General features: G+C 46.0%; 1 protein-coding gene across 1 annotated transcript; it reads right to left on the reverse strand.

The window, feature by feature from the left end:
• Positions 1 to 15,324: 15,324 nt before the first annotated feature.
• HSP90AA1 (heat shock protein 90 alpha family class A member 1) lies at positions 15,325 to 26,742 on the reverse strand. The gene is made up of 11 exons (XM_074956254.1): positions 26,595 to 26,742; positions 24,528 to 24,686; positions 24,075 to 24,441; positions 23,288 to 23,421; positions 21,702 to 22,010; positions 20,801 to 20,966; positions 19,646 to 19,836; positions 19,342 to 19,489; positions 17,453 to 17,721; positions 16,311 to 16,644; positions 15,325 to 16,083 (listed from the first exon to the last, which is right to left on the reverse strand). The coding sequence occupies exons 2-11, from the start codon at positions 24,684 to 24,686 to the stop codon at positions 15,974 to 15,976; spliced, it is 2,187 nt and encodes a 728-aa protein (XP_074812355.1). The 5' UTR covers positions 26,595 to 26,742; the 3' UTR covers positions 15,325 to 15,973.
• Between the last annotated feature and the right edge of the window lie 28,835 nt (positions 26,743 to 55,577).

Genomic DNA, 55,577 nt, shown 5'->3' on the forward strand with positions numbered 1-55,577 from the left:
ATCGTCTTCTTCGAGTGATTGCTTATGTGTATTCCACAATAGGTGATTCCAAGCTATATCTGTTGGAGGCGGGTAGGAGTTCACAAGTTCCCAGGATGGAGGACCGCCCTGCCGAACCCGGCGTCATCCCTGGTTTGGGGAACGATTGCCTAGTGCGAGGTGAACATGTGAACCGAAGACCACGTGGTGGCCCTATAAAAGGTCCTGGATGGGGACTTAGGCCACGAGGGCAGCTGACGAGGCCTGCACCCGAGTTGAGTGTGCCCTCACAATGGGTGGCAGGGGAACACCTGCCAGCTCATAACAGGAGCAGATGCATGAAGTGATCCAATTGGAAAGCTGCCAAGTGGAAATCGGCTGGCCCCTCGCGCGCTCAGCCAAGGTGACGAACAGTTGCGAGGACTTTCTGAATGGCTTGGTCTGCTTGAGGTAGAAAGCCAGAGCTCACTGCACATCGAGCATGTGGAGACGGCACTCCTCACTGGACGCGTGAGGCTTGGGGCAGAGGACCGGTAGAAAAATGCCCTGACCCATGTGGTAGGCGGAGACCACCTTCAGGAGGAACGCAGGGTGTGGGCAGAGCTGGACCTTGTCCTTATGAAAGACCGTGTGTGGCATCTTGGAGGTCAGGGCCCTGAGCTCTGAGACTTGCCTGGCCGACGTGATTGCAACCAGGAAGGCCACCTTCCACGAGAGGTGAGACCAGGAGCACGTGGCCACTGGTTCAAACAGCGGCCCCGTGAGACAAGCCAACACCAGGTTTAGGTCCCACTGTGGGACCGATGGTCTAGAATATGGAAAAAGACGATCCAAACCCTTAAGGAACCAGCCAGTCATAGCATGGGAAAATACCGTGTGCCCTTGCACCGGCGGATAGAAGGCCGATATGGCTGCCACATGCACCTTGACTGATGAGGGCACCAGGCCCTGGGCCCTCAGGTGGAGGAGGTAATCAAGGATAAGCTGGATCTGGGTGGCCACCGGGGAGACACCCTGGTCTGCCTCCCACCAAGAGAACCGGGACCACTTTGCCAAATAAGCGCGGTGAGTGGAGGGCCGTCTACTTTCGAGGAGAATGTGCTGAACCTGTTCTGAGCACATTCATTCCTCTCCACCTAACCACTGAGCAGCCACGCCATGAGGTGGAGTGCCACTAGGTTGGGATGGCGGAGGCGGCCCTGCTCCTGAGAAAGCCGGTCCGGGTGGAGCGGCAACAGCCATGGCGGAGCTACTGCCAGGCCCGTGAGGGTCCCATACCAGTGATGCCTGGGCCACGCCAGGGCAATCAGGAGGACCCGGGCCTTGTCCATCTTCATCTTCTCCAGGACCCTGCTGATTAGAGGGAACGGGGAAAAGGCGAAGAGAAGCCGGCCTGACCAGGACAGGAGAAAGGCATCAGAGATAGCGCCCCTCCCCAGGCCCCCCTGGAGCAGAACTGGGGGCAAGGCCGGTTCTGCCGTGTCGCAAATAGGTCCACCTGGGGAGTTCCCCATCTTCGGAAGAGCCAGTGGGCCACTTCCAGGTGGAGGGACCACTCGTGTTGCAAGGAAAAGTCCCTGCTCAAGTGATCCACCCTCTCATTCCGGGCGCCCAGTAGGTGGAAGGCCTTCAGGTGGATGTCGTGGGCTATACAGAAGTCCCACAGCCTGAGGGCTTTGTGGCAGACGATCAGGACCCACCTTGCCTGTCGATATAGAACATCGAGGCCGTGTTGTCCGTAAGGACCCTGACTACCTTGCCCTCCAGGTGCGAGCGGAAGGCCATGCATGCCAGCCGCACAGTCCTGAGCTCCATGACGTTTATATGTAGGGTCAGGTGGTAAGCCAACCACAGGCCTTGGGTCTGAAAGTTCCCCCACATGGGACCCCCAACCCAGGTCCGACGCATTGGACACCAGCTCCAACGACGGGGCCCTGTCCCTGAATGGGACCCCTTGGAGCATGTTGTTCGGGGTGGACCACCACCATATGGAGGTGATCACAGAGTCTGGCAAGGTGAGGACCTTGTTCATCCTGTCCATGGCCTGGGAGAACTTCGAGGCCAACCAGAGCTGGAGGGGCCTCCTCCTGAGTCTGGCGTGATGGACCACATATGTGCATGCCGACATCTGACCCAAGAGTTGCAGGCAAACCCTGTCTGTTGTCACCAGGAATCTTGTGACCGAGTCGATGAGACCTTTCAGGGTCTCAAATCTGTCTGGCGGGAGAGAGGCCCTGGCCGACACTGCATCCAGGAGCACCCCGATAAACTCTATGCGTTGGACCGGGACTAACGTGGACTTGGTGTTGTTTACCAAAAGACCCAGGGCGGTGCATGTGGACAGGAGGAGTGCCACGTGATCCCTCCCCTGCAACCAGGAGGTGCCCTTGACAAGCCAATCGTCCAGATAGGGAAATATCTGGAACCCCCCGCCGTCTGAGGTAGGCTGCTACCACCAACATGCATTTTGTAAACACCCAGGGGGCAGTGGACAGACCAAATGGGAGGACAGTGAATTGGTAATGATTCTGTCCCACCTCGAAACAGAGGAAGCGCCTGTGCCCCTCGAATATGTGGATGTGGAAGTACGCGTCCTGTAGATCAAGGGCAGCGTGCCAGTCCCCGGAATCCAAGGAGGGGATGATGGAGGCCAGGGAGACCATGCGGAACTTCAGTTTCACCATGTATTGGTTCAGACCTCGCAGGTCCAGGATGGGCCTGAGCCACCCTTTGACCTTCGGGATAAGGAAATAACGGGAGTAATACCCCTTGCCCATGAACTCCTCGGGCACCACCTCTATCGCTCCTAGTCCTAGCAGCCGCCCAACCTCCTGCTTGAGCAGAGCTTTGTGCGAGAGGTCCCCCAAGAGGGACAGGGGTGGGGGGTGATTGGGCGGGGAGGAAGTAAACTGGAGGGTGTAACCCCAGGAGATGGTGTTGAGGACCCATGGGTACAAGGTTAGCCACGACCATTCCAGGAGGAAAGCACACAACCGGTTGGAAAAGGGTAGTTTTATTGGATCCCGGGTGAGGACTGGCAGGGTGCCCCTGAGTGTCCTGTCAAAAACACCTTTTCCCCACCTGCTTGCCCTTGGAGGACCCAGGCTGGGGGTCAGGGCGTCTCTTATATTCCTGCTGCTTCTTATAGGCGGCCTCATACTTCGGGAGGGCGGCCTGGGCGGCAGTCTGCTGCGGCTTGAACTTAGGTTTTGCCGGAGCCGGGACATAGAGACCCAGAGTCTGGAGGGTCTTGTGGGAGTCTTTCATGCCATGCATTCTTGTATCTGTTTCCTCCGCAAACAGAGCTTTCCCGTCAAACAGGAGATCCTGCATGGAAGACTGCGCCTCGCTGGACAGCCCAGAGAGCAGGAGCCATGACATCGTCTCATGGACACTGCGGAGGCCATGGATCGTGCGGCCATATCCGCAGCATCTGAAGCTGCCTGCAGGGACGCCCTAGCGGCCGCTGCCCCTTCCTCCACTAGCACCTTGAATTCCTTCCTATCGTGCTCCTGGAGGGAGTCCTCAAACTTGGGCAGGGAGCCCCACAGATTGAATTCATACCGGCCCAGGAGAGCCTGGTGGTTTGCCACTCGTACCTGGAAGCTCGAAGACGAATACATTTTCCTTCCAAAAGAGTCCAGTCTCCGAGAGTCTTTGTTCTCTGCGGTCGGGGCTGGCTGACCCTGCCATTCCCTGTGGTTGAATGACTTGACCACCAGTGAGTTGGGCACCGGGTGGGTATACAAGTACTCATGTCCTTTAGTGGGTACAAAGTACTTGAGTTCCGCCTTTTTGGAGATGGGGGGCCAACGAGGCCAGTGTTTGCCACAGGGCATTTGAAATCTTAGCCACCTCTTTATGGAGAGGCAAGGCCACCCTACCCGGTGCCAATGGGGACAACACATTAAACAGGGAGTCTGAGGGCTCCTCCATCTCCTCTGCTTGGAGGTGGAGGCTTGCTGCCACCCTCTTTAAAAGTTCTTGGTGGGCCCTGAAGTCCTTCTGCGGGGCAGAGGGGGGTGGGGTGAGGAGGCCGGTGCGGTGCTCTGGGTGTCATCCAGCACCGGAGGGTCCACCACCTGGTCAGACTCTGGGCACGGTGCTGAGGACGCACGTCCCACCGACTCCTTTCTCAGGGGTCTGGAGAGGGAGGCCAATGGTGATTCCGAAGCTCTGGCCATCGAGCGAGCTCCCCTCAGGGGCTGTGCCAGAGGCCACGGTGCCCACTGGTACCATTGGGTCAGCCACAATGCTCGGTGTCACTGCACCTGCTGTGGCACTGGCGGGGCCGGCTGTTCGGGTTGGCTGGCCTGGCCCATCGGAGGATGGCTACGAATGGAGACTGGGCTGGCGTAAGATGTGCTGCTGTCTCTGGACCGGAAGGAGCAGTGGTGCCGGGATCTACGATGGCCACAGGACCACGATCTCGACGTGGAGGATCAGTACCAATGGTAACAACCACTCCGCGAACCGCCTCGACGGGCGGACCCGTGACGGCGAGACAATGGCGATCGACGCCGGGGCTGCGATGTCTTGGCGGAGACTTGGAGCGGGAGTCGAAGCGGGAATGGCAGCGACGACCGTGCCGTGACCAACTCCGAGATGAGGATCGTTGGCCACACCTGCTGTGGCCCTGTCGATATTCGCCCCTTGAGGACAAGCGGTGCCGAGAGTCCCGTCTGGATGGAACCCAGCCAGACAGGTTGGTCGGCGTCAAGGGTGATCTACATGGACTCTGCCCCAAGTAGTCGCTGGGCGGTGAATGGCGTCAGGAACATTCCCTCGACCAAGACCGGTACCGGGCCGGAGGCGACTGCGGAGATCCCAGCGGCGGCTTGCCTCTGGAGCATGGGGCCGACATTGGTGGCGCTTCGGGCACTGGCATGGACATAACGTCCCAGGCCGTCTGGAGGGCTTCAGGTGCGGATGGCATCCGGACATCTGGAGAGGCCTGTTCCGAAGGGGCCGGGCTACTCCACTCAACGTGAGTCGGAGGCCTGGGGCCCGGGGGGGATCGAGGACGGCCTGACATGGGCCTAGCCTCTGTCCCAGACTTCCCTCGGTGCCACTGCAAAGAGGGAGTCTTCCTGGCCCTCTTTGGCGTGCCCCGTGGATGGGAAGCGGTGCCGACTGGTCGATGGCACTGGAGGGTCGCCGCATACCGACGCCGCGGTGCTGGGTACCGGTTTGGAGCGGCGTGCTGGAGTCGGGTTCAGTGCCGACTCCATCAGGATGGCTCGGAGCCTAATGTTCCTTTCTCTTTTGGTCCGAGGCTTAAACGACTTACAAATCTTGCACCTTTCACTGATATGGGTTTCTCCCAAACAGCGCAAACAGTCTGTGGGCAGGTCAATTCTTGGCATAGAAAGCCTACAAGAGCCACACGATTTAAACCCCGGGGCACGGGTCATGCCCCAGCCCAGGCTCACTGACTAAACTAACTAAACGGCTAACTAACTACAGGTACTAACACTGAACGAACGAACAGTTCTGGGGACGAGCTACAGCAAAGCTCGAGCAGAGCAGTTCCGACGCACCTTCACTGGCGGCAAGAAGGAACTGAGGGTGGGGGGAGTGCGCAGCTCCCCTTATACTGCGCCAGGCAGGCACCACTGCAGGGGTCGCAGGGGGTGCTCCCCCTTCCCCTCCCCCCACGGGTACTGCTAGGGGAAAAACTTCTGGCACCGGTGCACAGGGCGAGCACACACACCTATTGTGGAATACACATGAGCAATCACTAGAAGAAGAACAGATAGTTAAAATACTTGGAAAGAAAACCTTTTCCTGTAACAGAGGAAGGGTTTCTTTTGTTTCGTTTTTGTTTGTTTGAAACAGCGGTTATACAGCATATTTAGAGTATGTTCCTAATATGGAAGAGTAGCTTGGTGAGGAACTTGAAATCTGTTTAAGGCTTTTTATAAACTACAAGTAAAAAGGGTGGGGTGGGGGGGAAATCATGTCATGAAATATACATGTACACTTGCTCTTTTATACTCTAAAGTGCTTTAGAATAGTTCGCCCTCTGAATATCTTGTCAGGTAGAACAACAGCAGCTAGTTTTGGAAGAGAATCTTGTGCAAGGAATGACTAGTACTGTTCAGAGAAGAGTTACTGCAAAACATTCTCATCTCCCTCCAGTCCGCCCACACCCATCTCTCTCTCTTCCCCATCACCAAAACAATAAAGCACAGTTGGGGCACCTTATGACGAAGTAGTGTGCTTCTCTGTCTCATCTTCATGCCACCGTTGGTGCTAAGGACACTGAATGCTTCCTTGATGCAGTTATGTCTGTTCCACATTTGATCAGCCATGGTTCAGAGGGGAGGATTTTTCACTGGAATTTCTTAATACTTAATTTAAAAAATGTAAATATTTTAAAAAATGTATAAACCTCAAGGCAGTTTTATAATATATCATAAGTTCAACAAACAGCCAACAGCCTCTCCTTGCATGAGAGTTTGTGTTTGGTTTGGCTGCCACCAAACTAATTTAGCATTGTCTGTCCCAAACTGTCCATGCCACAATAATGAGAAAGGTCATTGAGAGAATGCAATACACACTGACATTCACTATCAATATATAACACCCATAAGAGTGTTGGAGACAATAGACTCCTGTCATATGGTAAGAGTATCACCTTTTGTAACCCTGAACCACATCATGTGACAATGGCCAAGATATAGAAGATCAGTTTCTCCTTAGTACCCCTATATATCACAACTTTATCGTATGAGTTGAGAAGGGGAATATATGTGATAGCCATTCCCCTATGACTCTTCTAGATAAAAGTTTAAACAATTGGGTTTTTTTTTTTAACGTCAGAATATTTAAACAAGGCTGCTAAATAATCAAATCGCAGAAGTGTACAAACCTACTTGAAGTTTCATGTCACTTGGTTTCTCTACAGGTCCTTCAGTATTAGGCCATCCCTGGTTTAAGAAAGTATGTCCATCAGAAATATGCACAAAAACATCTGTAATAATGTATTTGCCACAAGATCTCTGTAAACATTTCTATGTGACAATTAAAGACCTCCAAATGCAGTTAGAAGCCAATATAAAGGAACATGTCTCAATTCAGTTTAAGTGCACTGAAAAGCTCCGTAAGAGTGTTGCCAAACAAAAAAGCAACAGTCATGGTTTACTTTTATGTAGTATTGATATTGTACCCATCACCATGATATCTGAATGCTGATTGTACTGAACATTTTTTAATACTTCTTGCATCTTTCCCTGGCCAGATTTTTGGGTGTCCTGCATGAAGAAAGGTTTCAGTAGCATCTCACATCCACTTAGGCAACAACACCTAGCTACAAAATACACAGAGTGACAAAGGGAAGCTAATTTCTAGCTTTTCATCTTATCTCCATGGTAAACAGCTCAAGTATAAGAATAAATACTGCTGTCACTTTTAAGAGAGTAAGACTATACTTGAGCCAATCATTTATACCCACTCTCCCAAATGCTAGCAATCAATTGAATGTTGAAAAGCTGTTTACAGCTGTATGCTGTAAATTACATACTTACAGTATGCATTTTAATTATGACCTGTCCAGCCCCAAAAGTAAATGTATATAAAATATTTTCCAAAAGAGAGGCTCTCTGTCTATAAATAGTGCAACTGCTCACCAGTGCTTTTTATAGTTTTCTAGGTCCATTATACATGTTAATGCTATAAATATCACTCTCCCTTAGTTACCTTAGAGAACATGGTGTATATATATAGGTACTTTTATGGTCCACATTACCATAGCATTTGTGTATTTCCCAAAATAGCATATAGAAAAAACAGCTAGATTCATTTATAGGTCTGGGAGTTGTTTTTTTTTTGTTTTGTTTTGTTTATGTTTTGTGTGCAGGAACAGGTGTATTGTGTGTCTTTGTCAAAAGTAAAAATAATGCAGACAGAAGTCCAGGAGCAAAGTGGGAGCTATCCAGTTATTGCACTGAATACAGCACGTATGATTACCTGCCTCGTGGGCAGGTGGTGTATGCGTGCATTTGATGCAAGCAACTCATGGCCCTTAGAGTCACAGTATAGGCTCTTGAGGCCAGAGTTGCTGAACTGGAGGAGCTAAAGGAAACAGAGAGGTGTATATAAAGGAGACTTTCAGGGACACAATAGAGCAGTCCCACCCCCCAGTCTGCCAGCCTCTGTGTTGTTAAGGAGTATGAAAGTCTCAGGGAAGAAGAACATCAAGCTGGAGCAGAGGGACACAACCCCATAGTTGGGACCCTCCTTCCAGATGATGTCATGTTCTGGTCACCTCAAAAAAGATATATGAGAATTGGAAAAGGTGCAGAGGAGGGCAACAAAAATTATTAGGGGTACGGAAGAGCTGCCATATGAGGAGAGATTAAAAAGACTGGGGCTGTTCATCTTAGAAAAGAGACAACTAAGGGAGGCTATGACAGAGGTCTATAAAATCATGAATGATATGGAGAGTGTTATTTACCCCTTCGTGTAACACAAGAAGGAGGGGTCATCCGATTAAATTAATAGGCCTCCAGTTTAAAACAAACAAAAGGAAGTACTTCTTCACCTAATGCACAGTCAACCTGTAGAACTTGTTGCCAGGAGATGTTGTGAAGGCCAAAATTCTATCTGGATTCAAAAAAGAATTAGATAAATTAATGGTGGGTAGGAACATCAATGGCTATTAGTCAAGCTAGTTAGGGATGCAACATCATGTTCCGGGTGTCCCTAAACCTCCAACTGCCAGAAGCTGGGATTGGGTGACAGGATGGATCACTCAAATTTGCCCTGTTCTGTTCATGCCCTCTGAAGCATCTGGCACTGGACACTGTCAGAGACAGGATATTGGGCTAGGTGGATCATTGTTATGACCCAGTATGGGCTTTCTTATGTATCTGGGAAGAACTTAAGAAGGGAAAGTGAAGTTCAATAAATTAGTTTGGCATCTAGTTCTGAAAGTGGTGCTCTGTAGTAATTCTTATCTCTTGCAGGAGTACATTCCATAGTCTACGTTCAGCTACTGTGAAGGTTTTAATCTGCACTCATGGGCCACCACCTGCTGCTCAACATTTTTACTATTCCAATGGAACATAGCTGGTTTCTTCCCCTCTTCTCATGCTTCACATCTGAACCAGCTTTCATGGAGGTAAAGGCATAAGTCATCAGTTCACCAGTAAAGAAAACTAGAAATAGATGTCTTCAGCATTTTCCAATTCACTGTTGTGAGTTTTAAATCTCAACACACTAGAGGATACATTTTAGGAGTATTTTTTGAGAGAGAGAGAGAGAGAGAGAGAGAGAGTCAATGATTTTAAAAGATTTTACCATGTATTTATGTGTTAGTCTCGCTACAAAGTCTGGATTTTTAGTGGACTCCATTAGATCACAAGAGTATAATACACAGGAGGGGGAAAAGGAGTTTTGTTAGAGAAGCCCTCCTAACAAATTAAATATCCAAACACTGTAATTCCTTTAATGCCAGCCTAACATGTTCATCTTCCACTTACTTTAAGCCTTTTATTAATGAAATATTTAAAAGGTTTGATTTCCAGAGCTAAAAAGCAGAGAACATCCTCAAATCCCACACACTTTTATTCTCCAGAAATGAGATGATAATATCACCTCCCTGTCCTTTTACCTGTGCCACTTCTCTCTTCCTGAGCCTAAAACACCCCATGCAACTGATGCCTGGGAGAGCTCACTACTCACTACATCCCCAGAGGTGGGGCTGTTACATCCCTATTGCAGACATTGCATCCCAGCACCATCCATAGCTGCCCACCCCAAAACTGTGGTACCAGTGCCACTATCACCCAGCCCCACCTGATCCCTGAAACTTGTATCCTATCTACCATGGCCTCAAAGAGTTCCTGCTTTATTGGTACAGTTTCTCTACCTGCCAGCCTGCTCCACTCCACGGTTTCTTATCTCTTCCCTCAGCCCCTTGCCCTCACCCCTCTTCCCTCGTTTCAGAAGGCAATTAGCAAAACAGGCATAATGTTTGATTTCAAGAGATATGTCATGACAATTCACAGATGCTCTGAGTCTCTTGTTCTGATAGCATTTTATCTGGCTTCTTAGCTTACTGTTTTTTATAAGTTTAAAAAATAGTTTCAGCTTCTGTGTTATAATAAGCCTTGTGAATACGCTTCATCCAATTTTCGTAAATGACCACTTCAGCCAATGAGAGAATTTGGAGAAATTATCTAAGAAACCGTCTGAAATAAATCAAGCATTCAAATACCTTCATTTTAAACATTTGAGCATCACCAAGAAGGAAACGTTTGCATGCATAATCCTACCTTTCAATCATTATTTCCATCCAAGTTCCCAAAACTGCTAGTTAATGCATATACACACAGGATCTTTTTGCTGTATAAACTATCTTCTTAGTCATCAAACACCAAAGTCATCTGTTTTGATGTCAGATTTATTACTGTGGCAATAGACTGTGATGTCACAGATGATACTGTGACATCACTGTTTGTACAAATAGGATATCTTGACTGTGAAGGGAAGAAGGGTTTTGATATATTCAGCTACAGAACACCTTAAGCAGTGTCAGTGATCTAATTAAACCTACATACAGGATATTCAAATATAAGATTAAAATTCTGTGTTTGTTAGGCAAAAATTAGTGAGATTAAATCTCTTGGATTAACATAACTGTTCATACAGTCTTCAAACAGCAAAAAAAAAGTTAGTTATCTTTTCCGTAACTGGTATTCTTCGAGATGTGTTGCTCATGTCTATTCTACAATAGGTGTGCATGCTCACCACGTGCACTGGTGTCAGAAGTTTTTCCCCTAGCAGTACCCGCAGAGGAGTGCCCCTAGCGACCCCTGGAGTGGTGCCTCCATGGTGTGGTATAAGGGGCACTGCATGCTCCCCACACCCTCAGTTCCTTCTTTCCAGACAACTCCAACAGAGGGGAAGATCCCTGGAGACATCCTGCTCGGTACCATGCTCCTTGACGACGACCGCAGGTGGTGGGGCACGGGATCTGGATGCAACTGTGTGGCCCACACCCATGTCATCTCAGCACCTTGAGGGGTGGGACAACATGTGGCTGCCAGGGGCACGCATGATACCACCGAGTGGGAGCCCCTAGAGTGAGTGCCCTGGACTTGGTGGTAGGCCCCCGGGGTCCAGAAGGGCCATTGCGCGGGCCCCTGCCACTGCGCCTGCTGTGCCGTGAATAGTGGGACTCTGCCTCCGAGTCCAATGATGTGGGCCTGGAGCGGTGGGTATCAAAGGCAGGGGAAGGCTCAGCCTACCCAAAGTGCCTGTGTGTCCCCACCCACACTCCACCCCCAGACCCCATCCTGCTTCCTGCCGCGGCTCTTCTATTGTTCGGGACATGGCTGCCTGGACACAGTGGTCACCCTTCCTGTGCAAGTCCTTGAGTGCTTCCACTGGTGGCTCAACCTGCAGGTGTGCGAGGGAGTCCCCTTCGAGAAACCCCAGCCCTCTCTGTTTCTGGTAACAGATGCGTCAGTGATGGGATGGGGCGGTCACCCGGGAGAACTACAGATGCAAGGCCTCTGGTCGCAGGTCAAGCTCTCACTCTACATCAACATCAAGGAGTTGAGGGCAGTCCGATGAGCATGCCAAACCTTCCAAGCCCAATTGCAAGGGAAGTGTGTGGGGGTCATGACAGACAACACAGCTGTGCTGTTTTACATAAACAAGCAGGGTGGGGCTCATTCCTCTCCCCTATGTTGGGAAGGCCTCAAGCTGTGGGACCCCAAAGCCCACTCTATTCACCTGGAAGCATCTTACCTCTCAGGTTCCCAGAACAAGTTGGTGGACTACCTCAGCAATTCCTTCCACAACCACGAGTGGTCCATCCACCCGGACATGATACACAGGGTTTTCCAGAGGTGGGGAGTTCCCCAGATTGACCTGTTTGCCACACGGCAACAGAAAATGCCCATGATTCTGTTCCTTCCGGAATCACAGTTCGGGCTCACTTGCAGACGTGTTTCTTCGTTCCTGGACGGACCATCTGTTATATGCATTCCCACCGTTCCCACTTGTCCACAAGGTTCTGCTCAAGAGCTGCAGACACAAGGCAGTGGTCATACTGGTGGCACTGGCGTGGCCTCATCAGCCCTGGTACACCACGCTCCTGGAGCTGTTGGTGGACACCCCAATTGAATTGCCCCTGGTCCTGGACCTGATCATCCAAGACCACAGTCACCTTCACCACCCTGATCTCCAGTCCCTTCACCTCACGGCTTGGAAGTTTCATGGCTAAACCCCATAGAACTCATGTGCTCTGAGCCTGTATGGGTGGTCATTCCAAACCCACCTGTCTTCCCCTCTGTCAGAGGAGGGGGCAAGAAGGAACTGAAGAGCCGCAGGGTCAGCAGGATACTATATTCACTGCCATGGAGGTGCCACTCCATGGGGCTCCACAGCCAACCAGATAGGTGCTGCTAGGGGAAAAACCTTCCGACAACCGTGCACACAGTGCATGCACACCTAATTGGAATGGACATGAGCAACACATCTTGAAGAACAACAGTTATGAGAAGGGGAGTAACCATTTTTTCCAATGACAGTCACGGGCGGAAAGAAGAAACTGAGGGGGGTAGCGGGGCAGCAGGCCCCTTATATACAGTGCCATTAGGGTGTGACACCTGGGGGCACCAGTGCTGACCCAACAGCTATCACTGTGGGAAAAACTTTCGGGCAGCAGTGCAGGCACACCTACATTGGAATGGACATGAGCAAGCACTTGAAGAACAGACAGAACCTTGCAGCCAGACTTCCCCAAAGAGCTGAGAATGGCCATGGCTGCATAAGGTTCTGGAAAGGGGTACATCATGGGAGACAGTTCTCTGTAGGAAAGGTCTCTGAAACCCCTCTCCAAGAAACTAAGCTCATAGGAATTTGGAGATATATACCTAACTTGGTCACATATCTCCATGATTGTCCTTTGATTTTTCCATCTATTCTGCCAAATTCTACTGACATTTGCTTGTCCATCCCCTAACTCAACCTTTTCAAAGAGCATATATGGTGCTTCAGGGCTGAATTCAATCGACTCAAGCACAGGCAGAAAAAATAGCTATGGGCTTTCTACTCTGTGAAGTAGACAGACTGGCTCAGTTCCACCCTGTATTGCTCTCCCTTGGAAGAAGGGGGCAGAGTTGAAGATAGACAAGCCTAATCTTAGCTGCGCCCACTTCCCTTTTTCCAGTGGATGGGGGCAAACTGTTGGTGTAGAATGCTCTTGGATTTCACATTCCTTCACTAATTTTGACTTTACATAGATCATGTTGTGCTCTACCTTCAAAAATTACAATTCTAAAGAATACATTAAATTGATATTGCAAGTACTTGGACTAATTTATGCAGGTTTTCACAGATTATTTCTCCCAGTGCCTGTGCTAATGACCTAGATTAGGTCATCTGTAGGAACTGAACCCAGAGTTTTATGAAATTTTTATATCTGGTCTAGACTCCAGCAAGTGACAACTAGCCATACTGTTTACATGGGTTACAACTGAAACAATCAAACTCCAACTTCTAAATTGTTGGATGCTAGCAAGTCAAGTCTCTCATTTCAGGAATATTGATTGAAGCACTAGGCTGTTCAGTGCCCATAGCCCTGGAGACAGTGGAACATCATGCACATGCCACAGAGGAACCAATTTAGCATGTAGCTCTCCCCTGGGTGTTGCAGACTACAGGTAGAGTAGTTCCTATCAAAGATGGTGACTGGAATACATTGGGGTTACATCAGTGACCATTCCAAAGTTTTTTCCCCAGCAAGTTCCAAGTTTTGGGAGATTTTATTAATAAAGAATAGAAGTAAAGGAAAGAGATTCCAAAGGTCTATGGCTTTCTTAGGAGCAGAGGAAGAAGCTTCTATGAGCACAGTTGCAAGATTGGAGCCAGGGATACAGGATATTTAGCCACAATGAAGGTTCTAAAACTTCAACCTGATCCTCTGAGGCCTAGGTGTGTGATCTAATCTTTTCCAGACTAATACTGTGACTGCATTATGAAGGGCCCAGTAAGATTTCTGGCCTGAACTCCTCCCCATAGCACAGCAAGAGACTGTGGGAGTGTACAGAACCCCTCCTGTAGCTTCAGGCAGGGGACATACCTTTTGGTCTTCTACTTGTGCTTTTTGGTGGTCATGCTAGGAGAAAGGAGAAACAAATAGTTGCTTAGGCTGTGTGTAGTTGCAAGGTATCAGCACTGAACCTTTTCAGATAAAAGCTCATTTCTCTAAGTTAATGACAGCTGATAAGAAATTTAAGACAACTGTTATGTCCACACAACAGGTTAAGTTGTCCATTTACCTTCCTTCATTAGTATATTCACACTTAGGGAGTCAGTTTGTCAGAGACTAGCCACTTTTATCTGACACCTTTAGACTACATCTAGATGCCTCTGAAGGCTCCCCCACCCTCTCAAAAATCCACTTGTGTCTTTTGCTCTTATATTGTACCCTCTTCAGGGCCAGGAATATATTTCTGGTTTTAAAACATCATTAGGTTGCCAGCCCTTGAGGGATTTCTGTGAGACCACTTAAGGAACTTTAGCTACTTATTCATAGGACGCTCATGTTGTCTGATATTACCTTTCTGATCTGTCAGCTAAAAGCAGCCCCTATTCAGGAGGCAACTGCAGTTGACATCTGCCACTGCTATTGTTCACCTCTCAGCTACTGTAAGTTTGCTAATTTTAAAAAAGAATCTACCCTCAACAAAGAAAAAACCACTTAAGGGAAGAATTTGTTTCCCCAGGCAGCAGTGTAGTTAAGCACAGATGACTTCCTTGAAGCAGCAGCTCCAATAAAGATTCCAGCTTTTTCAATATTATACTAGACACTTAAATGTTGGATGTTTAGCATGGAACTGAGCAGCTGCTTTAGGTGAGGGAATCCTTCCTACTGCATGATTGACAGACACTTAGAAAGCCAACAAGGCCTGTTCCCATGGATGGGATATGGACTCCCACAATTTAACTATTTTAAGTCCAAGCTTAAATAAAGTTGTGTGGCAGCTGAAGTTTTCAGAGTAACCGTGGTCCATACCCACTCAGAGATGCACTAGTGGTATATCTTGAGTCTGTGAAGCCACGTTGGTTGGAACGTTGTCATGACTTTTCCCTTGCAGCTTCTAGGCTGTGGGGGGGAGGGGGAGGAGGAGGAGGAAAGGGATCTGGGTACCAATTACCTCAACTGGAGAGTTGAAGTTAGGACTTGGAAGAGGGGAAGGTGGGGAGTGGACCATGCATAGGACACCACTAAATCATGCAGAGGTGAGGTAAGTCACTTGTTTCCAGACCATCAGTATGACTGCCACACCTGATAGTGAAATAACTTGCATTCCCTCACAAATAAGATTCATTCATAAACACTTTTATTCTTAGTCAGCTTTAAGGTTGAACTGTACATGCAGAGTTGCATAAATCACAAGATTTACAGTGGATTCTATTCTATGGTAGAGTGCAATCCAAAATCCTTTTACAGTATAAAAAGACAGATTTTAACATCAAGACTTTGAAACATAGGAGTATGGGGGTTAAAGCTTCCCCAAATATTTCAGCTCTTCTAGATACCTAGTTACTAGGTACTGTATGCCAGACATGTTTAGTGAGTGAGGAGCTGTATAACAGATTACAACTTTTAAACATCCAGATAGCATAACATTAAATTACTTTTCCCATATTTCTGGCAATAAAGAATAAGCCAAAACCCCTGCCATCTGCAACCAGCTCTTACAGACAAAATAATTACTCCCTTGCCTGTCTAGGGTGTTACAGTGTTAATGCACCAAGAAAAACAAAACATTCCCTTCATGGCATTTCTATCTCACATTAGCTAAAAAAGCAATGTAACAAAAATAAGGTATAACAATCTTTGAAAATAAATATAAAGAGGGAATGCAGATAGTGTCAATTGTTTTGGCAGGTAACATTCATAATATACAAAATATAACTTATTCAAATTAGCCAAGGACATCCTCAATTTTCTGTAAGCTCGCTGGCTATTTTAGTCCACTTCCTCCATACGTGAAGTGTCATCATCTCCTTCAAGTGGTGGCATCTCCTCAGCAACTGCTGGGCTAGTTTCTTCCGTAGCAGCATCATCTTCATCAATGCCTGTACAAAAAGCACAAGTGTACAATTAAGACCATCCAGAAATATATTAATCTAATACTAGAGTTCAGAACAAACAATTCTATGTCCTTCATATCATAGGCAAGACTGATTACTCAACTGCACCCTCAATTTGGACAAGAAAAAATGTTGATCTGCAGCCATTAAATTCCTCCCAAGAAGAGTATGTACATGTGAACTAGGATTATAAATTCAATAATTTTACTTACCAAGACCAAGTTTGATCATTCTATAAATACGGTTAGCATGTGTCTGGGGATCCTCCAAACTGAAACCAGAGGACAGGAGTGCGGTTTCATACAACAAAATAACCAGATCCTTCACTGACTTGTCATTCTTGTCAGCCTCTGCTTTCTGCCTTAGTGTTTCAATGATGGAATGATCAGGATTTATCTCAAGGTGTTTCTTTGCTGCCATGTAGCCCATTGTGGAGTTGTCTCTCAGTGCTTGGGCTTTCATTATCCTCTCCATATTGGCAGTCCAGCCATATGTACTTGTTACAATGCAACATGGGGAGGTCACCAAACGGTTGGAGACCACAACCTGTTGAGCAGAAACATTAATTACCACAAAGTTGGTGGTTTCTGTAGGGTTTAAGATACTACAGATATGCTGAACTGCAGAAATTGTTTAGAGTACCTGCATAAGCTAAGTGATAAAATACAGCAGGACCCATGATGTAGTCAACATCTGTAGATCCACATCATAAAGTGGAATTTGAAGATACTTTAACTATTTAAAGTCCAATGGACCATCTACTAACGGACTAATCTTGTTTCACTCTGATTAGAAGCCAAAGCATCTCCCACCACTTGACAGACTCAAATTGATTATAAAGACTAGATGTTCCAACCCTATTTTTTTTGGTGGGTGAGAGAAAGTAGTAACAACTGTACTGATAGACTACGCGCTAGTTACTACTGTTGGATAAAAAAAAGACTAGTAGTTGAGTCATGCCTTAATCTTTTTTGCATCTAAAGGGATAAGGGGCACACAGATTGCCTGATTATACAGTTTATTTAAAAAACCTAGCTAGTAATTTTAGGATGAGACATGGAGTATTAAATACTTTTTGCCAAGCAACACTAAGTAGAACAGTTTTACACGTTCCTCATTCTTCACCTTGCCTTAAAAACACACACTTAACCCTGAGAAGTGAGAAAGTGTTCCATATAAGACAGGAATGATAAACTAGCAATACTTGTGGTGCTAGAGCTCTTAAGTGCTGACTAAAGGCTGTCTCGTTAACACTTAGACCATTCCTCACAATAGCCTGTAAGAGCTTACTAATCAGAAGAGTGATGTACAGTTGGGGTGAGACTGCCTACAAAGAGTGAGAGGTTCATCATACCTTTTCCACTTTCTTTTCAAGTATGTCCTTCATGATTTTGCAGAGGTTTTCAAACTTTGCCTTCTTCTCCTCCTGTTTCTTTTTCTCCTCTTCATCCTCTGGAAGCTCCAAACCCTCCTTTGTTACAGAAACTAAGGTCTTGCCTTCAAATTCCTTTAACTGCTGCACACAGTACTCATCAATAGGTTCAATCATGTAAATTACCTCCAGACCATGTTTGCGAAGGCGTTCCACAAAAGCAGAATTTGCTACCTGATCTTTGGTTTCACCTGAAAGAAGAATTCCACTTTTTAACTTAAGCCACAACTACTGACTACAGTAGATGAGTATAGAAACTGTCCCTTCTCAAGGTATCTGAGATTCTCATACAAGTAAGCTTGAGTTGTCCCAGAAGAGCAATGGAGCAGCAAACAGCCAGGTTGTTCTGTACAGATGACTGGAAATTGAAGACTGGCTAAAATGCTAACCTTGTTTTGGTGCTTGTGGAAAGGGGCCTTGCAATTTCAGCCTAAGGTGCCAAAAGTAATTTGTGAAGTGCACTACTGAGCCACCCGAGGCCATCTGTCTGAGGGACTGCTTACAAAAGTGGAGTCTCCCTTCCCATGTATCAGATACATGCCTGAAAGGACATTGGGCTTTCCTATTTGTCCTCTGCAAAGAGGTTTGCACTTGCTCCCTCAACAGGTTCAGCCTTATCCTTGAGCAGCTCTGAACCTAGTCATGAAATCCAGAAGCTTGAAGCCGTTTGCCTAAGGCCACTTGGATTTTGACGCTAAGCCATACATGCCCTTTTATAGAAACGTCTTAAAAGCAGGGCGTTTATCAGGATGAAAGATAAGCTATACCAGTCCCTTAATCATGAAGGCCTAGCAATCCATGGTTGAAGGACAGCAGTTGCAGATTGGTAATACCTACTCCAGAAGAGATCACAGCTCATGAATTTAGCATGTTGTACTTTTAATACAGCTCTAATTTCTCAGACAGACATTCTCAAACACTAGGTGAAGTACCACAGGGATCATAAGAAGCCAATTTAAGTGTGTTGAGTTGAAGTTTGAGACTATTGCACCAAGAACTTCTACTTCAGCACCTGAAATTGTTGTAGTTCTCCCCCCCCCCCCCAAAAGAAAGTAAATTCAAAAGATACGGAATAGCAAAAATATGGAGGCTGCCTGTTATTTCAGAGGCTCCCTAGCAGTCACTGACATTCCTGACTGGAATGTTTGCAAGGTATAAACTGGGGCCATACAAATGCCAGTAGAAACCTTGTTTGTGCCCAGCACTGCTTCTCTCAAAAGACAGCTACTTAATTCTTGAACATTAGACTGGGAACAGACCCACAGAGGTCAATTCCACGAGTACGGAAAATACACAAGCATGACATTTAGAACATGGATACTTGTCACCGATTCCATCAGGTGCTCAGAAGAGAAATATTCACCATGTAGCTTGCCTCCATGTGCATTTTCCAACATGCACGGATATTGGGTGGAGTTCACCTGCGTATGACTACTAAGGGATTAAATGGAATAACCTTGCTTCAGACAGGCTTTAAAAAAAGACTTCTAAAAAGGTAGCTCTAAGTTAGAGAAAGACTCACTTGTGAAAGGTTATACATGTTTTTGTATTGCTGGCTCACTTGTTCAATTATTAACTAATCCCAACATGCAGTATTCATGTGGTGACAGCATGTGGTATGATAGCCTATGGAGCAAGAACTGCCAGTCCACAACAAGACTATTTAAAAAACAGATAGGACAAGTAGTTGGAAAGCATCTACCTATGGCACAAGTTCTGGTGCCTGCCTGAGTTATTAGATAGCAAGCAAAGGTCCAGTACATTTGGAAGCTCTTAAACACCAAAGCTGAAAGTAGTTGCAATTAACTTACCTGTAATGTAATATATGTGTTTCTGGTTTTCCTTCATCCGAGTACAATAGTCTTTCAAAGAGACCATCTCATCACCAGATGCAGAAGTGTAGTACCTCAACAATTCTGAGAGTTTCTTTCGGTTTTGGGAATCTTCATGTATGCCAAGCTGGAAAAAAAACCTATAAATATAAAATCTCACCTTTTCAAACTACATGCTCATACTGTGCAAGTGCCAATAATAAAAGCAGTTAATATAAATCCTTGATAGAAGCCACCATGCAAACAGACCAAGTTCTTGCTAAAATACTAAAAGGTCACTGACCTTAATATTTTTAGAGAACTGCTCATAAAATTTCTTGTAGTTCTCCTTGTCTTCTGCTAATTCAGTGAAGAGTTCCAAGCATTTCTTGACCAAGTTCTTTCTTATAACTTTCAGAATCTTGCTCTGCTGCAGCATTTCACGGGAAATATTTAGAGGCAGATCTTCAGAGTCCACCACTCCCCGCATGAAGTCTGTAAGAAAGTGTGTGTCATATCTTGCAAACTAAGAGAAAGCTTTACAATGAGATTAATAATCTTAATAAATTACATGTATTACAAATACATAGTAAAAGGTTTTTGGGTTTTTTTCTTTTTTTCCATTTTATTTTATTTTAATTTAGAGGCTTGCGTTTTTGAATAGAGCAGGGGTGGGCAAACTTTTTGGCCCAAGGGCCACAGCGGCATTAAGAAACAGTATGCAGGGCCAGGTAGGGAAGGATGTGCCTCCGCAAACAGGCTGGCCCCCAGCCCCTATCCGCCCCCTCCCACTTCCTGCCCCCCTCAGAACTGCCAACCCATCCAACCACCCCCCCCCAGGTCCCTGACCCCATCCACACACCCGCCCCAGCTCCCCTGCCCCATCCACCCCCCCTTTGTCCCCTAACCACCCCCACCTGGGACCCCCCAGGACCCCACCCAACCCCCTGCTCCCTCTTGTCCCCCCTCCCGGGACCTTCCCCAATCCAACACCCCCTGCTCCCACCCCCCCAAACCTCTGCCCCATTTAACTGCCCCCCAGGACCTCCTGCCTCCCCGAGCAGCAGACAGGCTTATTGGAAAGCCTGGGAGGTGTGTGGGCACAAGCCACGCTGCCCATGCAGTGGCATAGCTGCAGGAGAGTGGGGGCAGCAGGGGAGGGACCATGGGCCAGCCTCCCCAGCCAGGAGCTCAGGGACCAGGCAAGACAGTCCTGCGGGCCACAGTTTGCCCACCTCTGCTTTAGGGAGTTCCTTTTCTCCAAAAGGAAAACTAAAGAATCAGATAATCAACCCTCTTCATTGTTCTGTCTTACGCTTCCACATTCACATCTTAAAGAAAAAACCAATCACATTTTAGTCACTATTTATGGACTCACAAAAGGTGTTTCTATTTTTTCCACCAATGTACATGACAGGTGATCAGAGGAATGTTACTTCTCAAATAAGGGCCTACTTACTCAGATATTCAGGGATTAGCTCCTCACAGTTATCCATGATGAAGACTCTGCGTACATACAATTTAATGTTATTCTTTTTCTTTCTGTTCTCAAACAAGTCAAAGGGTGCACGTCTTGGGACAAATAGAAGCGCTCTGAATTCTAGCTGCCCTTCCACAGAAAAGTGCTGCAAGAAAGTAAGCCAAGGTTTAAGAATCTTTAAAGTTAGCTTGATGCATTTTACAGTGTTTGGAAGACATTCATGGCCACTTCACTTAGCTGGGGCTATGACGTCTAAGAGACATTTTTGACATCTTCACTAATAAAATGGCATTGCTTTCTTAATCAAGGTTGTCAATCAACAGCACAGCAAGAGTCAGAAGCTGTTCTCCTAGTCTCCACCAGCATGCAGGTCTTAGTGGAAGGCATGTTCAACTATTGTAGAATTTGAACTCTACAGGATCTCTTTAGGCAGGGCTCCTACAGTGCCATAAGAACCTACGATCCATTATATTTAGTCTGTTTTGCATGTATTCACTTTGATTGTCAAAGACAATTCCTAACTGTAGGAAAACTTTACTGATCAGAGCCTGAGAAATGCTGCTGCCTACATTAGGTTTAAGAACTTAACTTGGTTTTACAAGGCCTATGCTTTCTAGTTTCAGATGTGCACAAATCAAGTGATATAAAAAAACTCTGAATATCCTCAAGTTAGAAAATTGCTGTAGCACTCAGTGTAACAGCAGTTTTAGTAGGCATATAGTGAAACTTTCATCACCCTCAACCAAGCAGAGAGATCTCTTCAAGTACTTAGGTATCTTTTTATTAGGACAACAAACCTAGACAACACCCAAAGCACACAACTGAAGTAGGATCTACTGGGCTTTCAGCCATTTCAATTTCAGATACGAGTCCTACTTACTTTCACTGCTAAGTGGTCTTCCCAATCATTGGTCAGGCTTTTGTAGAATTCTCCATATTCCTCATTGGTGATATCATCTGGATTCCGTGTCCAGATTGGCTTGGTTTTGTTGAGCTCCTCTTGGTCAATGTATTTCTCCTTAATCTTCTTTTTCTTCTTCTTGTCCCCATCTTTCTTTTCTTCCTCCTCATCAGAGCCAACATCCTCAATCTCTGGTTTATCTTCTGTCTTTTCTTCTTTTTCCTCTTTCTCTTCTTCTTTTTCCTCTGCCTCATCATCACTTACTTCCTTATCCCGTTCTTTTTCCACCTAAAAAGATTAGAAATTTAAGTGAAGATTGACTTCATAGCATGTTATACGAGTTAGAGGCCCTGATAATAAGCTTTTCATGCACGCCCATGTCCTCAACTGTTTTGGGCTGGATACCCTATATATATTGCAACCACCAAGTTCTCTCCCCTTGCTCCTAACCTCTAATTAAAGATTTAATGTAAAAATGTGATAAAATTGTCTCCCCCTTTGTTTTTTTAACTACAGTATTGCACTTGGTTTTCTGTTACCTAACACCCCAGTGTTTAAGCATAGAGAAGAAATCAAAAAGTAGTAGTGCTGCACAATCCTGAATAGCTAGACACTGTTTGCACTGGGAAAAAACTAAACAAGTTTATTTGGTGAAAGCCTTGTTAAAAAGAGACGGAGAAGTCATTCTAAGACACTTTAAGGATGCTCTGTAAGGAGGCCCTCTGATTTTTAGTTTCAACTGATGAACAGCAACAACACACCTCTGATAAAGCCAGATTTCATTCTTCTTGTATCCAATAAAGATCAGAAAAACATCAGAACTGGTTACTTGTATCAAAGGGGCTGTCTACACAGAGCACTAATACAGACTCCATGGGTGTAATTTCTAAAGCACACTAATGTGTTACATATTAATTGTTCCATGTAAACCCTGCTGGTGCACACTAAAGGTCTGAAACAGTACTATGTTAGAGTGCAGTAGGGAACAACACTACAAAGATTACTTTGTTACAGTATAGACCGAGAGAAAGCCCTGAAAAAACCCTTAGTCTTTGGACATCTACACAGAACTCAGAAATTGCTAAAATAAACCCCAAAACAAAGTTAAACTCCAAACAGAAGACTTCTGTATATGAAGCTAAAGTTTACTGAAGCCATTAGGTTTAACAGTATATCTTTAATGATGTACTGTGTTATGCCACTCACTGCCCATCATGTTTTAGGTTATACATCTTTTACTCTATTCTGTGACTCCATGTATGAAGAGGACCAGGTCTGACAGCACTGTTGATTCCCAGGAGTCCCCAACAGCAAGTAAGGAAAAAGCAAGAGATTCTTAGACAAATTATATACACACACACATATTATATATATATATATATATAATACACACTAGTATATTAATGATTTTTAATCTTGTCTCACTTTAGAATAAAATTTTTGTACTGCTGAGATACTATGGCTAAACCTTCTATTGTACCACTAAACATTATAATGTGGTCATTTTGAAGTGATTAAATTTTACTAGTTTAATTTACTGTTAGCATTCCAACCTGAACACTTACAAAGAGTGTAATTGGATAACCAATGAACTGAGAGTGCTTCTTCACAATTTCCTTGATTCGTCTTTCCTCCAAGTACTCTGTCTGGTCTTCCTTAAGATGCAAAATAACCTTTGTACCCCGACCCAAAGGTTCCCCTAGAATAAAGATTTAAGAGTTTTACTGCAAGCACCAATAATTGTGTTTGGCAAGGTGCTAGTTTAACTAGTCGGGTTTTTACATCTTGATCAGAAGTAAGATTCTAATTAAACACCTTCTGCTTAAGATTATCCATATTATGTCCCCAATTTATTTGGGGACAGAGCTTTCCTGTACATCCACATTTACATAGTAATTTTATACTTACTTCCGTGTGTCAGGCAGGTCACCTGCACTCATGCTTTTACAATAATGTATTAGCCCTCCTTTAAAACCACATGATCTTTAATATAAGATATGCACCCTAACTACAATCCATGCAGCATACAAACAAATCACAGCTCCCTTTGTAGTTGAGCTATCCTCTGAAATAAAACTTTCTAATCTGAACTGCTACCTCACATTCTTATCCTTTTTACAAGAGAAATGCAGGTCCGCTGCTGCACTATTATTGTAACTTACTTATAACTGAATTAATTTTTCAGCAGAGGTTAACACTACCCTGAGGAGCAGTTGTTTTAACTGCAGTTTCATTTTACATGATACCATATGCTACTGCTGTTCCATCTTCAAAACCATTCCATAATACGGGGAAACACATTAATGAGGGGCTGCTTCAGAGCTATCTGTGCAACAGAATGTTAGCACTTACCATTATCAAGTCTTACAGTGAATGATCCTCCAGCAGAAGACTCCCAAGCATACTGCTCATCATCATTGTGCTTGGTGATCACTGTTACTTTCTCAGCAACCAAGTAGGCAGAGTAGAAGCCAACACCAAACTGACCAATCATAGAAATATCAGCACCTGCTTGCAATGCCTCCATGAAGGCTTTGGTGCCAGATTTGGCAATAGTACCCAGGTTGTTAACCAGATCAGCTTTAGTCATCCCTATGCCAGTATCCACAATGGTAAGGGTGCGATCATGCTTGTTGGGAAGAAGGTTAATTTTCAGATCTTTTCCAGAATCTAGTTTGCTTGGATCAGTCAAACTCTCATATCTGATTTTATCCAAAGCCTACAAAACAAGAGGCAACTATCAGATCCCTCAACACACTACTGGCATTTAGATAGCAATGTCACTTAATTATTTCCATTACTTACATCTGATGAATTAGAAATCAGCTCTCTCAGGAAGATCTCCTTGTTGGAATAGAAAGTGTTGATGATCAGAGACATCAACTGAGCTATTTCAGCCTGGAAGGCAAAGGTCTCCACCTCCTCCTCCATTGGTTGGTCTTGAGTCTGCACAGCTTCTGGCATCTGTAGAAATAAGTGAAGTTGTAGCTCTGTAAGACATCTCTGTAGAAAGGCTCTTAAAACAAGCACATAGTATTCATCTGTTTTATGTTCAACCACTAGAACTTCTTTTAACAAGTACCACCACTTTGGGATAGAAGGGTTACTGAGAGCATGGATAACATTTTAAATATATCAGACTGAATAAGAGAATCCCAGTTGGTATTCTCTTCCGGCTGGCAGTGAAGAATGCTCCAACTCTTATAGCCCTTATCTGGAAAGACCTGGCAGTGATGGATGAGCACAACTCTCTGCTGCTGAGTTACTTAAAACTTTGTCCTCCTGAGGAGCAATTTGCCCGATTGCCTACCATGCATTTTTAAGGAGTCAGCCCAATATTGTGACTCTTTCAGGATTCTTCATCCTCAGAGTTGCAGGAGCTATTTAGAAAGGGAGAAGTGAAACTGTGTTGAATACCTGAATTGGCTTCTAGATGTTCTGCCTTGTCTGTCTAAATATATGCACTTTTACACAAGTCAAAAAATTTAAATGAGTTTCCAGAGCATCTAGGGACTGTCAATACAAAGTTAACATTACAGACTAACCTGAAATTCCAGCATTTAAGTTTGACCTTATACAACATTTGGTACTAGAAAATAACTTGCAAAACATACCGACAATTGTACCCTTCTAATGGCAGAAAGAAGAACTCACAATCTGGTTATTGTTTCCAGCAGCCACCTAATTTTTTTTTTTTTTTTTGCTGAGTGATCAGTCACAAATTGTGAGCTCTCTCCTCAAGCCTGTAGAGCAGATAATTCATACAACCCAAAACTATGTATGTGCAACCGCACTGACTGTTTAACAGACAAAATGGCATTCTCTTGCTCATACCCCTCAGCCAGACAACGGTGCTATACATTAGTTGTAATGAGAGCGCAATTTGGTATAATCCACTGGTTACGTCCTAGTTGCAAAAGAGCAGGTTTTGCAGTCTGGGGAAGCCCAGTGCCACAGTCACATCCCTGTTTTACCGGCTACAGTACCGGCTTGAACCGAATCCCCCTAAAGCTCAGAGAGAGACCTTACTAGCAATGTGCTTCTCCAGAGCCATAGCGCGGTAAGAAGCACCACGGAACCGGGTCAAGTTCAGATTCCAGCCTCCCCCGCGGTGAGTACTGTACGTTGTATCGTTTACAGCGGGTAGAGCTGGAAACCAGGGAGGTATCAGCGCCGCACTCTCTCCACACATGGGGGCACAGCGCCCCCTACAGGCTCCGGCCCGGAACAGATTCTAGAAACTGCCAGAGCCTTCCCCCCCCCCACCCCCCACGCCTTCCCCACCCACTCGCCGCAAGAGCGAGTCCGTTACGCCCTCCCCTCCGCAGCCGGTCCCCGCCTCTCTGCTCAGCTAGACACCCGCATCCACACGAGCTACCCCGACAGCCCCTTCTCCACCCCCCCCCCCCGCGCTGCCAGTCTCCATCATCCCCCTTCCGCACGTGAGCCAGCCTCGTCCCCGAGCCCATCACCGCCCGCCGGCCCTTGCACCGCCAGAGCCGGTCCGCTCCCCGAGCCTGCTCCGGCCCCTCCGCGTGTGAAGCCAGAGCCGGTCTCCTCCGCGTCTCTCCGTCCCCAGCAATTCCCCAGAACAAACGCGAATCCCCGCAGCAGCCGCCTAGGGGTCACTTCCCGCAAGGCCAGACACCGCTCTGCGGGTGGCTCTTTCGGCAGGGGCTGCCTGCGCCCCTTACACCGCCCTGCAAGCGCGCCGCCGGTCCCCTCTCCCGCGAGCAGGGCTACCGGTCTCCGCTCCGCGAAAGGACCTCCGCCATCAGCCCAAGTCACCCGCCTCCCCCGGGCTGGGGAAGGGGTTGCTGAGAGGACCATCCTCTGATAGATCCTCCCGTCACCGCTACCTCCGCGTCTCACCTTAGCGGTGACAGCTGTAACTGCTTCTCTCCGTTAACCGTACTTCTCTCTCCGCACTAACAGCACTGATATTCGCCCCCTCCCGCCCGCCTTATATACCGCCGGCGCCGCCTCCTTCCAGAACCATCGGGAACCTTCACTGACAGGCACGGGGGTGGCGACTCCAACCCTCATCACGGGAGGGGAGGGGCCGAGAGGGGGAAGTCGCTGGGGAACAAATGCGCATGCGCCAGAACGAAATACCTCAGTTTGCGCACGCGTTTCTCGTCTGTCAGCTAGCTGAGAATACTGCGCATGCGCCATCCGAAGCCCCGTTCGCACACGCGCTCCCTTTCCGGCAGTCGCCTCTGAAGGCGGCGGTAGGAAATGCGCTTGCGCGAGATCAACTGTCATCGGTTGGCTTGGGAAAGGGGGGTGCGGATTGCGCAAATCGCAAAGTGACTTCATTCTTTGCAAACCCGAACTCCGCCCCGAGCCTATCCCCTCCCTCCGAACGTCCTAGAAGGAGGCGGGACCCGTTAGACTGTCTCCCTCTGCCAAGTCCCGCCTCTCCTGCTCTTCCTCCTTCCCCCACCCCGCTTCCCTCAGAAGGTCCTAGAAACAGCCAGAAGCGACACACTCTCCCCCCCCCCGGGCATCAGAACGGGCAAGAGACGGGCGGGGGGGGGGGCGTTAGGATCGCCTCCGTCTGCCCTTCCCCTCAGGCTCTCTGCGCGTTACTCTGCACGGCGCCGGGGCGTCCCTCCTCATACCATGGTGCCTGGCTTTGGGGCACCCCTAGGCCACGTTTCATGCACGACCTTGGGGTGCTACCCCCCGCATGGCAGGCTGCAGTGCACAGCCCTGGGGCACATCCTCCCCCTGCCACACTTCAGTGCATTAGCCTGGGGCACGGCCTGCATGTTAAACTCACCGCATGCCCCTGGGGTGCTCCCCCCAGGCTATACTGCATGGCCCTGCAGCGACCCCTCATGTTTCATTGCATGGCCCTGGGCCACCCACCCACGCTACACTGCACTGCACAGCCCTGTACATGTAGTGCGTGGCCTTGGGGCACCCCCTCACAGGACACGCTGCACTGCATGTTTCTGGGGCAACCTCCTGGCATGCCACGCTGCACTGACGGCTGTGGGGCACCTCCCCGCACCTAGGGTGGCCAGTTTTGGTTGGATGTACTCCTGGAGGTTTTCCTCACATTACATAATCTTTAATTAAAGATGAATCTTTAATTCCTGGAGACCAGGGCAATCCTGAAAGGTTGGTAACCCTACCCCTCCCTGCATACCATGCTGAGCTGCACAGCCCTGGGGTGCCCTCCCCTCTGTATGCCATACTGGGTTGTACTGGTGCTTCTCTGCCTAGCTGCTATCCCTTATGGCACAGGCGCCAACTTTCCAGTGTGTGGGGGGTGGGGGAGCTTCACCCCTGGCTCTGCCCCCGACACCTCTTCCCCCAAGTCCCCACCCCGCCCCATTCCACCCCCACCCCCGAGCGCACCATGTCCTCCCTCCTCCCCATCTACCCTGAGCCTCCTGCATGCTGCATGGAGGGCGGGAGGCATGGGGAGGGAGGGGAGGCAGTGATCAGCAGGGCCCACCGACTGGTGAGAGGTGCTGGGGGAAGAAAGGAGGGCTGATAGGGGGGCTGCTGGTGGATGCTCAGCACCCACCATTTTTTCCCTGTGGGTGCTCCAGCCCCGGAGCACCCACGGAGTCGCCGCCTATGCCTCATGGATATTCTGTGCAGCTCCTAAAAGGACTTTCCAGCCATGCAGAGAGGACAGATCTTGCATTTTAAGTAAAGGGTTGTGCATAGCATCAGTCCAGTACAGCAAATTTTGAGCCAAAACCTAAACAAATCAAAACCAGAAACTGAACAAAATAAAAAAAATTGAAATTTCCCACAAAACAAAATTCAAAAATAAATTAATTTTGGGTCAATCAGAATGTTCCATTTAGAATTAAAACATTTTGCTCTGATTTTGACCTTTAAAAAATGTTTTTAATATAAAAAACAATGACTTTCATGTGAACACATTCTAACCACTTCATTTTGGATTTTTTTCCAAAATGAAATTTCATTTAATGTGGACACCTTTTTCAATATGTGTCACTTTTGGAAAAAACAGAATTTTTTAATAGAAAAAATATTTCAACTCTACTTACAGTCTAACATCCTGATCTTGCCATCTGACCCACATAAGCAGAATTGATTGCCGGATCAGGGCCCATGGGCCTGATTTTTTGTGTGGTCCCTTGACTTCAGTGAGGATTGTGGGCTTTCAGCACCTTTCAGGGTTGAGACCAAAGAAACAGAGAGACAATAGTACAATATGTAGGGCCACAGAAGTTACAAATTGCACCTCCCTGGCTCATCTGCCCCACACTAGATATCCATTGCTGGGGTTTCTGTACCCGAATCTACACTGGGCCCTGATCCTGCAAAGACTTATGTACACACTTAATTTTAAGTAAATTTGTAGTCCTATGAAGGTGGGTGCTTACGTCTTTGCAGGATCAGGGCCTTAGCTTGCATTGTCTACTCCAGTAGCCATATTATTTTGTTAATCTTCTACTTTTAAACCCATATTATTTTCCAGGATTTCCTATTTTTAGAAATCTTGAACTTGTGTTCAGTTTCTTTCAAAGATCAGAGTCAATTGCAATTTGCCACTCTTTAATGGCTTTACAGTATTTATTTTTAACTTTCAAAACGACAGTCAATTTAAAATCCATTGTAGATAGATTTTTCTCAAAATTCCTAGACAAATCCACTTGGGGGAAAGTGTTCACATACCAAACCTAAACTGATCACTTCAGTCTCTCCCTCTCTGCTTAAGTCCTATCCAAATGTCAGCCTGTGCAAGTGTAAAGCTAATATTTTCTTTATGAATCATCCATAGATGCTGTACTCTTTTTATTATGTGGCTATAGTGACAGTTGCAGTAGTTTATCGATTATAAATCTGTTTTAAGTTGTTCATAATTGTGCAGTGCTGCAGTGTCCTGGGCTTTATTTGTTTCAGAAGCTGGTTTTTTTGGAGAGTGAGGGGGTGGGAAGACAGTTGAGCAAAAATGGTTCCAGTGTGTTTGAGAACAAAGACTGAAAATGTACTTTTCCCATTATAAAAATATTCATGCAATTTTTAAATTTTTATTTTTTTATCACTGTAGTACCAAACATGAGTTAAGAAAACTGATATTATTACATTGAACTTACCACTACCACTGGAGAAAAATTAAAACAAATGGTCTAATGTCAGACTTGTAATTTATTTGGTGATTTTTAATTGTTGGAACGAGAAGTGCCAAAAAAGCAAAATCCTCAACCTGAGCAACCTGAACATTTTACCTTGCTTTTATAATAGTCCAAACTCATAGACCTGAACAACCCCAGCTTTGTGAAAATTCAACTCTGATCCAAATGCTGTGGACTGCATGCTCTGACTATGAAATGCCATGCCCTAGGTCTGCCTGAGCCTCTAACTGCCAGATGCTGGGACTGGACTACAGGGGATGGATCATGTTATAAATACCCTGTTCTGTTCACTCACTCTGGAGCATCTGGCATTGGCCACTATCGGAAGACAGGATACTAGGCTAGATGAACCATGCATCTGACCCAGCATGGCCATTCTTATGTTCTTGGCTCCTGCCCAAATTAGAAGCCACCACATAAAGACACCATATAGTATTAGGTCAAATGTGATTTGTATTCATGGTATAGATCGGGGTGGGCAAACTTTTTGGCCTGAGGGCCACATCGGGGAATAGAAATTGTATGGCGGGCTATGAATGCTCACAAAATTGGGGCTGGGGTGCGGGCTCTGGGGTGGGGCTGGGGATGAGAGGTTTAGGGTGCAGGAGGGTGCTCTGTGCTGGGATTGAGGGGTTTGGAAAACGGGAGGGGGATCAGGGATGGGGCAAGGGGTTGGGGCATGGGGAGATGCTCAGGGGTGCAGGCTCTGAGCGGCGCTTACCTCAAGCGGCTCCCGGAAGCAGTGGCATGTCCCTTCTCCAGCTCCTACGTGTGGAGCGGCCCCCGACCTTGCTCCCCAGCGGGAGCTCAGGGGCCAGCTTAAAACAGCTCCAGCCCGCAGGCCGTAGTTTGCCTACCCCTGGTATAGATCCTGATCCTGTAACTGAACCTGCTTAGGTGGAGCTTTATTTTTTCATAGACCCATATTTGCCTGCTGCATGCATATGCATTATGATACAGTCCTTAATTACATGATCACGTACTATTTGGGCTACAGGACTCCCTGCCTCAGTCAGTGCATTAGGAGGATGGTGAGTCAGAAGGTTGCAAGAAGAGAAAGGTTGTTATCTTGTATTCAAGGCACTGGATTAAAATCCAGAGAATGGGTTTCTATTCCTAGCTGTGCAACAGGATTCCTGTGTTGCTGAGCAAGACTTTCATAAACATAAACACAAGGGGGCCGAACTAAGATTGCCTGGAACTTTAGTTATAGCATTTTCTAACATCTGAGTGCTTGACTTTGTAACCTTACTGTTTTTTTACAGAGTTTTTTAAAAATGTAATTCTATTCGCTTCCTGCAGCTCCCATTGTCCAGGAATGGTGAACCGTGGCCCTTGGGAGCTGTGGGCGGATGTGCAAATGTAAACAAACTGTCTGGTGGCCTGCCAGTGGATTACCCTGACCAGCCGCATGCAGCCCACGGGCCGCAGGTTGTCCACCAGTGGTATAAAGTCTAGTGGTAGCCTAAGGGCTTGGCTACACTTGCAAGTTAGAGTGCATTAAGTCAGCCCCGGGCGCCCTAACTTCTGAGGTGTACACACTGGCAAGGCACTTAGAGCACCTGGACTGTGCAGCTGGAGCGCTCTGGTAATCCACCTCCACGAGAAGCACAGAGCTTGCTGCGCCCTGGCTGAAATGCCGGGGTGTCAGTGTGGATGACGTGTTGCATTACTGTGCTGTGATTGACCTCCAGAAACATCCTATAATCCCTTGAAGTCAAGTGGCCACCCTGGTCATTGTTTTGAACTCGGCTGCAGGCATGGGGCTATCCCCTTCCAAAGCTCCATTTCTGACAGCCGGCTGCTTATCTGCCCTGGGACACAAAGCAAACCATCTCTGTAGGATGCTGCTGCTGCAGAGGCAGGCATTTGTGAGAGAGAGAGGTGGGGGGTGGGGGCTTTGATGTTGAGATTTCCCCCTTCTCCCTGATGCTCTCTGAATTTACAAGACAGCCTGCTGACACACTTTCTGCCCCCCAAAACATACTATCTCTCCCCCCACGTACACACAACACACTCCCTGTCAGACTCCAACCCGCCCATTTGAAAAGCATGCTGCAGCCACTTGGCACACTGGGATAGCTACCACAATGCACTGCTCTCTGTGGCGTTGCAAGAGCTGCTAATGTGGCCATGCCACTGTGCTTGCAGCTGACAGTGTAAACACGCGGCAGCACTTTCCCTGCTGCTGTCTCCGAGGCCTGGTTTAACTCCCGGAGCTCTAAATCTGAAAGTGTAGCCATAGCCTAAGGAAGTGTAGACCCAGTTAAGGACTGAATAAAGTGCTGCCCCTGCTGCTAAGCAGCTGTGCTGTTTCCTACTTTCTCAAGTCTCATAACTGTCAATGGGAAGTGATATGGCACACAGGAGGATGTGTAGCTCAAAAGAGTGATCCATAATACAGCAATGTTTGATAACCATTGCTCTCATTACAAAGCGGAGTATCTAAATTCCTTGAGTAAGTCAGAATAAACTTAATCTAATAATTTTTTGATAAAATGAAGTTGCTGTTCTGAACTGTAGCTGGCAGCAGTCGTTGTACAAAACCGAATTATGTAGCTTTTTGTGTTTCAGTTTTCATGAGCCAGAAAGTTTAGTTGAAATATGATAACTACCTAATCTTTCCTTGGAAAAGGAATATAAATTAAGCAATGAATTGAGTCACTGCTAGATAGAATGCTGTCAGATTTTTTCACATGGGTACACATGACATAGCAGGAGTCAGGAATTCAATAACTTACTTTACAAGTGATAAGTAGAATTTATTAAAATCTCAGCTGCACAAGAGAAATCGGTATTCTATCATGATCAGTGGAACTGGAGTCAGAAGACCCAAGTTCCCTGGAGGAACTGTTATTCAGGGAAACAGGCAACGTGAGGAGTTGGGCTAGAGGCAATGCAGCCAGATGGATAGAGCAGTGCGCAGTCTTTATTAAAGTTCCAGTTATTAAACGTAACCTGTATCATTCTTGGCTTCACTTGTTAGCAGCCCAGTGATAGAGCAATCGAAGTGCAGCAGCTGGTGACATGAGCCATGGAACTAATCAGAAACCCCCTAGAGCACTGGAGTTTGCAGACCCAGCCCAGCAATAGACCCAATGGAAAGAGGAGTTCATGCTGTATCCAGTCTTGCCCCCTTATTGGGGAACAAGGTAGAGATGTCAGTATTCCTCTGAAGTTTACCCTTGTCTCAAGCCTTAAAGCAGCTGTAGGGTACTATTGCTCCCCAAAGCAGAACAAAACTACGGAGTAATGCAGGTGTTTTTTTTTCTTTTTTAATTAAAAAAAACCCTATACACTGAGACCAATCTAAGGGGGACAGGCTAGACACCTATATTACTGCCTTACACACACTGGCTGCTACATTCAATTTTGGAGACTTGATAAATTCCCTATTTTGGGACCAGCAGGAGTGGCTGCTATGGGTAGGCGATTTCACATTAGACAGATGCTTAGACATGGGCAGAGGTGAAAGTAAGCCGATCCGGTCTGGTCTGGTGTACCGGCAAGAGCCAGTATGCAGTGCCGGACTGGACCGGCTTCCCCAGCAGTGATTTAAAGGGCCTGGTGTGCCTGCCTCTGTAGGGAGCCCCAGGCCCTTTCAATCACCTCTGGAGCTCTGGCAGCGGGGCTTGGGTGGCGCCTTAAAGGGCCCGGGGCTCCCCGCAGTGGCAGGACCCCCAGGCCCTTTAAAGCACCACTGGAGCTTGGCTGCCGGAGCCAGGCTCAGGCAGGAATTTAAAGGGCCTGGTGCTCCTGCCACTGCAGGGAGCCCCGGGCCCTTTAAAGCACCGCCAGAGCCTTACCGCCGCTACGGTTAGTGGCAGCAGGGCTCTGGCGGGGATTTCAAGGGCCCGGGGCTCCGGCCGCTGCGGGGAGCCCCGGACCCTTTAAAGTGCCACCGGAGCTCTGGCAGCGGGGCAGCGGCAGCTCCCCACAGTGGCCGGAGCACCAGGCCCTTTAAATCCCCACCTGAGCCCAGCTGCCGGAGCCCCGGGGCTCTGGCAGCTGGGCTCCAGCAGGGATTTAAAATGCCTGGAGCTCTGCGGCAGCCAGAGTCCTCTGGGTCCTTTAATTTGCCCCTGAGCCCTGGGGCTCCCAGCTGCCTCTGCAGCTGGTAGCTCCGGGGTGATTTAAAGGCTCTGGGGCTCCCAGCCAGAGCCCCGAGGCCTTTAAATCTCCTCTTCTGGTTGAGGCCACGCCCCCACTCAGGACTCAGGCGTACCGGTAAGTCCTTTAAGTTACTTTCACCCCTGGACATGGGGCATGCAACAGAAGCCTCAACAAAAAGGATGAAAGTCCTATGAGGCACAACACCCTTGGAGGTATAGACAGTGAGACAACAGCAAAGGAGAGCAAGGGGTCAGGGTTTTATACCATAGTGAGATGCCTTTACTGTAGGAGACAGCATGAGTGAGTAAAGGAGAAGTGCCCTGCACTAGGACAGCATTGTAAGGAATGGGGCAAGGTGGAGCATTTTAGCAGTGTGTGTAAGAGCAGAAGAAGGTCTCAAAAAATTCAGACAGATTTTTACAAGAAGGGGATGGCACATCAGACAGCTGTGATGACATCATGGCTCTCTCCTTGAGTCTAGGAGCATATCAGGTTCAGGCGTAGTGACAGGAAAACAACAAGGGACAATACCACCTCTGTGAATGCAATGATAGTAATAAGGAAATTCTGTGTGCAATTTCAGCTGGATAGTGGAGGTTCCTGCATTGTGATTCCTCAGCATGAATTGGATTAGAGCTTACCCATTACAAAACAGCAGTGACACACTAATAATTTACAATGAGAGCCTAATTCCAGCCCCTAGGAAAGTGTGAGCTCATAGTAACTAACCTGAAAAATAATGGAGGGTATCAACTGAGGTTTGTGGTAGTAGAAGTTAAGCAACACAGGCCCCCTGTCCTTGGGGGATACATTTAATACAAGTCATGGATACGATAACGGTGCAGCATCAGAATTGTATAGCTGAAGTGCAAGAAGCAAAAGGAGGAGCTGTAGCTCACGAAAGCTTATGCTCAAATAAATTGGTTAGTCTCTAAGGTGCCACAAGTACTCCTTTTTATGAAAAATTGAGACAATTTTAAAAGTTGATTGGGATGTTTTCAAAGGCAATGGGTGCCTCTGAGGAAACCTGTGACTGGAAGTAGACCCTACAGTGGAACCTGTGTGCTTACCATGAAAGAAAATTCCAGTGGCACTATGTAATCCAGTATGCAAAGGAGCTTGAAAGTCTATAGAGCAGGGGTAATGTAGCTAACGTAGTACTCATAGAGGCCAATGCAGCAAGAGAAAGTAGTGTGGTAGTAGAGAAGCCATCAGGCAAGTTCCACATCTACATAGAATCAACATCATTCAACAGGGCATTGAAAAGATGCCAGTATCCAATGCCCACAATTGATGATATCATGCCAGAACCATCTGATGTGAGGAATGGGTTTTGGCACATAAACCTGGATAAAGAGCCCAACATGCTCACAACGTTTGCAACACCATTTGGTTGCTACAGGTGATTGTACATCCCAGTGGCCACAAGCCCAGCACCAAAGGTATTCCAGAGATTTACCTAACCATTGTAAGGGCTGCCTGGTTGAAAATAATTGCAGATATCTTCACTGTAGGTGAAGGGGGTAATGATACAGAATTTGAACAAGACCATGACAGAAAAGCACATCATTTTCTACAGTGATGTAGGGACAAGAGCATAAAACAACTGAGGAAAAAAATTGTGACTCCAGCTGTGTGAGGGGATGTACATTGGACATCTCCTCACAGCAGAGAGGCTGAAAGCAGATCCCAACAACATGAAGGGAGTCAGAGACATGCCAGCTCCAGTGGATGTGAAAGGGGCACAATGCTTCATAGGAATGATACATTTTCTGTTTAAGTTCTAGTCCATATCTGGCTGCAGTCACGGAACCCCTACATCACCTCACGAGACAGGAAGTGGAGTGGGACTGGGCAGGTCCCTAACAGCAAGCATTTAACATGCTGGAACAAGTTATAAGGGATGCCCCTGTCCTGAGATACTACCAGCCAGGAGAGCCACTAACATTCCAATGTGATGAACTGGAGAAATGATTGCGAATAGCTCTTTTGCAGGAGCAGCTGGTTATTTGTGCCAGCAGAGCCTTGTCAGGGACCAAACAGGAGTACACCCAAATAGAAAAAGAGCTTCCAGTTGTGGTATTTGGAGCAGAATGATTCCATCTGTACACCTGTGGCCATGCTAATACCGCAATCAGACCACAAACCGTTAGAGACAGTCATGGCAAAGCCCCTTGCTCCAAATGAACAAATGAAATGCAGCACATGTTGCTATGACTACCACTACCACTACCAGCTAGAGATCCGATATTGTCTAGGATGACTTCTGGCCTTAGCTAATGCCCTAAGTAGTGCCTATATATCCAGCACCAGCAAGTTGGGGGAAGGGAAATCAGAACATTGAATCCAGTAACATGCTGCACTTCCAATTTCAACAGTGAAACGGATGGAAATTAAAAAGGCTATGGAAAAGGACATTCTACTACAGGTGTCAAGAGAGCAATACTAGCAGGGTGGCCAGAAGACAAAAGCCAAGTACCAAAAACATATTTTCAAATTGAAGATGAGCTATACATACAGAATGGAGTCATATTTCAAGGGAAGAGAACTGTTGTCCCCATCTCATTACGTAAGGATGTCTCACAAAAAAAACAAAACAAAACAAAAAGGCCTCTGACCTGGGCATTGATAGCTGTCTTAGATAGGCTCAAGAGTATGTTTAACTGCCAGAAATGAATACACAACTCCATGCCTTGACTGAAGGGTGTGAAAACCTGCCAGCAGAAAGACTTACCACATGAGCTACCCACCAGACCATGGGAAAAGGTGGGAGCAGGTTTATTTACCTCCAGTAAAAAGTACTACTTGATTACAGTAGACTACTATTCAAATTTTGAATGACATGTCTGGTACAAAAAGTCAATGGCTGGCAAATTGAAAGCCCACTTTGAGATATGGGATTCTGGACATTGTATTAATTTACAATAGCCTTGGAAGAATTCAAGGAATTTGTATGCATCTGGGAGCTTGACCACAACACCTCCTCCCCAGCCATGTCTACAGAGTACTGGTTAATTGGAGTCAGCTGTGAAAATATCTAAAAGGCTGTTACACAAGACTGTTTCTTGACATTCAGACCCCTCATTAGCATTTTTGGCAAACAGGAACACCCCCTCACAGGGTTGTCAGAAGAGTCCAGTACAGGCACTGATGGGACAAAGGACCAAAACCCTGCCGCCAGTGCAGGGGGAGCTGTTGCAGCCTGGGAGATAGCAATACCACCAAGAGGAAATGGCCAATCGACAGAGAAAGCAGGCACTGGAGTATGACAGGTCAGCAAAGAACCTACCAGCCCTGGAGATAGGCACTCCTGTAAGGATCCAGCCATTAGAGATACACCAGGAGTGAACAAACTAAGCTGTCAGAGGAGGAGCAGCACCCAGGTCACACAAGGTGACTATGCAAGAGGCCAGGACAAGTGATCCATAGGAATAGGAGACTCAAGCCAGCAGACAAACACCCAGAGCTCATCATGGAACAGAGAGACAGAACCCTCCAGAGGCCAACCCTACAGGTAGGGAGGAGACTCCACAGAGAGATAATGTGCAAGACTTGGAGATAGGGTATGTCTACACAGCAATTAAATAGCCATGGCTGGCCCATATCAGCTGACTCCGGTTCATGGGGCTTGGGTTGCAGGGTTGTAAAATTACTGTGTAGATATTTGGACACAGGCTGGAGCTGGGGATCTGCGACTGTACCCCTTTGGGTTATGGAGCCTCAGCTCCAGCCTGAGTCTGAATGTCTACAAAGTAATTTTACAGCTCTGCAGCCTGAGCCAGAGTCAGCTGACCTGGGCCAGCTGCAGCTGTACTGTGGGTCTTTTATTTCAGTGTAGACATATCCTACGTAACCAGGTGTGCCTGTGGTAAAGGCAAGACTCCAACTCCATGTGCCAGAACCTCTGGCTAAAGGGACATGGAGTGGGGGTCTGGGCATCAATTTGTTTTTAATGTTTATATTCAAGTGTTTGTAAAAATAGAGAACATGTATCATGATCAGTGAAATTAGAGTCAGAGGCCCCATGTTCCCTGCAGGGGACTCATTGAGGGGGCACCACTAACACTGAATGTGAGGAGTTGGCCTGAAAGCAACACGAGCCACTTGAACAGAGCAGTGCACAGGGTTAATAAAGTTCCACTTAACTTATTAAAGCTGAATGCAGGTTGTTTGATAATGGAACATGTATAAGTTCTGGCTAGTGGTTTGGCATGTGGTCACAAAACAGAGGTCAAGGATTCCTGGAAGGATTACAATGGCAGGCCCCAGAATGCCAACTTTTAATATTAGCTAAGTTATTAAATTGTTTTCACTCTTTTTAATTGCAAAATGAAGGATAGTGGATTAAATTAATATGACCCAAGCTTTTTGTATCTGTCTTTTCCTCCCCTCCCTCTATCCCCTCTTCCCCATGACCAGACCATGAACTTTATTCTCTAGTTCCTTGCAACTTGTATTGTCATTTACACTGGTGTAAAGTGAATATAAAATAATGCCATTCTGACCTGGTAATGTTTTATGCACTTTGCACAGTTGAAATGATTACATAACTTGCGAGGAACTGGAGAATCAGGCTCCAGGCAGTTCATATAATTAGCTATCACAAACCATAAGCCCTATACCTGAGCATGCCACTATATGGTAAATTCATTCTTCATATATGTGCCTTTAATGTGGAACTGGAAGACCTATTTTTAAATAGGAATGATGCATATACTAGAGACAAATAAGAATGGTCCTCACCCTATTTACAAGTGCTTCTTTGCAGTACCTGGCTCTGCCTTTTGATTTATGGGCATTGTAAGAGAATTATTACCATACATTTCCTGTAATCCTTGTTCTCTGAAGTTAGAGCTGCGCTTTTGGGTCTGTGCTTCTACTATGGAACCAGAAGGCAACTCACACAGCTATAGGTTCGTAGAGTAGCACATTCACTAATGGCAATAACCCCAGTTTCCATCAGTCCCTTTTCTTAAGCAAAATGACGGACAAACCAACCAATATAAATACATATCCTAACTCTTTGGAGAAGAAAGGCAACATGTAAGACAAGGAGTTTCTCCCAAATATATATCTTTGGGTAATAATTGCAAGTGGAAATCTCAGATAATACATCAGAAAGAGTGCGTTTGTAGTTAAATTGCTGAAGTGAACATCAACATCTATGGAGACTTCCACTCTCAAAATCTGTATATTTTCAAGGGAAGAGTGTTTAAGAAAGTGAGCAAAAGTTACATATTATGCCAAGACATAGTTGCCACATTTTTTAAACAAGTGTGATCACCTATCAAGGTATTTGCATACCTAATAGTGTGTATATATGTTTTAGATTTGGTCATAGTGCAGTGAACCTACTGACTTTTCTTTACTTAAGAAAAAAACCGAGAAGACTGTAGGATCTTATAATACCTGATTTCTCAGAAAATAACTGTGTAGCTAAGTAAAGAAATGATACAGTTACAAAAAAGGTGTTCCTTATAGCTCTGTCAACAATACGAAATTTCAGGTTTCAGAGTAACAGCCGTGTTACGAAATTGACATTGTTATCAAAATGAGTTTCCCCTCAACTGGTGCAGAGCATGGTTTAAATCACTGAAAATGGTTTTCCTGATACCATCTATTAGTTAAGGCATTTTCTGACTCAGTTTTGAGGAAATGTTGACAGCTTTTGTTAACAATGGATTGATTTCCAAGGGCAGATGTTTTTTTATGAGCAATTGATTATATACTGACAAGTCTCTTACAACAGTAAGAACTCTTCAGCATTGGAGAGCCTTACAGCAGCTGAACAGATATGTGATTATGGATTCCTTCCTCATCAAACTCTGCTTAGATTTAATCCAGCTTGAAGTGTGCTGGGGCAGGCTCTCATTTATCCCCATGAGAGAATCCCCAAGAAGATTGAAGTTCTGTTAGTGAAAGGTCAACATGATTTTAGAAGGGAGTAAGTACTTCCCATCTCACCTACAGATCACTGAAGTCAGCAAAGAGCTAAGTTTGGTGACACTGAGCAAGTTGGGCACATCTCATTTGAGGCAACTTAGTGTCCAGGATCATCCAAGGTAAGATCGAAGTAAAAACTAAGTGACTGTGGTAAAGTAATTGGACTGTTTTGCTACTTCATGCCTCCGATGTTCATGCTTAGTGCCTTCTAGTTTAATGCTGTGATGTAGATCAAGTTGCTTGAGTCAGTAGGTGACCCAAAATGACTACCAAGACCTTCATCTTTTCAAGTGGGTGAACTGCTCAGTTTGACCATCTTGTGGAAAGTATCTTCCCAGCAAGAGAGATGTGTTTATGAAAAAATGTGTTGCCCAAGTTGTCAGTGTGGACTGGGAATCTATATTCTGATCGTCTCATTTAGATTCCTAGAACTTGTAGGAAATTTGAAATCCTTCACTTTTTTTTTGTTGGACAAGTCACTTAATTTGAATAGTCCCTCCAAGATCTGCTGTCTAACTACCTTGTGGGCGTTACCCCAGGAGCAAACATTTGAAATCCACGTATAGAGCCAACATTCATTACTTCAAATACAAAAATGATACATGTATACAAATAGCATAATCATAACTAGCAAATCATAACCTTTTAATAGACACCTCACTTGACAACCTTTGTACAAGATTGTTGCAAATATATAACAGTGGTTGCAACAATGATCTAAATGGTCATATTTTAATCAGATAATGTCACAGTGACACAGCACTCTAGTCAGGTCTGGTAAAAATATTCCCAGTTGCATCACAGCAAAATGCAGGTGGAACCGATTGTTTAGCATAAGTAGTTAGCACATGTTCTAAGAGACCATTCAAGGTAGTGTGGCCTATTCACACCTCTGCAGTCACAGGACAAAAAGAGGGGGTTAATGATTGTTGTAATAAGCCAGTGTCTAGCAAAGTTATGAATTCAAGTTCCCAGGTTTGTCGTTTGAAAGTGTTGTTCAGGTTTCTTTTGAGGATGATGACTGATTGTGAAAAGTGTTCACTCACAGGTGATCACTAAGTGATGGGTTGTTTGTCTTATTTTCTTGTGTAAGTTTTATCATTTTCCTCAGATCTATCTGATTCTGATTGGGCCTCTAGAACCAAGGCTGATTCCAGTTTCAAGAACCAAGGCTGTAGATTTGAATATTTCACTAGAACTTGTGCCAGTGGCTTTGGCTCTGGCCTTGACCCTGGCTCCAGGTCTATCTTTGGATATGCACCAGCCGGCTTCTGAGAGTTCCTTGGATCAAGTGAGAAACAGAGGGTCTCAAGAAGGAACTGGCAAAGCCCATCTGAGGTCTGCATCCTCTTCATCTGAAAAAAAGAGCAAAGGAGATTAGCTTCTCCTGATCTGTGTTGCCTCTTAAGATTCCTACAGAGTCTCCACAAAGCTCTGTTTGTCCTCCCTCTGGGTCTGTTGCGGTTTCCATTGTGTTCTGTTGCATATATGATGCCGGATCCATATCTGGATGAGAATAAGGGAAGAATGAAGAGACTTGTTTCTGCCCAGTTTGTGCCTCCTTGTGGTGGTCCTCCTGCAGATATGTTCCTGAATCGTAGCTGCTGGAGAGGATGGCAGTCCTGAGTTCCAGGGGCTTACTGGGGGCTGCTACAGGAATTTTTCAGTTGTCCTCTGTATGGATGGAGGGGAGATGTTTCATCTGTAATCAGTCTGAGGGTGGAGAAATCCTCAGAGCCACCTCCATCAGCCTCTCAGGAGACGGGGCTGCCTGATACTCTGTTGGAAGATGAGGCAATAGCGCCTCTTTTTGAAGAGGAGCATCTTGACAGACTATGATCCTTATTAGTCACCAGATGGCCATGTGGAAGTGGCTTCTGTCTCTCCCCCTGAGGATGCTCTGCAGTTTCATGAGCTGGTGGATCACATGGCATCCACGTTGACCTTACTGAAGGTAAGTGTGGTGGAAACCTCCCATCCAGCATTTAATAGTCTTGGGGCTACCTTCAAGAACAGGATGTTGATACGCTTAGAGGGGGTCTCATGTTTTCACACACACACACCCTGTACCCAATTCACCAGCAGTGGCTACTGCCAGTAGCAGATGGAAGTCTGGACAAACACATTCTACTCCTGCTGATGGAGAAGAGAAAAGGATTGATTCCCTGGGGAGAAGGGTGTTTTCTTTCTCTATGGATATTAGGATGGAAAGTTACCAAGCAGTGAGGGCCTGTTATCAATTCCAGTTGTGAAAAAAGATGACACTGTTTGTGTGGTATTTGCTAGGCAACAAAAGGAGATTAGCAAATTTAATCCTAATGGAGGGTTGAAGTGTGGCAAAGCACTCTTAGGGCTTCGTTTGACACCTCAGACTCTTCTACTAGAGTGCTGGTTTATGAAGTTTCCTCTTCTCTGGCTTTGGATACTAGAATTAAAAGGGCATGGTCTTTTCAGTGAAAAGATGACAGAGTTGCTGGAAAAGCTGAAGGAGACATGATTGATGGCTGTAGGATGTAATATGTAGAATGTACATTTTAGGTGTTGGGACATGTGAGAAGATGCCTGCTTGTCTGGGAAGGAAAGAGAACAGCCAGGTAAAAAGCTGAGCCAGCAACCTGATCAGCAATCCAACTGAGTTAGCAAACTAATCTTAGTGCTAACCAGAAGTGTTTTTACAATAAATAATGAACAACTTTGTAACTATATATTTAAGGCAAACTCCTGAATGTGAGTGTGCACTTGCATTTAATACTATTCTATGGCCTGTTTTGGTGGACTGATCACTCACCGAAGCAGCAAACAAACAGCATATCTCTTCATCTCAAGAGTTGGTCTGTGAGCCTGTGCACTGTGGATAGCAGGAAAAAGAACCAATCAACTGCCTGCTTTGTGGGCTTGATTTCTTCTAGGAGACCTTCTACTTCTTTTCCATTATCAAATGGGATAATCTGCAGTCTTCCTTGGCTTATTTTTCATCAAATGAAAAAAAAAAGTCTACAACAGCACCAGCAGGCTACGCCTGGGGGGGTGGGGTAGGAGGGAGACACACCCAAAAGTCTTAGAGGCCTAAATCTAACCAAGCTGTTCCCTCTGTCATCTTTGTTGAACACCAGGTCTCTGATTTTGTGTGTGGTTCTCAACTCTCGATCCTATCAGCAAGGACCCTTCCCTTCCTCTGTTTGGAGACAGGCTAGCTTCATTTTATCAGCAAACGGAGGCTTGTTACATTGGACAAAGGGGCCCTGAAGTTAGAGAGCTACGCCATTCAGTTTGAGAAACCATCATCTTTCTATTCCCCCTAACATTGCCTTTTTAGGGAATCTTTTCACAAGGCAATTCTACTTTCAGAATCTGAAAAATACCTTAGCAGCCCCTATCAGAAACTGAGGGGCCAGGGGTTGTATTCAAGATGCTTTCTGGTGTGAAAAGGATGGGTTTTAGATTTAAGACATCTGAACAAGTACGTTCAGAAGTTTTGGTTCCATATGTTAACTCTGGCTTCTATAATCCCTTTGCTTTCAGCTACGTATTGGTTCATGACTCTTGATTTAAAAGGATGCATATTTTCATCTCTATTTGACAGAGATCAAAAGTACCTTTGTTTTACTGTGGCAGGATGCCATTTCCAATACAAAGTGCTTCCATTTGGCTGGTCCAGACTCCACAGCACCAAGAGTTTACACAAAGTGCCTTTCTGGGGTAGTGGCTTATTTGAGAAGGCAGGGTATCTTTGTCTAACAATATTTGTACAATTGGCCATTAAAGGCTGCCAGTCAGAAGGATCTATAAGTCATTGTTTTCATGCCTGGGACAACTACTGACTGTCAAAAAGTCAAATCTGTCCAATTCAGACTTTTATTTTGGGGCTCCATATGTGACTCAGTTATCAGGGAAAGCCTTTCTGCAGAGGGCAGATTTAAAAAAAACAAACATTCAAATATGTAAAAATAAATAAATCAGAAAGTAATCCTTCTGGGTCTCAAAGAAGCTGCTACATACATGACTCCATCTGTGCATCTCAGAATGAGACCAGTACAGCATTGGCTGTCTAAGGTCTCCAGACCAAAACTGGACACCTCTTCAGATGTTAGTCAGCATGCCTCAAAATATCTTAGACTCATTGACTTGGTGGTCAGAGCAAGTGTTCTCTGAAGTGTCCAGTTCAATCCTCCTTCATTGGTAAATGTAACTTTGGATGCATCAAACAATGATTGTGGTTGCGGGGAGGGGAGGCAGTGCATCTCAGTCATCTTACACTCGGAGGTCACTGGCTTCTCAGGAGAGAGACTTGCACACCAAACAAGTTGAAGTTAAGAGCCATTTATCTGTTCCTCAGATTGTTCCTCCATCACTTACACAGGAGGGTTGTGCAAGTGGTAGCAAACAAAGCATCTGCTACATACTTCTGTGTTAACAAAGAGAGGCACTCATGCCACTTGGCTACATGCAGAGGTAGTCAGATTATGTGACTGCATTCTCCACAACATGTATCCAGTGACCCTGCATTTAGCAGGAGAAAACAATTGCAGATAGCCTCAACAGGGACAGTTCTCAAACGTGGAATGGTCCCTGAAAGATCAGCTGAAAAGCAGAAGAGCATCTTTTCCAGTTGGGGTCAGCCAGATATCGACCTGGTTGCTATGAGATTCAACAACGTCACCTCTTCTGCTTGAGAGCAGGAAGGCATAGTCAAACCATCTCAAATGCTTTCCTTCTGCACTGGGGAAAGGATCTTCTGTATGCTTTTTCTCCCTTTCCATTAATCCAGAGGGTGATAAGGAACATGTCAGGGCAGGGCAAAGATGGCTCTGATTCCCTGGGTTGAATCAGTGTCAGTAGTGGTTTACAGTTCTGCTTCAGTTGTCCAGTGAGGTGTTGATATGTTTTCCTCTGTCTCTAGATCTTCTATTTCAGACACAGGGCAGGGTTATCCGCAGTCCCTTTTCCTGACAGCTTCGGCAATTATACTTGTCTACACTTGACCAGTCATGTTACTTATCAGTGCAAAGTTCATTTGGCAGCTATCTCTTTTTACCATATTTTGGTTGATAGTAATTCACTGTTTGTGTATAACAGTTTCATAAACTTCTTAACTATGTCCATTGACTGGGTTTGTAATGCCTTGCTTACAACATTTACTTGGAACAGGATTGTGGCACTCTGTACCTCAAAGAAGCACCCTGGAACCTCCATATTCCCTCGTCATAATTATGATGATATATTTCATACAAAACATGCCATGTAAGACACCATATGAAAAGTCATAATCAGCTGAAACCCATTGTTCTGTCAAAATATGCATACCGTTAGTGTGTATAAAGTTTTGAGATTTTGCTGTATGTTTGTTACTGAAATATGCTGTAAATTTAAGAGTCATCCACTAGTTCTCCAATGACAACAAATGAGGTGATCCACCTCCAGGAGGGTGTTAAAGGGCCATTAATCAGCAGAGGAGTTATAAACAAGGGATTTACAATTCTGTAAGAGGGCTGTGCAAGTATCACACACTGGGGGATTGCTCAACTCAGACTCAGCAAAGCCCACCAGGACATTTCTTGGTTAGGTTTTCCAGGCACATGGACTGAGGGTATACAATAGGAGATAGTGGCATCATGCTTTTGCCTTACTCTTCCCCCACCTATGCTGGAAGCAACAAGAACTCAGGGAAAACAAAGACTTGAACTGAGGAGACTGGTCCTAGGCTTAAAGGGGAATCCTGTGTATTAAGAACTGTAACCTACCTGCAACATCTAGTGGGGTGAGAAAAACTGCTTGATCCAAATACTGCCTAGTCTAATAAGACTCAGGATTTAGACTGTGTGCTTACTTTTTATGTTCTTTGGTAACTATCTCTGACCTTTTATGCCTACCATTTATAATTTTTTTAAATCTATCTTTCTGTAGTTAATAAATCTGTTTTATACTTTAGCTAAAATAGGGTGTTTTTATTGAAGTGCTTGGGAAATCTCAGCTCAGTTTACAAAGGCTAGTGTGTGTCCTCTTCACATCAAGGGAAGAGCGGACTAGGTAATGAACTTACACTAGTCAGGTTTCTGACCAGGGCAAGACAATACTGTTCTGGGATGAAAAGCTGGGGGCTTGGGAAATTTGCTGGTGTCTTTCTCTGTGTGATTCGTGAGTGGTTTAGGGAGCATTCATGCAATTTAGCTAGGTGTGGGGCTCCATATGCTGTTGTACTGAGCCAGAGGTTTGCTGCTTGTCACTAGTAAAGCATTGTGAAAGACAACCCAGGCTGGAGAGTTAAGGGGACACAGCAGTACCCCAGTTCCAGGATGTACCCCAGTGATCCCATCATAAGTATATTGTGCCAAACCACAATTAAGACCAGAAATGTGAAGTCAGTTGCTAGGCTTTGCACCTCAGCTTTCCGGCCTCAACTTTACTCAACTGTGCCAGTTCCATCAGGGCATCATACACCTCAGTCACTTGGTACCTCACTGGCCTTACGCTGTCAATGTGACTCTCCCAGTGAGAGTCACTTAGTGGCTTCATGGTCAGATTTGTAACATTATCCATGAGGATCTTCCACCTGATAGTTAATGCTGAAAGCAAGACATATCTTTTGCAGTACTCTGAAGAGAGATACTGAATCTGAAGATGATGTTGCATCTGACATAACCAGGTTGAGGGAATGGCAACCACAAGGTACAAAGAAATTGGATTCAGTCATGGGGTGCCGGTGACCTGGCCGTTGCTGGAGGCTAGCTCCCAGCCCCTACATCAAAACAGAACTATCCTACTATCAAGACTAAACTATTTATTTTGCTTTCCACAAGCATGCCTGGTAAGTGAGAGCGAAGGTCAATTCCCTACTCCTGCAAGAGTTCCCACGCTCTGCAAGCAAGGATTCCCCTCCTGCTCAGCCAGAGCTCCTGAAGTGCCTCAGGTACTGCTGCTACTTCCTTACCGGTTGTGATGAGTGATGCTTAACTTCTATTTTGCAATCAGGTATTGGGGGAGGGATTGCTCAGTGGTTTGAGCATTGGCCTGCTAAACCCAGGGTTGTGAGTTCAATCATTGAGGGGGCCATTTAAGGATCAGGGGCAAAAATTGGGGATTGGCCCTGCTTTGAGCAGGGAGTTAGACTAGATGATTTCCTGTGGTCCCTTCCAACCCTGATATTCTTAATATCATTATCAATATGTATGAGACAAGGTGGGTGAGGTAATGTCCTCTATTGGACCAACTTCTGTTTATTAGAGACAAATTTTCAAGCACCACAGAGCTCTTCTTATCCTGGGACCAATATGACTACAACACTGTAAACATTTGTGTCAAAGCAGTGCTGCTTTCCTACATTGTAAAAACCAAGCCAAGGTTAAGACCTACAATTTTTACTTTGCAAGTAAAGGACAGGCCAGGTGTGTAACAGTGTCATCTTTGCTATGAAATTAAAGCAGTGTTTCGTTATGTGATATAGCACATGGATAGGCATATCTGAGCTTCAGTTGCTGGTGGCAGACATCTTTTTAGATCTCTCTCCTTGGGTCAAGAATAGTCAGACACCATAGGGTGACCAGACGTCCCGATAGTATCAGGACTGTCCTGATTTTAAGACAGTTGTCCCGCATCCCGACCGCACATCAGTTGGGATGCCCTTTGTCCCGATACTGAGGACCACTCACCATGAGTCACCGTGCGCACCAAAGTCCCAGCGCTGGCGGCGCTTTCTGGGGCAGCTCCCGGTGCCCACCTGCTGGCAGGAGCCTGCAGTGTGGGTGGCCACTAGGCACAGAGGCGGAGGGGGTCTCTGCATGCTGCACTGGCTCCCTCCTGCCCAATTAGAGCTGCAAGGGTGGGGCTTGCAGGTGCTGGCAGTGGACAGAGAGCCCTCCGCCCCCCCACACCCCACCTGACCCTAGGAGCCGGAGGGACCTGCCGGATGCTTCCTGGGAGCTGCCCCAGATAAGCACTGCTGGGACTCCCCACCTTGCCCCCCGGCAGGTCCCTCTGGCTCTTAGGGTTGGGACAGGAGAGCAAGGGGCTCTCTGCCCACTGCTGGTGCCTGCAAGCCCTGCAGCTCCAGCAGCTCCCATTGGTGCTTTTCCCGGCCAATGGGAGCCATGAGTCGCACTTGTGGCAGGCACAGCACGTGGAGAGTCTGGAGACCCCCCTCACCGCTCTGGCCCTAGGAGCCAGAGACCTCCCAGCAGGGCTAGAGAGTGTGGTCAGGGAAGGGGGCAGGGTGTGATGGAGTGAATGTCTGGGAACGGTGTGGAAGGCGCTGGGCAGTGGGGGAAGTTTGTGTGTTTTGGGGTGCTAGGCAGAGCGGCCTAGTTTGTGTGTTTCCCTAGTTTGGGAAGTTTGTGTGTTGGGGGGTGCTGGACAGTGGCGGGGGGGATCTGTGTGTGTCAGGGCACTGGGGGTCTGTGTGGGGCATTGTTTAGTTGTGGTGGTGGGGCTGTGGGGAAGGGCACTGGGGGGGGGAGGAGAAATCTGTGTGTATTGGGAAGCTAGCGAGAGGGGGGTTCTGTGTGGGGTGTTGGGCCGCTGTGATGGGGATGTCGGTGGGGGGACGTTGGGCAGGGGTGGTAGTGTGCACAGCAGTGTGCATTTGTGGTGGAAATGTGGGGGGGTTGGGGGGGGACTCTGGGCATAGTGGGTTCAGGGGGTGCAGGGCATAGTGGATCCAGGGGGTGCAGGGCAGGGGAGCTGTGTGGCGCAGCATGGGCCCACCCCCAACAGGAAGGGGCATGCTGGTAGCACAGGGCTAGGCGGACCAGTGTACCCCCATTGCCCCTGGCTGGCCCCACCCTTCCCTCTGCTCACGTCCTCAACTGAAGGCAGGGGGAGGGGGTTCAGGGGAGGGTCCCGGCAGTGCTTACCTGGGGCAGCTCCTGGGAAGTGGCCGGCAGGTCTCCGAGGTGAGTGTCAGCTGGACTGAGCCAGCGGTGTGGCCTGAGCTCCCCCAGCAAGGTGTGTGCAGACTGGTCCACCTAGCTCATGGCAGAGCCAAGAAAGGAGGCACCTGCCTCTGCACATGCTGATTCCACCCAGGGCAGGCCGGGGCTGCGCACTGCTAAGCTGCTGCCCAGCTCACTTACCCACATTGGCAAGCAGGGATTGCACCTGGCGGCAGACATCTGCTCAATGTACAATCGGGACGCCATTTGTCCCGATATTCAGGTAACATTTTAAATTTGATAGTGAAATAGAAAATTAGTCAACTGGGAATGTCCCATTAAACCCGATTGCGCTCTGTTATCTACAGAGAATTTTGCTTTTTCAGGTGTAATGCTGAAGCTGGGGCTGAAGGCAGGACTGTGGGCCTCCCCTCTGTGACTGCGTCTGGGGCTGGAGCCAGGGCTAAAACTGGGACACTTCGCTCCCCTGCCCTGCAACTGGGTCAGACTTTGCAACCAGGATCCTGCGCCCCTGTCCTGTGGCTTCAGCTGGGGGCTGGAGCTGGAGCCCTGTGCCCCTGGCCCCATGGCTTCTGCTGGGGGCTGGAGCTGGAGCCACGAGTCCTTGCCCCGTGGCTTGTGGTGCGGGCTGCAGCAGGGGCCGTACACCCCTCTTGCAGCTTCCTAGGGCTGTGCGCCCCCTCTCATGGCTCCAGTCAGGGCTGTGCACTTGTGGCTCCCCCCGCTCGCCCATTGTGTCCTGATATTTCACTCTTGCGATCTGGTCACCCTAGACACCCAAAGCACACAACTGAAGTAGGATCCATTGGTCTTATCAGCTATTTAGACTTTAGATGTGAGTCCTACTTACTTTCACTGCTAAGTGGTCTTCCCAGTCATTGGTCAGACTCTTGTAGAATTCTCTATATTCCTCATTGTCTTCTGGGTTCCCAGTCCAGATTGACCAGGAAGAGGTCAATAAAACCAAGCCAATCTTCTTTTTCTTCTTCTTGTCCCCTTCTCTCTTTTCCTCCTCTTCACCAGAGCCAATATCCTTAATCTCTGATTTGTCTTCTATCTTCCCTCCCTTTTCCTCTGCCTCACTTACTTCCTTATCCTGTTCTTTCTCCACCTGTCAATGTTATTAGAAGTTTAAGTGGAGGATGGACATTAGTCATAGCATAGAATACATGAGTCAAAGCCCCTGGTAATAAGCTTTAAGGGCATACCAGTGTCTTCAACTGACAGTTTTGGGCTTGGTTTTCAAAGTGATCTTGTTTACCTTATATACTGCAGCAGCCAAGTTCTCTCCCCTGACCCTTTCTAACTTCTTAAACATTTAGTGGGAAGATGTGATAAAAGAAGGGGGAAATTTATTTGAAAGTAGAAATCTTTAAGTAGTTATTTGGTTTTCTGTTACATAGCATACTAGAATGAACTAAAGGTAGTAGGACAGCATAATTCTAGATAGCTGGAGTAGATTGCACTAAAGAGTCAAGTACCTTTGAGAGCTTTTAATATTTTGTCATTTGAAGACATTTTACATAGTGCTGTATAAAGAGATTGAAGTTTATTGAAACCATTAGGTTTGTCAAGTGAACAGTATCCTCTTAATGAGGCTTATGCCACTCAGTGCCAATTTTGTGTAGATCATACATGAAATCACAGAATGGATTAGGAGAACCAAGATCTGACAGCACTGTTAATTAGCATAGGAGTTCCCAATAGCAGGGCAAGGGGTAGAAGAGATGATTCTTAAGCAAGAGTTTTAATGTATTTGAAGTACATAATTCAAGTCAGCCTTAATATATTAATTTAGTCTATGGTATTAGTAAACAGCATCTTTGGAATAGAATTTCTGTACTATGACTAAATTATCTATTGTACCACTACATTGCTTTAAAATGACAGTATATTACAATTTAAAAATTAGTCTAATTACTATCAACATTCCAAGATGAACACTTACAAAGTGTAATTGGATAGCCAATGAACTGAGAGTGCTTCTTCACAGTTTCCTTGATTCATCTTTCCTCCAATTACTCTATCTGGTCTTCCTTAAGATGAAAGATAACCTTTTGTACCACGGCCCAGAGGTTCCCCTAGAATTAAATTTGAGGGTTTTACTGTCAGCACCAGTTAGAGTGGATTTGGTAAGGTACTAGTTTAAAAAAGAGAGTCAGGTTTTTACATCTTGATCAGAAATAAGATTATGCCAATTAATGTTTAAACATCTTCCAGTTACATGTTTAAGTTTATCCACATGAACTCTATGTCCCCAGTTCACATTTAGGAAAAATGATGTTTCCTATGTACCCATCTCTAAAAATATAGTACTTTTGTACTTATTTCCTTGTGTCAGTTAGATTATCTCAGTTCATCAAATGACTGTAGAGGGAGGGTATATTTTGAAAATAATGGATTAAGCCATCATTTAGATCACATGATCGCCAAAAGAAAATTAGGTCCCTACTATACTCCCTAACTAAAATCCCTGCAGCATACAAACTATTTAAACAAGATGAAATGTTTTTATCTTTTGTGAAATAACTTCATAGTTATGTACCTTCCAAAGATAAAGTGTTTAGAGATGTTCAAGGAGGATATACTTTTTTTTTGTGGAGGTGGGGGGGCTGTTGGGGAGGGCAGGTAACAAGAAACTGAATAAGCAAGAGTCTAGGCTAAGTAGTAGGAAAGTGTCCCAGGAGAGATTTGTGATGCTATGAAATAGCCATTTCAAGAGGAAGCAGTGGACTTTGCTAAGGAAATTGTGTGTCCCAACTACACCCCAGTCTCCAAGCCAGGACATACACCTCCCAGGTGTTTTCACTGTCTAGTAGAAGCAGGACAGTTGGTTTCTCAACAACTCAGCCTAAACACAGCACTGCTCCTCAGTATCTCCTTTATATATGGAGCAGGAGAAGGTGGGTGGGGACAATCAAACTTCTCTGGTCATAACCAGTGTCAGGCTTCCACTCACAGGCAGCCATTCACAATGTACCAGGCTAGTATATTGAAAGGATATGTGGTTAAGGCCTGGTCTACATTAGGAAATTTAGGTTGGAATAACTATTTCGCTCAGGGGTATGAAAAATCCACACCCCTGGGCCGCTCAGTTAACTGACCTTATCCCTGGTGTAATTCTACCAGCTAGCTACTGCCTCTCAGGAAAGTGGAGTACCTATGCCAATGGGACAGTCCTTCCCATTGGCACAGGTAGTATCCTCACTGAAGCACTACAGCAGTACAACTGCAGTGTTTTAAATGCAGACAAGCCCTGAGACTGACAGGAAAGGGTAACCTTACCAGAGCTGCTCAGAAAAATGTAACTATCCACTCCTTATCCAGGAGCTATGGGCCTGATTCCACTGCCTAGGACCTTGTGTAGTCTTTTACACTTGTACAGTATGAGTGCAAAATGGATGTAAATTGGTACCAAATCAGAATGGTAAGGGTTTTCACCCGCTTTGAACTGGTGTAGATGACTATGTAAATTGCAAAGCAGTGGAAAATCAGTCCCCATGGAGGGAATTCACTAGTGCACGGTACCCCCTTTGTACCAGCTAGGTCCATACGGACACAAAGCTCCTAAACAGGGAAAACTCCTTTCTGTGGGAGCTGCAGAGCCAGATATACTGACTCTGCCCCATTGCAGATGGTCCTCCCAGCACAAGCAATGTTTTGGGATAGGTGGGGGCAGATGGATGTCTGTTGGTAGTGGGAGGCGTAGTGTCTGGAGTGTATTGTGCCTCTGCAAAAGCCCATTGGACATGGGGGTGCAAGTTAGGATAGCTTCAGGGCTGCCCTAGCCTGTACCAGGGCCCACACTGTTCTGTGACAGCCCGTGAATAGGGGAGGCATAAACCACCAATGGTGGAAGGATCATCTAATAGTTAAGGTACTAGCCTGCAACTGTGGAGGGCTGGCTTCAATATCCTTATCTGCCATGGGTTTCCTTTGTGACTATGGGCAAGTTACTTATTCTCTCTGTGGATATTAGAACTCCATACTTTGCAAGATAAATACATTAGAGATTATGAGATACTCATAATCGGAATGCATCCGATGAAGTGAGCTGTAGCTCACGAAAGCTTATGCTCAAACAAATTTGTTAGTCTCTAAGGTGCCACAAGTCCTCCTTTTCTTTTTGAGAATACAGACTAACACGGCTGCTACTCTGAAACCTGTCAACTACTATGGTAATGGGAGGCACGATAGATAGATAGAAAACACCTCCCTTCAGTACTTGCCCTGTTGCTATTGTGGGCACAGAGAAGAATCTGGGTCGCTGTCTCTAAGAGTGTGCAACTGCCTCTTAAAAGTAAAGAAACTGAACAAAGTAATTCAGTATGAAGCCTTCCTAGTTTGCAATGCAGTAAGAATTCACTAGATGGAGCTAAAACAGTAAATAAAGAAACTCTGAGGTATAAAACTAATTCTACTGCACAAAACCGTACAGCATCAGTTTCTTCACAATTTTAATGATGTATTTCACCCTGTTAAAAAAGTCTTTTTCTGGCGAACCATTACAGCAAGTTCTTGTTTGGATAGTTTTATATTAGTTAAATTCATAACTATACAACAAAATTCCCATGCGACAGTTTTTTATTCTGTCTACCCGAGCCTGCTTAACTTCCCACAGCTCCGCTGATGCTAATGTTCATATTTCTGTCCTCCCCTGTGTGTCAGCAGCCATCTGAGCAATTCTTTAAACTATGTTAAGCCTCTTTAGTCTCGGTTGTTGTTTTTTTAAATTTTTGATCTGTGAAACATTATATTTAAATCATAGAATCATAGAATATCAGGGTTGGAAGGGACGTCAGGAGGTCATCTAGTCCAACCCCCTACTCAAAGCAGGACCAATCCCCAACTAAATCATAAATAAAAACTGGCAAACTGAGAAGCAAGTCTTTTCTTATCTCTAGTTATGATGGTTTTTTCTCTCTTGAAATTAAGATCTAATTGACAGTTTTAAAAACTCATTTATCTTTATATGGTTGTTCAAGTGTGTATGGTTTTCCTTCTTCATATAGTGCATAGGTAATCCTGTTTCTTCCTATTCTAGCCTCTCTCTTAACTAGTTTTAGTCCATAATACTGAATCTGCTTTGCAAAACACCTGCAGCTTCCTGACTCCCTTGCCCGGGTCAGTACTGCTTTTAGGATGACAGAGTGGCAAATATAGCAGTGTGCTCCTCCATGAACTGGCTTCCCTGAAAGAACCCACTAGGGTTCACCACCCCAAAGAGCCAGCAGCCCTGCCGATCCCCGCATTAGTGATTTGTCCCTAAGAGCACCATGTGCTGTGACTCACAGCATGGAGCTCCATCTGTCCTCCACACCAGTTGGGCTCTACCCCACCCCATCCTGAGGAAAGAAACCCCTCTGCCGATCCGAGGGGCCCCTTAAGCTGCAGAGGGAGCTGCACCAAGCTGGAGCCTGGGGCCCAACATGAGGCTGGGGGTGGGCTCTCCTCAGTATTTTAATATCATGAACTGCAAAGAGCCGCTGGAGACACATTCTTCTTAGCATATGCACAACATTCCTCAGATGGCACATGACCAGGATTCATCACCAAATTTGGTCCGCTGGATTGGACAGCTTGCCCAGGCCGGGTATTGACAGGGAGACATTGAAAAGCCACTTGTGGCTTGTGAGCCTCAGTCTGAGTATCACTAACTACATTTTGCAGCATCTTCGTTAAGGGCTACCACAATTGCTACCACTGGTGGAGCTGAAAAGGTGTTAACAGTCGGGAATGTTTGAAACCTACTGTACGTGTGGCCCATGTTTTGATTTTTAATGGCTATGTTTGTTTAAAATTAGGGCTGTCAAGCGATTAAAAAAATTAATCATGATTAATTACGCAATTAAAACAAATTAATCACGATTAATCGCACTGTTAAACAATAATTGAATACCATGTTAAAATATATTTTTGATATTTTCTACATTTTCAAATATATTGATTTCTATTACAACACAGAATACAAAGTGTACAGTGCTCATTTTATATTTATTTTTTATTACAAATATTTTCACTTTAAAAAACAAAAGAAATAGTATTTTTCAATTCACCTAATACAAGTACTGTAGTGCAATCTCTTTATCATGAAAGTTAAACTTACAAATGTAGAATTATGTACAAAAAACCTGCATTCAAAAATAAAACAATGTAAAACTTCAGAATATCACTTGAAATTTATTAAATATTTTGGATTTTTTTTATATTTTCATATATATTGTATTCTGTGTTGTAATTGAAATCAAAGTATATATTATTTTTATTACAAATATTTGCACCGTAAAAATGATAAACAAAAGAAATAGTATTTTTCAATTCATTTCATACAAGTACTGTACCGCAGTCTCTTTGTTGTGAAAGTGCAATTTACAAATTTAGATTGTTTTTGTGACATAACTGAACTCAAAAACAAAACAATGTAAAACTTCAGAGCCTACAAGTCCACTCAGTCCTATTTCTAGGGTTCTCCACCCCAAAGAGCCAGCAGCCCTGCCGATCCCCGCATTAGGGTGGCAGAGGTGAGCTGGAGCGAGGAGCAGTTCCCCTGTGGCCCCCCCCGCCGGGTTACATGCTGCGGTGTGGGCAGCCCTCCTCGCACCCTCCCGCCCCAGCTCATCTCCGCCTCCCTGGGCCTGGGCTCACCTCCACCTCCCTGGGCCTGCGTGTGAAGCCACCGCTTGCTTCTCAGCCCGCCCCAGCTTCCTGCGCAAACAGCTGATTCGCGGGAAGCCTGGGGGGGGCAGAGAAGCAGAGCGGGGCGGCGCGTTCAGGGGAGGAGGCAG

This window comes from Natator depressus, chromosome 6, assembly GCF_965152275.1.
Source record: "Natator depressus isolate rNatDep1 chromosome 6, rNatDep2.hap1, whole genome shotgun sequence".
Lineage (NCBI taxonomy): Eukaryota > Metazoa > Chordata > Testudines > Cheloniidae > Natator > Natator depressus.

Excerpts from the sequence above, each read along its gene's own strand:
- HSP90AA1 (XM_074956254.1), bottom strand. The coding sequence starts at position 24,686 with ATGCCAGAAGCTGTGCAGACTCAAGACCAACCAATGGAGGAGGAGGTG. Across the intron at positions 24,442-24,527 it reads TGATTTCTAATTCATCAGAT|GCTTTGGATAAAATCAGATA; the intron begins GTAAGTAATGGA and ends CTTGTTTTGTAG. Across the intron at positions 22,011-23,287 it reads GTTATCCAATTACACTCTTT|GTGGAAAAAGAACGGGATAA; the intron begins GTAAGTGTTCAG and ends TAATCTTTTTAG.